This window comes from Ceratotherium simum, chromosome 9, assembly GCF_057802395.1.
Source record: "Ceratotherium simum simum isolate JZ-2026a chromosome 9, ASM5780239v1, whole genome shotgun sequence".
In the NCBI taxonomy this organism is placed as follows: domain Eukaryota; kingdom Metazoa; phylum Chordata; class Mammalia; order Perissodactyla; family Rhinocerotidae; genus Ceratotherium; species Ceratotherium simum.
The window spans coordinates 61,104,862-61,176,950 of record NC_141908.1 but is presented as its reverse complement, the minus strand read 5'-3'; the positions used below and the strand labels follow the sequence as shown (position 1 = coordinate 61,176,950).

Here is a 72,089-nt window from a genome sequence, read left to right as displayed (position 1 = left end):
AATAATGGAAATCTAAGGAATTTTTACCCCTAAGGCATCAAAATTTTGTAACCATTCCATGTCACGGGGGGAATGTATTTATGTCCTAACTTGAGTTGGTTCACAGGCCCATGTGAACGTGCTTGGAATTCATTACTTTTATCAGTGGGGAGTTGCAAATAAAACAAGCACGAGAGTCTTGGTGACAGTAAATGATAAACTTGGTAGGATACATGTTGAATTACAAGCAAATTCACACAGAAGCTCAGCAATTTTCTTGGATCTTGCCTCAGAATCTTATAATATATTGTGGCTTTAGCCACAGTACAGATCAAATTCCCAAATAGTACTCATATTATAAAACCATGTAACACAATTTTGACCTTATAAAAACATACAGTATGTCAAAAGCACCTTCAGTCCTGGGTTTTCTGGGGAAGGGAACAGGGTTATTCAGCACACCATCTGTTCCATCTAATATTTATGTAGTACTTAATCTCCAGGGCATTTTTGTTTCTAGATAGGCGAAGAAGAGGCAATATGAGAGGAGAATTTGTTGTGGGGGTCATGGCCTACATGAAAAAAAATACAACAGTGAGAGTTGAAGCCCTGGTAAACAGTATTTTACGTTTATCATCTGTGACCTATTTGTTCCTTGTAATCCTATTTATAAAAATAAACAATATTATTAATAAGAGTACTTTGGCATCAAACATCTTTTTGGAATTGTCTTCTTGGTGATGTAATGCTGAGGCACTGCACAGAGGTCCCATTACCATCCATATTATAGGAGAACTAGACTCCGGGGATTTACAGTTGTCCCTGAGGCCAGTGGGATGAAATTAGACTCCTGGTAAATCTTGAAGGGGTCCAATAAACAAATCCCCCTCTTACTAATCCAAATTAGGAACCAATTGGAAAATAAGTTATAGCAGACAAACTAATGGATGTTATTAGTAATGAAGTTGATTGGAGAGTGTGGCTTTAGATATATGGCTAACAGGCCTTGCTAATTTTTGACCCCAGGAATTAAGAATTACGAACCCCATCACAAGAGTGCTGGACCACTGCAAACCTTCCCTTCACCACCTCTAGAAGTGACCACAGGTGGCACCAGAGAGGGCTTGAAAAGCTCCAAAGGAGAGGGAAAAGCCCAGAAGCTTTCTTTGCTCAAATTCACAGATCAGAAAAGTTGCCCTCCCCGTGAGGTTCCTGTCATGTTTTTAGTCCTGGGGAGAAGAGTGGACATGTCCTCCTCTTTGTGGAAACACCTTCTTGTCTCCCACTAGCATTAAGTTCATGCTTAGCATCCTTCCAACCTGTTTTTGCTGTACCTCTTCTCATTTTCTTTGTTCTTTTTGCCTAGAGTGAGGGGAGAGGGGTTTCATGCTGTATTGATCGTGTGCAACCAACAAACATTTTTCTCTGCATTTTCTTCTAATAATTTATTTTGGTCATATATAGTAGCCTTGGGGATATAATAGTGATATTAGTTATATTCATTTATAAATGTGAAAATGGAAACATATACTTTATACATTTTGTGATCTATATATGAAGTGACACGAATCTTAATTCTCTATATTCAGAAAACAAAAAGTAAATTCATACTTGGGTTGAAAATATGGAGGGTGTGAATACCTAGGAACATTACATTTGTTAAAAATATAGAATAAGTTCGTTCATAAACAGAATCTAGAGATTTGTGTTTCCCTAGGGCTAGCAATAACTAGATAGAGGCAATTGACTGGTTATTTGGATAATTTTTTCGTTTCTAAATGCGATTGAACTCTTTTCTATGTAAAGGTGTTTCTTAATTGCCTTTGGTTCCTTTGTCATAGTCTTACTATGAATTGAGTGTTACAATTTTATGCTTTTCTGTTTGGTTCTTCTTAAATACTTAGGAAAATCTCAGCCTGTTGTTGGCTTGACCACATTCTTCAGAGAAAAACAAGCTCTAAAACAAAATGCGTAGCAGACATAAAGCACTGAAAAGCTCCTGCCTAACATTTCACCACAAATGATATTTTTAACAGCAGTTAGCAGCCGCTGAGTTGTTGATGCGGTATCGAGTGAGAAAGAGTTCTTCGAGGCCTGCACAAACCTGGCAATTATGGTCTTACAGATACTTCTTGCTAAAAAATTTTATGTCTAGAAGAGGACATGCAATTTTCTGCAAAAAGCATGTCTGTGGATGATATGGGAAAAGAAACAAAAATAAAAGGAAAATATAGACCTATAATTTGATGAAGTGAAACATTAACTATGTCACCTGCAGGACAAATAATCATTTCAAATGTACACACTTAGGCTCTTAGTATGTGAAAAGTGACTAAATAAATATATACCAACATGAAAATATGTCTGTGCAATGTAAGCAGTTTTTCAAAAGCAGTTTCTATGCACCATCAAGAATGCCAAGTTAACCATTTTCCACCTTCCAGTTCTCTCAAAGCCTCACCTCCCAGGGCCTCCTCCTTCCACATTAAGTTTACAGCCTGTCTGAAGAAAACAGTGATGTTTGTGGCCTGGCTTGCAGGGTAGTGTCAAGATTTGGAAGAGAAAGATGTTTTCTCTTTCCACAGTAACTTAGTTTTTAAGGGACTAATTTCAGGACTTTACCAACCTCTACCTAGAATATTCTTCAGATCTAGGTAAATCTTCTTTGCTGTAACATTATGTTGTAACTTAGTCTTTCCTCAGTTCAGATATAGGACTGACCATTATATTGTTCTTTCCATTTTGTAGAGAAAACTTATTAGAATATAAGTTTTTTTTTTTTTTGGTGAGGAAGATCAGCCCTGAGCTAACATCTGATGCCAATCCTCCTCTTTTTTTTTTTTCTGAGGAAGACTGGCCCTGGGCTAAAATCTGTGCCCATCTTCCTCCACTTTATATGGGACGCCGCTACAGCATGGCTCCACAAGCAGTGTGTCGGTGCACGCCCGGGATCTGAACCGGCAAACCCTGGGCCGCCGCAGAGGAGCGTGCTAACTTAACTGCTTGCGCCACCGGGCCGACCCCCAAGAATATAGGTTTTATGATGGTCTAGACTCTGATTTGTCTATTGTATTGTCTTCACAACCCAAAACTGTAGCACTTAGAAGGCCAGCAATAAGTATTCAATGAACAAATGTATGGACGGATGAATTATCTTTTCCAGGATAACAATATTCTTTTAAACTTTCTTCAGAGATTATATTCCACTCCCACCCACTCACCTCCCTCCATCCCCCCAAAACAGTTTCATTGTTTCCTCTGTATCCTGTCCAGTTTGGTCCTATTAGACACAGTATTCTAGACGCTGATAGCTATGTTGTCATTGTGTTAATCCCCATTATCATCATCATCATCTAAAACATTTATATTGTTTATAAAATAGTGTAAATGGACTCCAATGGGCACTCCACTCCAAGGCCTTCTTGAAGTTCTATAATCTGTTTTCATTCAAAGCAGATTATATTTTGCTTACAAATTAAAATCATTTTAGCTTCAAAGTTGAGAAGAAAGGAAATCTAAGAAAAGGAGTGCTATTTCTTACTCTTGCAAAATATTAAAAAATTCAAATTGTTTTTGTTTGGTAATTACTAGTGAAGAGTCAAAATCTGGCCTTCTCTGAAGAGAGGAGATGAGGGATTTATAGAAATTGTGTACTTAGAAAGTTTCTCGATGGCCTTAGCTGATCTTCCACATGTGGTGTTGTTTTCATAACTTTGCCAGTTTTTTTTTATCTTTATCAAGCCAAGAGAAAAGATGGCTGATTTTCTGCTTCCATATTCCTTTCCAGCTCAGATGGAATAATTGAGCAATGTCACTCCATGTCACATCTTTCCCTCATTTTCTCTCTGGGAATCTTTCCTGTGTACCATGCTACCTTTCACCTGACATGTTACTAAGGGGAAAGGGGTAGTTTCCCAGAAGATCTATGTGCAAAGTCTTCTCAAATCCTAAACCTTATTGGGTCAATCAAGGAATTGGAGAGATTCTCACTTCTTCATTTTAATAATGACAGCCAATATTGAGAATCAAAACAAATATTACTTACTATAAATTATAATTATAAATATCATTTTCTAAATAGCCGTGGAATCTATTTCTTATGAAGCAAATAAATAAAAACAAATTTTATTTGGCAATAGAAGGTATAATTCTCCCCTAGAATTATTCCAGACACTGTCATGTATCATAATGTTGGTATAATTAATGGGTTTGACCAGGTATTTTTCCTTTCGGTTCAAGAAATTATTTATTATTGCGTTCAGTTAATAATATTGCATTGATCGCATATCAGACATACATTTAGTTGTATTCTTCCTGTCTTGCCTTACCATTTCTGAGAGATTGCTCAAAGAAGACAGGTTTTACAAGACAAATTTCCTAAGATAAAACTAATCTTGGTGTTAAGGTCTTCATTAATTATCATCAGAATGAATCAAGATATCTAGTGAATCGATGGACTAGAATTGAGATTCTAGAATAAACCTTTACATTACATTCAATTGATTTTTGACAAAGGTGCCAAGACAATTAAATGGAGAGAAAATAATCTTTTCAATACGTAGTGCTCAGACAACTAGATAGCCACATGCAAAAGAATGAAGTTGGACCTCTTCCTCACAGCAGAGTAAAAACTAACTCAAAATGAATCATAGACCTAAGTATAAGAGCTAAAACTCTAAAATTCTTAAAAGAAAACACGGGAGTAAATCTTTGTGATCTCGGGTTACTCAAAGCCATCTTAGATATGACACTAAAAGCACAAAAGACAAGAGAAAAAATAGATAAATTGAGCTTCATCAATATTAAAAACTTTTGTGTTTCAAAGAACACCAATAAGAAAATGACAAACCATATAATGAGAAAAGATATTTGCAAATCATATATATGATAAGGGACTTGTATCTAGACTACATAAAGAACTTTTACAACTCAAAACCAAACACACAAAAACACAAAACCAAGGCAACAGCAGACAACCAAATTAAAAAATGAAAAGGATCTGAATAGAGATTTCCTCAAAGAAGATATGCAAATAGCCAATAAGCACTTGAAAAGATGCTCAACGTCATTAATAATTAATAAAATACACACCAAAGCCACAATGAGATGCCACTTCATACCCACTAGTATGACTATAATAAAAAAGACAGAGTATAATAAGTGTTGGCAAGGATGTGAAGAAATTGGAACACTTATACACTGTAGGTAGGAATGCAAAATGGTGCAGCCACTTTGAAAACAATTTGGCAATTTCTCAAAACAATTTGACACTTAAACATAGAGTTACCATATGATCCAGCAATTCCACTCCTAGTATATACCCAAGAGAAATGAGAACATATGTCCACATAAAAATTTCTACACAAATGTTCATAGCAGCATTATTCGTAATAGCCAAAAAGTGGGTACAACCTGAATGTCCATCAGTTGACACATAAAAAAGCAAAATATGGGATATCCATGCAATGGAATGTTATTCAGCAATAAAAGAAATGAAGTACTGATGCATGCTACAACATAGATGAACCTAAAAACATTATACAAAGTGAAAGAAGCCAGTCACAAAAACCACGTATTATGTAATTACATTATATCAACAGGATATATATGTCCAGAATAGGCAAATCTATAGAGACAGAAAATAGATTACTGGTTGTCTAGGGCTAGAGGAATTGGGAGGAAATGAGGAGTGACTGCTAATGGGTATGGGTTTCTTTTTGGGGTGATGATAATGTTCCAAAATTGATCATGATGATGGTTGCACAACTCTGTGAATAAGCTAAGAACCACTGGATGGTATAATTTAAAGGGTGAATTTTGGGGCCGGCCCTGTGGCGTAGCTGTTAAGTGCTCGTGCTCCACTGCTGGCGGCCCGGGTTTGGATCCCGGGCGCCCACTGACACACCGCTTGTCAGGCCATGCTGTGGCAGCAACCCACATAAAGTGGAGAAAGATCCGCACGGATGTTAAGCTCAGGGCCAGTCTTCCTCAGCAAAACGAGGAGAATTGGAATGGATGTTAGCTCAGGGCTTATCTGTCTCTCAAAGAAAAAAAAGAAAGGGTGAATTTTATGGTATGCAAATTACATCTCAATATAGCTGTTATAAAAAAGATATCTGAGGGGGCTGGCCTGGTGGCATAGTGGTTGGGTTTGCGCACTCTGCTTCAGTGGCCTGGGGTTCGCAGGTTCGGATCCTGGGCACAGACTTATGCACCACTCATCAAGCCATGCTGTGGCAGCGTCCCACATACAAAAATAGAGGCAGATGGGCACAGCAGTTAGCTCAGAGCTAATCTTCCTCAGCAAAAAGAGGAAGATTGGTAACAGATGTTAGGTCTGGGGCCAATCTTCCTCACCAAAAAAAAAAAAAGAAAGATATCTAAGGGACTGGCATGCAATTTAGTAGGTAGGGTACTTATATTAAAGCCTACCAACTGCTCCTTATGGGCACTGTGGAGGAGGAAGCTTTCACGCAGAGGCAGTGTGGTGCCGAGAGGAAGAGCGTAGGCCTTGCAGCTGAATTGCCTGGATTTGAATCCTGATGTGACCTCTTATTAAGTCATGGGAACTTGGGAAAATTATGTATTTATTCTGTGGCTCAGCTTCCTCATTCATAAAATGGGAATAATAATGTTACTGTATTATAGAGTTGTTGTGATGATTAAAGGAGTTCAATGCTGTAATAGTGCCTGGCACATAGTAAATAATAGTAAATGCTATATAAGTATTTGCTATTATTATACAATCTACAAAATTCAAAACACAACCCTCTGGTGCTGACTTAATTCCAACACTTTCTGCTTCCAACTTAGTGAGTAAACACATGAAAAAAGGAGCCAAAGTTTGAGTAAGGGAAAATAGATGCCAAGGGATAGATTTCAGGCAGATAATAACAGAACAAAATAAAGAGGAAGAATAAAATAACACCTGCATTTGCCTCCTCCTATTGCTGTGTTCTAGGAAATAATATCTTAGACTTTTGGTGGTGAACACGGTGTAGTCTATATAGAAGTCAAAATATAATGATGTTCACCTGAAATTTATATAATGTTATAAACCAATGTTACCTAAAGAAAAAATCTTGTCTCTGTCAAATGTGATTAAATATGTCCCAAGAAAGAGGCAAGATGTTTGCATTCACCTTTTAAGAGTTGTAGTTAGGAAATTCTCTAACTGCTAACTCTGCTATTGAGTTACTTAGGTTGTTAGCATTGGCTGGCTCCCACAATTCTGACCTGAGCTGCACTCTTATGATCCAGTTCTTTATGATGGAAGAATGGAGAGAAAGATCGAAAGAGCATTAGCCCGAGGTGGAGTTATTAACCAGTGTTGGGAAGAGTGAGATGGCTGAGGGCCTCCTTGAGGGTCAAGGGCCTCAATTAGAAAGGATCATGGGGGAAAAACTGCCCAGGATGATTAATGTTCTTGGGTTAGCAAGAAGGTCAAGAGGCCAGGATTCCCATTAGTCGATGAGTGATATAGGGGTAGTAAGCCTAGTGCCAGGAAAGGTTCTGTTAGCACTTTGAGGATCCATGTTAAGATTTAGGCCCTTTACATGGGTTAAATTGATTTGAAGTATTTCACTTTGACCCCAGAAATCTTTCAATAGCCATTTCTGATATTCTGATGATTTATTCTTCAAAACTGAGGAAACAATTTGAGACAAAAAACAAATTCTTTAGCTTTAAGAATTGGTACAGTTGGCAGATTCACGCTCTCCTGACTTATATATCCATGCAAGGGACTGATTCATCTTCCAGGTTAAACATGAGATGTACAACTCACATTTAACATCACAGATGACTGAGGAGTAGCTGGGTTATGGATTCTTATTGATTGTTTTGCAGGATTTTTAATACTGTGGGGATCATTTTAAGGCCATTTTCTAACTTGACCTTGATGGTCACAGTCAGTTGCTCAGTTGTTTACGTCATAACTCAGCCTAAAGCCCATGTTGGAATGAGCGGTGTGCCACTTGACTTCTCCTCTGTCACCATTAGAGGGGGAACTGAGGAGTAAGCCAAGACTTTTAAAGATATGATAAGATGAAAGATGTAGAAAAACACGTAGGTCTCTTCCAGAGTAAGATGGTAGAAGGGGTACTCTAGAAATGATCTGTAATTAGATCTTGTTAAAGGGAGATTAGAAAGAAATTCAGGATCATCTGGATTTCAATTGACATTAGACATAGGGAGAGATGCAGTGCGGGGTCCTCTTGGATGAGTCCCACACCTCCCCTGCTGGAGCCCCAAATCCTGTTGGGCTGTTTGGAAGCTTTGGATGATTTTAAGGGATTGTGTAAACTGAACAGAATTATGTTTAATTATATATATTTTATATGGGCACATGGTGTTTCCAAATGTGAGAAAAACACATACTTCCAATAGAGAAGGAGGATAGTGTAAATAGAAAGAACATCAAACTGGGAAGCATGGCTAACTGCCGTTAACTGACTTCATAACTTTGCATAAATGATTTACTCCCTGAGTTTTCTCTACAAATTAAGGTATGGAGGGCTGGGAGTTTTAGAGATGGGGAACAGGTGGGTGGGCTAGATTGCTGAGGTTCATTCCATTACTAAGATACTATGGTTCCTTCTGGAACTTCTTTGAATCTGCGTCTATTGTTCTTTCATTGTAATGTGGGTAGAGTGGTCTATGACCGTTTAGGAAAGTACATAGGGTTCAGAAAGCCAGCTGATTTTATTGTCAAGTCTTATTGGGGCTATTAGGATGGCCTTTGAGTAACTAGTAGAGGTATCTAGTGCTCTCTTCCTTCCCACCACCCCTTCAGAGTGTCATTTAGCTATAACGCTGCTCTATTGAAATTTTGTTTCTAAACAAAAGACAACCAGGAGATAAAATAATGAAGTCTTTATAGCATGGAAAGAGTTTACTAAGGATAAATCAGGGCTTAATATCTAGTTCAAACGTGTGATTCTCAAAGTTGCCCCTGGACAGCAGTATTGTATCACCTGGGAACTTATTAGAAATGCAAATTCTCAGGCCCGCCTAGACCCATGGTACCAGAAACTCTGGATGGGGCCCAGCAGTCTGTGTTTTCAGAAGCCCCGCAGGAGACTCTGCTGCACACTACAGTTTGAGTCGCTGCCCTAATGATGATGTAGCTAGCAGGTGGGAAGATTTTATTGGATTGCTTAGAGACTGGAAAGGGTGAGATCTACCTAAAGTGAAATGCTAAGGAATTACTAGGTCCACAGAATAGCTCGGTAGAATCCATGGAGCCGGAAGTTCTCCCCATTTGAAGTGCAAGGCTTCGCATTCTGTTCCTGGCCAGGCAGAGCCAGTGCCTGACACCCAGTGTGGTCAGGGTTCAGGCCGAGACCCAGGCTCACAGAGAGCCTGGGGCCTTCCGTTCCCAGCTGCTTTCTGCCCAGGAATTGTTGGAATTGTGAAAAGAGCATGGATTCAAGTCCCACTCCTGACAGGCCCTTATCTAGCTGTGAGAACTTTTGGAAATTATTTCATTCCTCTGAGCCTCAGTTTCTTCGTCTTTGGAACTAACCCCTGCTGCAAAGCGTCGTGCGGTTTATGCCTCAAAGACAGTAGGTACTCAATAAACACTAGTTCCTTAGCTCCCTGGATACCCAGGGCAGTTCCTCAGCCGGCAGAGAATGGGACTGGTAGATGTCCCAACTAGCCCAGCTAGTTGTTAATTCCTTCACATATCAGCCCTGCTTGTAGGAATGTAAGCACATTTTCTTACAGGACAGATGTGTATAGTCTTACAAATACAAACCTGGTGTAAGTTTAAAGTGTATTTAAACAGATGAAAAATAATGTTAATATTTAAATTATTGATGAAACAAGACATTGCAAATATTTCTTTTGGAAATTTTTCAAATTGAAATTTTGGAAATATGGCTATTTCACAGTGATAACCTCTAGCAAGATCTTTTCTTGATATTGCCACAGAAACCCTTGTCAAGAAGCTAAATGAAATGCCACTGACCATGGCACCATGATGCATACTAAGAAGACACAGTGGGGCCGGCCCCGTGGCTTAGCGGTTAAGTGCGCGCTCCACTACTGGCGGCCCGGGTTCGGATTCCAGGCGCGCACCAACGCACCGCTTCTCCGGCCATGCTGAGGCCGCGTCCCGCATACAGCAACTAGAAGGATGTGCAGCTACGACATACAACTATCTACTGGGGCTTTGGGGGATAAAAAGGGAAAAGGAAAAAAAAGGAAGAGGATTGGCAATAGATGTTAGCTCGGGGCAGGTCTTCCTCAGCAAAAAGAGGATTGGCATGGATGTTAGCTCAGGGCTGATCTTCCTCACCAAAACAAAAACAAAAACAAAACAAAACAAAACAAACAAAAAAGAAGACGCATTGGCCATGACTGGGTCTGGGTGCGCTTCCTAAGCAGCTGTTGAGCCCAGGATTGATTCATAGTCCCAAGCAGGTGCTAGGGGGGCGCTATGCTGTAGCGCTCTGAGAACAAGGTGCCATGTGGTTACTCTGAAGTGCTCTGGAAGAGGTCCATGGGGTGTGCCTTGGGGAGCCCTTCGAGGTCCTGGAATCTAGTCTCCATAAGACTTTTTTCAGCGGGATATTGGTACATTAATAATTTGCATTCGCCACCTTGACAACTTTCTCAAATATAAAATCCACTGCATAAAACTCTCGGATTTTCACACTTAATTTTGAAAAGTGAGTTCTAAAAGATCACAATTGCTATGCCCATCAAAATATTTAAAAGCTCCAATTCTCCAGCCCTTTGTGTTGCCTGCAGCTTATCTACTTTGAAATTCTTCCCCAGAAGTGAGGAAATGTCTATGGCTGTTAGCTGTCGCGCATGTAGCCCAGGTGTAGTTTTACACAAAGATCAGTGTTCTGTCCATTAAACAAAATGGTGTAAAATACAACATAAGAACAACAAATTACCTATCACCCATTTCCCCTGGGGCACCAGGTTTCAGCCTTCCCTGAATTTTCTCTCAATATAGGCCTGTTTGAAGGCACTCATTTTTGGGGGTACAGCTCATCCCCTAGGGGAAACTGTGTGCCATATCTAATTTGTGTTTCCTTCATGATCCTATAGCCTATTTTTCAAACTTAGCTATCACTATTGACTCGGTTTGTATTTTCGTCTCTTTAAGACGCACATATTTTAATATTTAAAATATTGCATTCCAAATTCCATGGGCCAACATTTCTCAAATGCCTACATCAGAAGAAATAGAAGATGAATTCTCTTCTTTAAAAAATCATACATGCTATTTAGGAAGGCAGAGCACATCCAGATGACATAATGAAAGAAAAAATTTTTTGAAGCCATAAATTGGCAGGTGCTAAAGAACAATTTGCAAAAACGAACAACATTCAAGGGGAACTAACTAGAAAAATGAACAGAATCAGACAGGGTACTCAAAAAGACTTCTGGGAGGCGGTGAAGTTTATTTTGGGTTTTGATAAAGACAAATTTGGATTAAAGTTGTGAGGGGCCATGTTAGACAATGGGGGTAATTGACTTTTGTCAGGGGAAGGAAAAGAGACTTTATTTCAGATAGTTGTCGAACCATTAAAGCATTAGCTCGTTTCTTCTTACGCTGTTAAGATTTATGATGAACAGGAAAACGTATTTAGCAATTTATTGTATCTACTCCTCACATTTATTCCTTCTAATTTATTGAAAATTCCACCTATTTTTTCTTTATACAGAATAGCCCCCAAATGCTCTAATATTGACTGTTTCTAAATTTGTTTTTTCCTTCTAAATTTTACTTGCCAAGTCATTTTTTGTCTAATTCATTTATATAGTTTTTGGCTTTCTTTTCTTAAATGACACTCAATAATTGTAGACCAGGCAAGGTTTGTATACTGACTCCCTATCTACCATCTGTTTTTTTTTTTTTGTCTCCTAAGTGGGACAAACTTCTTTCTGAAAAAATTTACTGCAGTCACAAACTGCTCTTTAGGGTCATTTTAGAGATAAAATTCCATAAACTCAAGTTAGCACTGACATTTTATAAGTGCTATCAGATCAATGCTCTGGAATGGAAACTGCCGTCTCACGGTGTGCTCTGAAGTGGGGCGTCTTTTTTCTGCTTATTATTGACTGTGAGAAATGGCTGGATTAAAGCAGGGGAATGTTTCAACGATGCAGAGCAAAGGTGACTTCCTGTTTTGTTTTAGGGTTTGTTTCCTTCTCCTCTCAATGAAGGCTGTGTTTTCTGACAGTCTGCAATCCTTTTGCTCAGTGATTTCCCATTCAAAGGGCAGGGTGTGAGGGCCTGTGCGGGCCATTCCATTTACAATGTGCCCTGAAAAGATGGGCGGGGGGAAGAGGCGGCTCGTTAGTGGAAGAAGCCGACCAGGAGGGGATCTGTTTTCTATTTTCTTCTCTAGATTGAACTCATTTGGATGCAAAGGGTTTTATTATCATCATCATCATTATTACCTGCGTGGTGTAATTTTCCTACACATTTCTTTCAAGTGTTAGGGGAAATTGTTGATGAGAAGAGCTAAATAATACGTGCTATTTATTTTAGTGAGTAAAACCAGAAAAAAAAAAGTCCAAGTACTTTAAAGCAGTTAGTTTTCACTCTTAAGCTTAAACGGCAAAACTCAAAAGTTCTAATTTTGCAGGCAAAGAAAAAAAATGAAAAGAAAAAAACTGTTTCTAGCCTCTGGTTGCCTATTTGTCATTAAGCAAAGCATTTCTTCTCTTTTTATGAAAGGCAATTCCCCCCACCTAGTTATTCAAAGTGCAGACCTCTGTAGTCAGGAGCTCTGGGTTGATAAGGCTCCACCACTGCTCGCAGGGGTCGTGGTTTCTGCGACTTGGACATTTAAAGTGGCATCGCTTAAGTCTTTCCCCCTCAGGTCTGACTTCCTGCAGAGCGGGAGCTCTCAGAGGCAAAGCTGTAGTTTGCTTAAAGGAAGTATCTCCAGGAAGCAAGGGGCTTGGGTTGGGTTCCCAAGTGGGGAACTGGGGGAGACTCCTTCGTGGGGAATTGGGGTGGGCACTTCAGTAAGGGACCGGGGGCTCTTCTTTGGAGCCAGGGGGCTGCAGCCCAGTGTGGAGGTGGGGAAGAGGTGCACGTGTTAATTCAGCGCTGCCTTGGGTTACCGCATCCTCATTGCTTCTCAAGGCTTCTCTCCCCTCTGCCTCCGACCCACAGACGCTCTTTCCCCGGATCTCCCACTCCCTTCCCGGGCAGCGGAGCCGGCGTTGGAGGGCTGGGACTGCACCGGGGGGCGGAGCTGCCTCTGTGTCCCGGAGGCAGGAAAGTGTTGAGCAGCGGGTCCAGGCACAGACCTCCCGTCGAGACTTCTCCCGCCGGCCTCTCTCGCCGGCTGCGGTTGCCGCAGCAGCACCAGCTCACACCACGAATTGGATCTTTTTGCTCAGGCTACAGGACTTGCAAACTCTTACTGCACCCTCGTCCCCCATTAGGAGTCTTTTCCCTCTAGTTTCCCTTCCTTTCTCTCCAGCCCCCTCACGCCCCCGTCCTCCCCTTCACTTTGGAGAATTTCATGCTTCTTTTAGCACCCTTTTGTAATCCAGGGGACGTGACACCCCAGAGCTCCAACTCCTCCAGCTGAGTTCTACTTTTGTTTTTATTTCTCCCTCGCTTCCTCTTGTTTTGCTCTCATCTGATTCATCTGCGAAGTCTGATGCTTCTGCCAGAGGGAGCGAGGAATAAATAGATGCTGCTGCCCTAGAAGGCTGGGACATCGGGAAAGAGCAGCCAGAGCGGCAGGGGCGGCGGCGGCTGGACTCGGCGAAGCTCGTGGGACTCCATTGGGGGAATTTGATCCAAGGAAGCTGTGAGATTGCCGGGGGAGGAGAAGCTCCCAGATCATTGTGTCCACTTCCAGGGGGGAGGAGGAGACGAAGGAGCGGGCCTCTCGGCACTGCTGCACCCTGCCCCATCCTGCCAGGATCATGGTCTGCGGCAGCCCGGGAGGGATGCTGCTGCTGCTGCGGGCCGGGCTGCTCGCCCTGGCTGCGCTCTGCCTGCTCCGCGTGCCCGGAGCCCGGGCTGCAGCCTGTGAGCCCGTCCGCATCCCCCTGTGCAAGTCCCTGCCCTGGAACATGACCAAGATGCCCAACCACCTGCACCACAGCACCCAGGCCAACGCCATCCTGGCCATCGAGCAGTTCGAAGGTCTGCTGGGCACCCACTGCAGCCCGGATCTGCTCTTCTTCCTCTGTGCCATGTACGCGCCCATCTGCACCATTGACTTCCAGCACGAGCCCATCAAGCCCTGCAAGTCTGTGTGCGAGCGGGCCCGGCAGGGCTGTGAGCCCATCCTCATCAAGTACCGCCACTCGTGGCCGGAGAGCCTGGCCTGCGAGGAGCTGCCGGTTTATGACCGCGGCGTGTGCATCTCTCCCGAGGCCATCGTCACCGCGGACGGAGCGGGTGAGTCCTGACACTACCCCGCCTCTCCCCCTGCCCTGCAGTTCGCTCACTTCTCGGAGCCCTTGTTAGTCGTGCCTGTGCTCTGATTCTGTCTTTTCTCTTCGGATCACTTCTCTTAATCTCTCCCTTAATTACTCTGGAGCACGATTCCTTTTGTCTCTCACCCAATCACCCTTCCAGACGGATGCACTCTATTCCAATAGGTGGTCTGTCTTTTTAAAATACTCGGTTCATTCCACTCCCATCACACTTCTGAACACTGGCCTTGCCCTTTCCACTCTTTACATGTTGAAGTAACCACATCTTCTATGGTGATACTCTTTTCTTACTTTCTTTAGTGTTTTAGCTACTTGCCAAGATTGTATGGTGAAAACAGAAAACTGAAGCACCATTTTCTTCTAATCATTAAAAATGCCAAGATAATTTCAGTAACCTTACTCCAAACCACAGATGTTGGTGGTATGTGTTTGCTCAATATCCAATTTGAGCAATTACCTTCACCTTAAATTTCCCCCTCCTTTCAATGAGATAAATTGTTCTTCCATTCCAGACTGAAATAGCTGTGAAACATTGCTATGCACTGCTAATTAGCTTCTGTGACTTACTCCAGCCCCAGAGCTGGCAGAGTGAAATTGCTGGGCTCTTTTCACATTCCCACATGCCTTCGAGTCATTTTGTAAGTGACATACGGATGAAAGGAGTTATATTTAAGGCATATTATCATCTACACTTATGTAATGTTATTTTTAATCTCCCCCCTTATCCCACTCTGATGCTCTGCAAATAATTTGTCTTTAATACCTTATTTCATGTCCTTTCTCTGTGTGTGCATCAGCCACTCATTAATTTCAATCTTTCCCTACCCTAAAACTTGATTGCACTTCTACATTTAATGGAATCAATCACAAGTTTTCTCATTGGTGTTGGCCTGATTCTGATAGTCATGACTCTTAAGACCCCAACTAAACCTTGTTCATTATGGTGCATTCAATTCTAACTCAATATCATTCCTACCAATTAACCCAAAACTCGAATTTCACCTTTCATATACTTTAAAAATAAACTCAATCTTTTATGATTGGTCCTCTTTCATATTCTCTCCAGATCAACTCTGGTCTTAGATGTGATGACTTGATTGCCTCTTCTGTTCATTTCTTGAGCATCAACATTTTCTTCTTCTGCCTCTCAATTTGCTCAGCCTAAGCTCATGTCCTCAGTCTATTTCTAGGTAATAGTTCTTGGTTGTCAGGGAATTGATTTGGAAAAACTGTTTTCTGTGCACCTTGACCCGCTTAACATAAAGTGAGTGGGGAGGGGAAAGAACTTGTCTGAAGAGCTGCAAAACCAAAACGGAGCAGAAAGATTTCAAGAGCTTTTTGATGGTCACCTCACTTAGTTTATCACTCTGACTACATCTATTGTCATCTTGATGTTAATCAAGAACCAAGAACTGTCTGTATAAAATAATCAGAAAAATGTATTTCTTATCAATATTTGGGCTAAAAGAGCACTCTTTGAGCCTTTAGACTCACTAACGTCACAGGCTGTGCAGACTCGGGACAAGCTCGGTCAGTTGCTGCCTGGTCTGCCAGACACTTAGAATCAGTTAAATGCTGCAGTTAAATACTGGCTCTTCTCAGGCCAAGGGCTAGGAATGAGGTGGTTATGGTTCATGCTGAAATACATTCCTCCTCTTAAAGGAGAAGACTTGCTCTGAAACCTCTCTTAGAGATGGACATCAAATGAGAGAGGTTTGGCAAGCTTAATGGCTCTCAAAAGCCATAGTCAATATCGATGGGAAACAGTTTCCTTAGGTGTCCCTGAATTACCTATCCTCCTGGACCAAACAATTGCCTCATTGAAGCACTCAAACAAGACATGCATGGAAACAATTTGTCAGTCCATGGGACCTGATTCCTGAGCTGCTTTAAAATGCCATAATATCTTCTCTACCGGCAGCATCCTTGCTAGAAAAATAAGTAGGGATAGGTGGCAGTTAGAAGCATATTTAGTGATGGTCTCCCTTCCCCCTTCCTTTACCATAACCTTCAATGTGAATCTGAGGCTGGGGTGGCGGGAGGAGCTGAAGGGGAGGTGGGGATGGGGAATGAAGGGGTGGATTCTAGCCTGAAGGGTCCTCTGGCTTCCAAGGCCAGCTTGCTGAAAATTGCATTCCCTACCCTGGGTCAAACTGTCAGGCACCTGGAATTACTTAGGAACTACCACATGTGGCCAGTTTAATTTATGAAGCAATATACTGCTTGGTTTAGTGGGATATAATAGTTTAAGAAGCAGAGTTTTTTTTTTTCCTTCCTCTAGGTATAAACAGAGTCCCCGTGTCTTATGACTAGAATCTATCCAACTGAATATAAAAATGAGATCTCCCTGAATAAAATGGGATCACTGTTTACATTTCTTCAATGCCAAGAGGATTTTCAAGTCCTACCATTCCCACAGATCTATTCCCTCGTAGTGTATTATGACTCCACAAACCAGTTTAGGATATTTTACAAAGCAAAGTCTTACTGAAATGGAATATTGCTTCAAACTACTTTTTGCTTTTGAAATACTAACGGAAAACATACATTTATAAGGAAAAGATCATATCCTGACCAGTACTAATAAAATCATATATTTATTCTTTTTCCACATTTTATATTTACTATAGAGTCACGACCACAGGTACAACTGCTTTATCTGCCTTATTTGAGAATTCCGTTCAATTTAGTCATTCAGCCAGTAAGACATTTAGTCAAATCTTTAGTATTGTATGATGAGTAAAGGGTATGGATTTGGAGTTGGGCAGACCAGGTGTTGAATCTTGACTCTGCCATATCAACTGTTATAAGGAAATTATAAACCTCTCTGATTCAAAGTTTTCTGATCTGTAACATGAGGACAGCGCTGCCTACATCCCACAGGTGTCGTGAAGATGAAATTGAACAGCATATGTAGTACCTGGGACATAGCCCTTGACAAATTGTTGTTGTTTTGCTATTATTATCACTGTTATATCAAATTGGTATTCCTGTTTGTGTTTGACCAACATACCATTTCAAAAAAAACAATGCGGATACAGCTGAGAACTTTTAACAGTTCAGCTCTGGAAAACAAGCTTCACACTGGGACCTAACTGGAAAAGCAGATTTTATTTCTTCTGAATATGTAAGCTTAATATTTTATTTTACACAAATCAACCTGGACCTCAGGCTTAAGTACAAATCCCTTTGGGAGCAACCAGAAGAAAGAATGAGTCTGATGAATGTCTGTTAGTTGCAAATTTTATCTCAGAAAAGTAGAAAATTAAGTATCTAAGAAAATTTATGGTCTGATATTTAATAGCTATGCCAAGGTCTTTATAATCACTCCTCAGTCATCGCTGGTGTCCGTGGTCGTGTTAACTTGTCACCCCACGTCTTGCTCAACACGTTTCTCCAGGCCCTCTCTTGCCTGGCGGAGCTGCGCCAACTTTCACATGCATGAACTGCTGTTTAATCATTTCTCCACTCTCTCAGGAACAGGCAGCCTTTTCTTTAGCCCTGGTCTGCAAATATTTGAGGGGCCAAATGCCAAGAAGGAAGAATTATTTAGTGTGATAGGAGGAAAGTGGAATGGAAAGGAGAAGTGGAAATTTTAGATTAAAACTAGAGAGAAAACACGATTCTAAGGATCCTTCATCATGTAAAATATTGAAAGGTGCTCTGGATGGGGTAGGGAAGAGTATCTCAGAGTGTTAGGGTATTTAATTTACAGCTAATCCATGATTCTATTTTCAGTGGTAATAGAATCTTATGTAGTCCCCAAATCTTATTGTAATATTTCCTTCTTTATTTTATTCCCACCAAACTTCCAAATAGTTGTTGCTATAAATAGCAAAATTGACTGAGTTATACATGGCCTTTCTATTTCTACTAGGTGTGCGAAAAGAGGAGACCAAGAGCCACCATATAGACATATAGTTTTGAATAATTAAGAATTGGCTAGGGGCCGGCCCGGTGGCATAGCGGTTACGTTCTCGCGTTCTGCTTCGGTGGCCCGGGGTTCAGCGGTTCAGATCCTGGGCGCGGACCTACTCACCGCTCATCAAGCCATGCTGAGGTGGCGTCCCACAGAGAAGAGCTACAACTCTGCAACTATGATACACAACTGTGTGCTGGGGCTTTGGGGAGAGAAAAGAAAAAGAGGAAGATTGGTAACAGATGTTAGCTCAGGGCCAATCTTCCTCAAAAAAAAAAAAAGAATTGGCTATATTTCCTCAATTTAAAGAAAGCCACAGTTTTAGAGTTATAGGCCCTTGGTTGGAATTCCAGATTTGCCATTAATGTTGTACCTTGAGCGAGGCATTTGACACTGACATTGGGGATTATGAAGAACAAAATACCCATGTGAAGTGATTGATAAACAGTAAAGCATAATATAAGTGTTTAAGAACAACACGATCAGGCACAGGACATGTCTTACTCAGGAGAATGATCATTAGCAGCAACAGAATAAGAACTAATAACACTTAACATGTTCTAGGTGCTGTTTTAAGTGTGTTATGCATATTACTTTATTATCATAATAACTACATGATGGGTGCTATTATTCCCATTTTGCAGAAAAGGAAGCTAAGGCATGTAGAAAAGTTAAGTGACTTGTCCAAGTTCATAAAGCTGTTAAGAGAAAGAAACCAGAACCTGTTCTATGCTATACTTCCTCTTTTATGAAGAAAGAGGTGATTCCTAACTTTAGACAGAACCTGTCTTTTGACCATCAGATTGCAGTTAAAAGATCAAGTTTTTTTCAATGTATTTTGAAAGCCCGTTTATACATAGCTTAAGAGATTAGAAGGCAGCCCTGGACAATGGATTCCAAGAGGTAAGAGATAACTACTTCTCTGTACTTTTGAGATAGCAGGGAACATACATTCTGGATTCTCGAGTCTAACCCTGACCCCTCAGTCTCAGCATGCCCCAGAGTGAACTCATCATTTCCTTACCCTTGTACCCTCTGCTTTTCTACTATTTTCTATATTATTACAAGGCATCACCACACCCATCCTCCAGGCCTGGGAGTCAGCCATGCTTCCGCCCTTTTCTTTATCCCCTTCCTTCAGTAGGTGTCATGCTATTAGATCTACTCTGAATCCAACTCCCTTCCCTCCTCTAAGGCTGCTGTCTTGTTTGGGCCTCACCATTTCTTACATGGATTAAGGAGATAGGATGATAGTTACCTCTCTTGCCTTCAGTATTGCCCCTCCGTATTCCAACAGGGTGATCTTTCTGAAATGCAAATCTGTTGCTTAAAATCCTTTGGTATCTGCCTCTAGCCTTCATGATCTCATCCCTTCTTACCTCTCTCTAGTTTTATTTCTCCCTGCTTATACCACTCTCTGTTTTAGCCCTTGATGAATACTGTAGTTTCTCATTGCATGCCTCTGCACATGCTATCCTCTATCTGGAAAACCCTCCCCACCTTCCCCAGCTCCTTTAGGACTCTTCTGGAAATCTCTATGACCCCTACCTGAAATCCTTGAGGCATAAAACCTGCTAATAATACCTACTATTTTAATTTAGGATAATTTTGTTAGAATTCCTAAGTTTAACTTTCCGAAAACAATTTTTTTTTTGGATTATTTTTCATCTGAAAACTTTGGTTTTTCTCTCTTAAAATTCTAACAACTGACTTCTATAATTCTAACAATAGACGTTTAAAAGTGTAGAAACGTGTTCCTGTGAATAAGAATGAAAGAAGAAAACCGATCTCCTAGGTTCAGCTGTTTCTCTTTTTCCAAGAGAAGAATTTTTTCATTTTTATTTCAACCTGTCAACACTAAACAATTATTTTAAATGTGGATCAATATAATTTCATTTATAGAGAGATCATTTTTGTATAAATTGTATGCATATTGTTGCATGATTATTAGACTTATTCAGGAATAGAAAAACCATTGGGACAGTAATACTTGGATACATTTATCATGAATAGTCTTTGACTAGAACAAAAGTCATTAAATTAGGGGCCAGCCTGGTGGCGCAAGTGGTTAAGTGTGCGTGGCCTGGGGTTCGCGGGTTCGGATCCTGGGCGTGCACTGACGCACCGCTTGGCAAGCCATGCTGTGGTGGCCTCCCATATAAAGTGGAGGAAGGTGGGCACGGATGTTAGCCCCGGGCCAGTCTTCCTCAGCAAAAAAAGAAGAGGATTGGCAGATGTTAGCACAGGGCTGATCTCCTCACCAAAAAAAAAAAAAAAAAAAAAAAAAAAGACGTTAAGTTATTAGTATATGGCTGAGTTGAACCAAATGTTTTAGAATCAAGTATTTGTTGCCTGCTTATTTATTATTTATTTATTTATTTGGTGACTGCTGACTTTCCTTGCATGTAGGGGTTTTTTTGTTTCGTTTTGTTTTTTTGCTGAAGAAGATTTGCCTGAGCTAACATCCGTTGCCATTCTTCATCTTTTTTTCTTTTTCTGTGGGCTGCTGTCACAGCATGGCCACTAACAGATGAGTGGTGTAGGTCCGAGCTCACAATCCAAAGCTGAAGCAGTGTGTGCCGAACTTAACCACTAGGCCACTGGGGCTGGCCCTGGGTACAGGTTTTTAAATACCAGCTGATGAAAATAATTCATTAATTGTAATTTTGGGTGCTATTGTCCTAAAACAGTATTAACCCCTCCTTGTTTAATTTATTCATGACATGACCTATGAAGAAAAAGGACAGAGCAAGAACGTTATTTTCTACTAGGATAAATAAAGGAATGAAATTCATTTAACATAAAGTGTTAATACAAATATAAAACTCTCATATAAAAGTACTGAGTTGAGGTGTCAATAAGTATATAGCTAGGCACAGCATTTCTCAGCCTGGTGCTCTGCGAAGGCACTCAGTGTTATGCATTAGAGGCTACTTTCTTAACTAGAACACAGAAGAACTTTATATAATTACCATTTTCATTCCCATTTATCATTCCCATTTTCTGAGATTATAAGATCATGAAAAGAGTCATTGGCAATTTCTAATTATTACCACAGCTACTAATTGCACTGGCTTGAGAAGTCCCTGGATGGTAAGCTTCCCTTCTGCTGAAGAACTGCTTAGTTTGCAGTTAACAAAGAGCACAATGAGAAGGCTTTCTGAATGTTTTCCTTAGGCGCTAAGAATTCAAATGTTATGCCAGTAAAGTGTGGCACATCTGTGTATTCAAGAGGTGTGTTTGGCTCTTTTAGTCATCAAGAGGCAAGTGTTGGGTGAGTGCTAATGTGCGTACGGGCTTTATTGTGATCGGACGCTCATCATTTAAAAATTTTGTGAAACTCAAATTTTATTTATTAAATCCTGAAATTTTATTCACAGTTGATGAGGATTCAAAAGAGTATATTACCTTTCACTCACGTGAAAGAATCCATCTTGTCCTTAGTTGACCTACAAATGATAGAGTGCCAACCTCATGACACTAATAAGAATCAAATTCCTTCAGACACCTGGGTTCTTACCCAAATCAAATTTGTGACTGAATTAGATTTTTATATGGGAATTCTTGAAATAATAATTACTATGTGGTTCTTAACTTATTCTATTACCTCCTTTCAGATTTTCCTATGGATTCTAGTAATGGAAACTGTAGAGGGGCAAGCAGTGGTGAGTATGTTGCAACCTTCCTAGTTTTCATTTGTGGTCAAATTAGTCTTTGATGTTACCTAGATACTCAAGTCTTTTTTGGGGAAGTTTGGCCCTACATTTTAAAGGTAAACTTATAAAGACTTCTTCTTTATTTATATTTTTAAAATTTAGATTATGGTAAAATTGACCTTTTCTTTTGGTATACGGTTCTATGAACTCTAGTGCATGTATAGACTTGTGTAGGCACTACCACCATCAGGATACAGAGCAGTTCCATAACCTCAAAAAAAAAAAACTCCCTCATGCTCTCTTTATAATTACAAGCTTCCCCCACCCTGAACCACTGGTGATCACTGATCTGTTCTCCATCACTATAGTTTTGTCTTTTTGAGATTGTCATATATATGGAATGATAAGAGTATGTGACCTTTTGATGTTGGCTTCTTTCACTAAGCAGAATGCCTTTCAGATTCATCAAAGTTATTGCATGTATCAGTAGTCTATTCCTTTTTATTGCTGAATAGTTTTTTAGATGTATTTTCTTTTGTTTATCCATTTACACCTCAAAGGATATTTGTGTTGTTTTCAGTTTTGGCAATCATAGATAGAGCTATTATAAACATTTGTGTATAGGTTTTTGTGTAGACATAAGTTTTCATTTCTTTAGGATAAATATCTAGGAATAGGGTTACTGGAATAAAGGTGAGGGTAAGTTTAACTTTATAAAAAACTGCCATACTGTTTCCAAAATGGCTGTTCAATTTTGCACTAGCAATACTTAAGAGTTCCAGTTGCTCCACAGCCTCACTGGCACTTGGTATTGTCAGTGTTTTTTAAAAAGTTAGCCATTTTTAATAGGTGTGTACTGATAGATGATCATGGTTTTAATTTGTATTTCTCTAATGGTTAATGATATTGAGCAGCTTTTCATGGGCTTATTTGCTGTCCATATATATCCCTTTTGGTGAAGTGTCTGTTCAAGTTGTTTGCCCATTTTAAATTTGGCTGTTTTCATACTATTGAGTTTTGAGAATTCTTTCATATATTTTGGATTTAAAGAACAATCCTTTGGTTTCATTGATTTTTCTCTATTGTTTTTCTGTTTTCAATTTTATTGATTGCTGTTCTTTAGTATTTCTTTCCTTCTATTTGCTTTGGATTTATTTTGATGCTCTTATTTTATTTTTTAGTCTTTTAAGGTAGAAGCTTAGATTATGATTTTAAACTTATTTTCTAATATAGTAATTTAATGCTATAAGTATCCATCTAAGAATGGCTTTTGTTGCATCCTACAAATTTTGATTTTATGTTCATTTTTCCTCAGTTCAAAATATTTTATAATTTCCTTTGAGACTACCTCTTTGACTCATGTATTATTTAGGATTATGCTGTTAAATTTGCTACTATTTAGAGGATTTTGTGTTATCTTTATGTTACGAATTTTTATTCAAATTCCATTATGGTCTTTGTATGATTTCATACTTTGTATGATTTCAATTATTTTAAATTTGTTAAGGCTTATTCTGTGACTCAGGATATGATTTATCTTGGTGAACGTGCAGTTGGGAAAAAAACATATTCTGCAGTTTTTGAGTGGAATGTTCTTTAAATGTCAAATAGATTAGTTGATTGCTATTGTTGTTCAGTTCTTTTATATTCTTGCTGATTTTCTGTCTACTAGATCTATTGATCACTGTGAGAGGAGTGTTTAAGTCTCCAAATATTGTGGACTTTTCTACTTTTCAGTTCTGAGTTTTGTTTCATGTATGCTGAAGCTCTATTATTTGGTGCATACACATTTAATATTTTTATGTCTTATTGGTGAATTGACCCTTTACATGACGTAGTGTCCCTCTTTATCTCTGGTAATTTTCTCTGCTCTAAAGTCTATTTTGTTTGATATTAATATAGCCACTCCTGTTTTCTTTTGATTAATGTTTGCAAGGTGTATCTTTTTCTATCATTTTACTTTTACCATACCTATATCGTTATTGTTTTAAATGAATTTCTTGTAGACATCATATAGTTGGGTCATGTTTTTTTGTTGGTGTTGGTTTTTTATCCATTCTGCCAATCTTTGTCTCTTAATTGATGTGTTTATACCGTTTACATCTATTGTAATTATTGATGTGTTTGTATTTAGATTTACCATTTGTTTTATATTCTCTCTCTTTTTCATTCCTTTTTCCTATTTCCTGCTTTTGTCTGGGTTATTTGAATGTCTCTTTCTCTCTCTCTCTCTCATTCATGTATGCACACACACACAGACACACCCGTGCATGTATGTTTTAAATATATATAAGATATCCCCGTGAGATAATGTTATATTTTTTCTTTCAACCATTAATGTTTCTTTTCTTAAATATGTTTTAAACAACTTTAGAGGAGAAGAATAGCCTTACACAGATGTTTACAATTTCTATTGTTTTTCCTTCTTTCCTGATGTTCCAGGCTTCCTTCTGGTGTCATTTCCCTCTGTCTGAAGAACTTCCTTTACACTTCTTTTAGAGCAGTTCTGGTGGCAACAAATTCTATCAGTTTTCCTTCATCTGAAAATGTCTTCATTTCACCTTTATTCCTGAAGGATATTTTCACTGGATATAGAATTCTGGGTTGGCGGTTCATTCAGTGCTTAAAAAATGTTATTCCACTTACTTCTGTCCTGAGTGTTTCTCATGAGAAATTGATAGTCTTTCAAATTATTGTTCCCTGTAAGTAATGCATTAGTTTTCTCTAGTTGCTTTCAAGATTTTTAAATTTGTTTTTAGTTTTTGGCAGTTTGATTATGATACATCTGGACATTGATTTCTTCCGGTTTATTTTGTTTAGAGTTAACTGAACTTCTTGAGTTTATAAGTTTATACCTTTTGTTAAATTTGGGAAGCTTTCAGCAACTATTTCTTCAATTATTTATTTTTACACCACATTCTCTTCTATTTGTGAGTCTGTGATGACATGGATGTTAGATCTTTTGGTATTGTCCCACAGGTCCCAGAGACTCGGTTCATTTTTCCCCCAATCTTTTTTCTTTTCTTTAGATTAGATAATTTCTATTGGTCTGTCTTCAAGTTCATTGACTCTTTCCTTGGTCATCTCCATTCTGCTATTGAGCGCATCTAGTGAATTTTCTATTTCAGTTATTGTAATTTTCAAAATTAAGATTTCCAGTTGGTTCTTCATTATATCTTGTATTTCTTTGTTGAGACTTTCTATCTGTCCATTCATTTCAAGGGTGTTCACCATTACTTTTTAAAGACTTTTTATAAAAGCGGCCTTAAAGTCATTTTTGGATAACTTCAACGTTTGTGTCAGCTGATTGTTTTTCCAATACAAATTGAAATTTTCTTGGTTCTTCATATGCAGAGTAATTTTCTATTGCATCCTGGACATTTTGAATATCATGTTCTAAGACTTTGGGTCTTATTTAAAGTCCTATGGAGAATGTTGATATTTTTGTTTTATCGGGAGTCAGCCTAGTTGGGTTTAGGCTTCAAATTCTAACTAGTCTTCTGTGGGTTATGATTTCAATATCAGTTCCATTTCCAAAGACTTTGCAGTGCCTTTCAGATCTATGCCAGGTGTATACTACCCAGTGGCCAGTGTGAGATCAGGGCAATGATCTATTCCCTAGTTCAGTTTTCAAAGTCTATGCTGTTTAGTCTCAGATTCACACATACTTAAAGGTGAGCCCAGGAGTTCAAAACAATTTTATGGGATCATTTCCCAACCTTCTCCCTCTCTGTGATCTCTTCAGTACTTTTCAGTTCCTTGGGGGCTCCCCTTTTTGGTCCGTTGGCCAGAAGGCTGCGACTTTACTTATTCCACTCTGTGATGTACTTCCTGTGACTTCTCCTGCATCTGGGGCCAAGCAGTGGGAAGACAAAGCAATGGGGGTTTGTCCCAATCTCTTGACATCACATGTCATCCAACCAGAAAGGAAGGTTTTCCTCCATCAGCATTTGAGGTTTCTGAGGACCTCCCTTGCTGTAGCGGTTGCTGCCACCACTGTCCCAGGATTGTTTGAGAGATTGGGTAGAAGAGAATGCAGTGTTAGGAGACCCTTTTCCCACTCCTTGACTCAGAACTAGAGGGCTTCTCCTGGAGCACTCTCTGTCTGCATTATGCCCACTGCCAGGTTACAGGCTGTGTTGAAACCAGGCTAGGGGATACCAGAGGGGAAAAATAATGAACCCATTGCCAGTTTGATGGTACTGGTCTTCTTCCTCAATCTTCCTGCTATTTACTTTTCAGAGTCCTTAAGTAGCTTCATGCATTCTGTTCAGCTTTTGTAACTGCATTCGGTGGGAGAGACCCGATGGAGTCTACTTACTCCATTTTTCCATAAAATAAACTTTTCAATGAAGTATGGCATATGCGCAGAAAAGAGCACAAATCGTAAGCATGCAGCTTGTGTATGTTTACAAAGTAAACACTTTTATGTAACCACCACACAGATCAAGATATATACCATTATCAGCTTCTGGAGTCAGAAGCCTCCCTGTGCCTCTTACAAATCACTGCTTCCACCCTTCTTCCCAGAGGTAACTGCTAACAGGAATTCTAACAAGATAGATTAATTCTGCCTGATTTTGAACCTTTATGAATGGAGTTATACACACACACACACACACACACACTGTGTGTGGCTTCCTTTGCTTTTTATTGTGCTTTGTATAGCAGTACTTTTTAATTTTCTTTGCTATATAGTATCCTGTTATGTGAATATACCACATTTTATTTATTTAATCCAATGTTCCTTGATATTTGGTTTGTTCCTGGTTTTTTTTTTTTTTTTTTTTTTACTATGACTAGTGCTGCATTTGTTTCTGCAAGAACATTACACTTAGTTACTGGGTACTTCCATTTCATTTTCCTCTAATAATTAGCACTAATTTGGGTCTGTATGTACTTGCCTTGTAAGATGTCTTATATGTGGAAATGGAACATTTATTAAGTTGTAAATAATTTTGAAAAATCAATTTTCATTAGATTGGAACAGTTTTCACTATTGATTTCCACTGAATCCTATCAGAGTGACAAATGTTTGACCTGAGGCAATGTATGCCAAAGGCACCCCAACAAACATTTACCTTTTAAAAAACATAAGTGGATTAAAATGATTTACTTAGAATTATTTTACCTTCTTAATGTAATTAAGAATGTTCTTGTAGTGTCATAAAATCAGCTGGAAATCATTGGTGTCAGGTAGTGGTGCTATTTTAAGGATCACTCCTACTGTTACGTTTGGTCAAAACAAACCAAAAATCTCATTTGTATAATAGCACAATTGGTGAGTCAAAAGTTCTGGCCAAGTGCATACATGTGCTATCAATTTGTCCAGAAGTTGTAGTTTGGATAATATGGCACTTCAACGTGTGAAAGAGAGAAGAGGATATCAACAACACTATAAATAATATACAAAAATACTTCAGTGTGTAAAACTACCTAGAATAAATGTAGTGTTCCTGGGTTCAGTGTTTGCTGTTCTTCTTTTATAAATGTTTTCCTGTTCCCTGGTATAATGGGAGTGATGAAAACAAACTAACAAGTAGGCAAAACCACGCTCATTCCGCTTATGAGAAAACACACTGACACAGTCACATGTTCCAAAAAGAAAATATAATTTATTCACACTCAAAATTTTATATGTCGGAGAAATGTAACAGCTGAGGTTGATTATGATAAAACAGGAAATGAGGACACAAAAACATTGTGACCCTCATAACCCTGCTTTCAAAAGTGTCAAGCTGTTTCTGTCTGGAATTGGGAAAAGAAATTCTTTCACTCCAGTTAATTTATCTTTTGCCTCAAAACTTAATTTTGTTTTTCTTTTTTTGGAGATAATGACTCTGTCTGAGCAGCTTCCAATTTGTGAGTGTGTTTTACTGTTGTAAACCCACTATTGTAATAAGCAGGACGTCCTCTCTAGTCTCCATAACATGGAATATGGAGGAAAAACAATTTTAGTTCTATTCCACTGAGTCACTTGGTCTGTCAAATCAACACATAAAATTAAGGCAGGTAGTCAAACGGTGCAACAAAAAGATATGTTTTTAATTAAGACAATACTCAAAAAGAATCTTCCCAATTTTCTACTTTCGATGGTGACTGATTTATGAGCTTTTATATTTGAAAAAACATGAATTTCCCAAAAGAGGAGATATAGTTGGTAAATTCTGACACAGATTGACTGTGAGCATGACCAAATTACCTAACTTCTCTGGGTATGTTTCCTAATATAAAATTAGAGTATATTGACCTCTGAGTTCTGGTCTATATTTCTGATATATTTTCATATTGGAAACATGAGCAGTATTCCCTGGTGTAAGCTGGCTCCTCTCCCAGAGTTTTCACTAACATCTTTCTGGCCCTTTTTCAAAGGTGCTTCAGAGAAACAATTCTGGGCAGCTGAGTAACTGGAGGTTCCTAATTGCCTGCATCTGCCAGGCCTGCCCCAGCACCCCCTCTTTTATTGGGACGGCCTATGCCTGGCTTGGATAGTATAGACCCATTCTCTCTCTTTTCTTCTCCAAACTTCTTTCCTTCCCTTTGGCTTCCTACTAATTTTGGGAAGGAATCCAGTTATTTTCTTTGCACGTGTTTACTGACTACAGAGGCTGAATTAACTTGGGGCAACTTCTACCCTTTATTGGAAAAAAAAATTAGGATAGATTAAAAAAAATAGCATTTTTATAATTATACAGTAGCTTACAAATATACCCTTTTTAAAATCACTCTGCAATATTGACACTTTTGACCAATTCCTAAGCATTCTCCTCCCTGAGCTATTACCCAAATTATCCTAGTTCTCCTCCTGTCCCCCAGCTGTATACAATTCCCCAAGGTTCTGTGCTTGGCCTCTGCTCCTCTCTCCTTACAATGATTTCTTCCCGTTGGAGTTCATCCAGCTACATAGGCTTAATTATCACTCTTGGGGCTGGTTCTGATCACCCTGCCAGGTAGAGGACCACATTTCTCCTCCAATAAACACTTCCCCCTATTTGTACTTCAAATACAACATATTTAATAATTAAAGTTATCTTTTCATTAAAAATTTTCTCCTTGCAACTTGCTTGTTTACTGTGTGGCACCATTGTTTTCCCAGATCCCCAATACTGAAACTTCCTGGTCCATTTATTAGTCCATCCACCCCACCATCCATCAAAAATTTAATGACCACCGCCTCCTACCAGGCATACTATATGCCGAGGACATGAAATGAAGGAGTGAGCAGTTGACTACACTTTCCTTTTCTTTGTGCTTGGCACTGAGTAGACACATGATGTTCTGAAAGACGGTGAAGCCCACTTTGTCTTTTTGTTAATTGACCTCTTTGGAAACTGTCACAAAATATAACACTTGAGATCTCACAAGAGAAAACAGGCATCTTGCATTGATTCTCTATATTTTGTATATCCGGAGTGACTCTTGGATCCAGAAACTTTGTGAAAGGCAGTTTATTTAAAATTTTCCGAAGACTTAAATCCCAAAGGACTGAACTAAATTTCCTTTTCTTATTAATATAGTGTTAGTCCTCTCAATCTTAAGCAATTCCCTTTTACAAAGTGCAAATTACTATGAATTGAGACTTTTATTACAATATTTGAGGTTTGTTTTTTCAGCTAAATTGAGCAAATGTTATTTTTGCTTTTCAAAGCCTTATTATATTACCTAAGTTCACCAATCAACTTCGTTGCATTTTCCACATATTGTTCTAATCCAAAATAAAATCTAATATGATATTCTTTGCCCTAGGTATATGTTTAGGAAGTAAATATTATTTTAAACATGTAATGAACAGCTGCTAAGTCATGACATACTTTAATTTATGGAAAAATGAAAAGAATTCATATAAGCATGAATTTTTATGTTAATGGGACTTTGTTGAGGTATAATTTACTTATGCCTCACAATTCTTAAGTGTATGCCACGGTGAATTTTGACAAATGTGTACACCCATGTAGCTATCACTCACATCAAGAGAAAGAACATTTCCTTCACCCCTGAGAATTCCTTTGAGCCCAGTCACCCACCCCACTGTGAAGCAAGCACAGGTCTGATTTTTATTATCATAGATTAACTGTGTTGGTTTGTCAGCTTCCTGTCAGTGGAGTCATACAGTACCTATATACTCTTTCATGACTGGCTGATTTTATTTTTGCATGATGTTATTGACATTTATCCATTTTGTTCTGTGTATCATTTCATTCTTTTTCATTGTGGAATAGGATACCCTTGTGTGAGCATAATATCAATATGATTTCTTTTTTTCAATACCTCTCTTATGTAGTTCCCCCCAAAACTAAATGTTATACATCTAAATTAAAAGTTTCTATCTCTAGAAGAAAAATTAGCAAATTTTTATCCTTAAACATAGATTATTTTTTTTGTTAGAAACTTATCTCTTCTGTTTCATAAATTGCTCTTGAACTTCCATAAAATATATTTATATTTTTTGGTTTGTTTATATATTACTACTGCTAATAATAGCTAACATTCAAGGAGTGATTAAGTACCAGGCTCTGTGCCAAATTCTTTATGTGAATTACTCTTTAAATTCTTACAATAACCCTATGAGGTAGACAGCATTAGTTTAGAAATAGGTTTTGTAATTTGCTCAAAGCCACACAGCTGGGAATGGATGGAGCTGGGAATCAAACTCATGAGTCTTTAATCGCTATGCCATACCCTTTAGCACTGTGAAGTTTATTAGAATAGCCACATGTATGGTCATTTTGGCTTGCTAAGCTTGATCTTTCAAATTTTGGATATTTACATGATAGTTCAAGTGGACGCCCTACATCACGAGAGAAATTAGCTTGGTCTCCCTGAATCAAAATAGCAGAGTCAGGCACTACTGAAAAAAGTCTGATTGCTTTGTTTGCTAGGCACCATAGTTCTGTAGGTGGCAAGGAGCTTTGGAAAAATATTGCTTCTCTTACTCATTAGATAGTCCTTACAAATGGCGGATTGGGATTCCCAGTGAATCTTGAGCATAATTGAGTCTGACGTTTGTGGGGCATGGTGTGCCAGGAACTGTGATAAGTATTTTATGTGTATTATCTCATTTAATTCTCCCAGTAACTCTGTAAGATACCACTTTTTAGATATTAAAAGTCATATGAATAGTAAGGGATGGATCCTAGACTCCAACCCAGATGTATCTGACAATAAAAGTCCATCCTTTTAACCATGGTATTTTCTGGACTCTGCTGCAGTAGTATAGATCTATGTGGTGATGTTGATGTACTTGGTTTCTAATTCTGCAGCAGATGCATTGTTGTTTTTTTTTTAATTTCATTGAGATTGAGACATGAGAATTCTTTTTTTTTTTTAATGCCCTAGGAATAGTAAGATCCTCTAGATTTTCACTAAAGTATTCATTTCATGACTTGCAATTTTGGGAAGAGGGAAGGTGGTCCTAGTGATGAAATCTAGAAATGTTTCACAATTTCTTTGTTTCTAGAAGGGTAGTGGAACTGACCTTCTGGAAGGCCAAATGATGTATAGCCCACCTTCCATTAAGGTCTATCTGAACAAGTTCCATAATGGCACATATACCTGTTGCCATTTTGATGATTTTGATGATAAAGTAGATCATCCATCTAATGCGTTGACTTCTTCACTTTGCTAACCTGTTTGTCTGTTCTACCCCAGCCATCCACTTCCATGGGGACATTCTGTACCTCGTCATCTAGCAGTGGTGCCAGCTCTGTAATCTTAATTTCAAGTATCCCACTCTTTGCCTACCATTTCTTTTCATTCCAGCAGATTTGCTGTCGTACCATCACTGCTAAAAATTTTACTGCATTGCAACTGCCTATTCATCACCTACTACTTATCTGTTCAACTCTAGTCTCCTTGTCTACCTGAGATTTCATGGTCTACTGTAATAATCATTTCCTTGAAAATACCCTCAATTTCTTTGCCTTTCTTTTCTTCTGCCATACTACTCATCGGGAAAATTCCCAACTCGAATTGTTGGAGAAAAACGGTCAACTGGGGTGGCTGGTTTCACTTTAAGTTCAAGATAAGATTCAAATACAGTCAACATTGCTTAGCAATCCTACCTTGTTTCTCCAGAAAGTTTGCCTTTCCACGTGATATAATAATTGTTTAATACTTTCTCTTCTCTCCTTACTTTTCTACACCCAACTTCTTTTAGCCCCTCATTCCCTGCAGCTGATGACTTCACTTCATCCTTCAATGAGAAAATAAAACCATCAGAAGGAACTCTCTCATCATCCAACCAACAGATTTATAAGCCTGTCAACATCAGTGCCCCTCTCTCCTTTTTCTTCTTGCGTCGTGGATGGAGTATCCCTCTGGCTTTCAAAGTCCTCTTATTCCCTTTGTTCAAGGTCCCATCCTGTCCTTGACAATTGAATTTAATGGATCCCTTTGTCTCTTAACTCATTTGAGTTCTGAAGGTCTTTTGATACAGAGGACTACTCTCCTTTCCTTTTGTAACACCCTATTCTTTCAGCTTTTTGACTCCACACTCTGCTGTATTTCTTCCCCCATCATTGGATACTCCTTCTCAGTCTCCTTAATGGGCTTCTTCTTTGCTATCTTATATATAAAGATGTAGTTCCTGCCTAGGTAACTACAGCTCTTCTTTCAGGTTTCAAGCTTAAATGTCATTTCCTCAGAGGAATGTGAAGATGAGACTAGTTTAGGTCATCAAATTACATGTTCTCATGCACATTGTACTTTTCTTTCATAGCATGCATCAGATGTGAAAATAAATTACTTTATGTGTAATCATTTGTTCAATGTCTGTATCCTACTCTGGATTGTATTGCCCATCAGGTGTCCTACACGCCTAGCACAGAGCTTGGAATATAGCAGATGCTGATAAATATTTGTAGAATGAATTAATTAATAAGTAAATGACTGAAAGAGCTCAACAAATGTTGATTCTTTCTTTACTTCCCATCTCATACTTAGAGAAGCATGAATATCCCAGGGTCGTAGAGTCAGAAAACAATATTTCTACAGAAGAAAGAAAAGTTGATTGTGTGATGGATGTTGACGTATGTTTAAAATTACTTAAGGATGTGCTCATGGACATCTCTTACAGGCAGTTGAAAATATAGATCTGGATCTCAAGTTATGGTTAAAGATATAGATTTTCAAATCATAAAAATTTATTTTTTACATCTGTTTTAAAATTTGTTGTGGTCTGCTCCTATGTGTCTTAAAATGGAAGGAAAGAGGACAAATGGGCTTCCAGGGTCAAATATAAAACATAAAGTGTGTTTGGTACAAATTAAAATTATTTAAACTCTGACCTGATTAGAGTCAGTCCTGAAAGAGTTACAATGGAAATTGTAACGCAAATGGAATTGTATTTTCTTCTCTCCCGTCCCATCCGCACTTTTTGACAATAAAACTTGAGCAGAGATCTAAGGTCTCTTCCTAGAAAAAGCAGAAAAATTCTCACTCATAGATAGTAGTATTCCAAAGTCATGGTACACGAAAAGTTATGGGGGTTTTGGAATCTGGCAAAGTTAATTATAGTCTTACAGCTCTGGATGAGACCCAAGAGAAGTAAATTTCAAACAAAGGTCAAGGTTAGTTACAAAGTCATTTCACATTTAGGCTTGAGCCCAAACAAGGTTGCGTTAAATTGCGAAGGTCCAGTGAGTATCAAATTTCATAATTGTGTCAGGGACTTATAATTCTCTAGATCTTGTTAAACCGTATGACTCTTTAAAAAATACTATTATCTTTATGTGTTTTCAATAAATCAGCCAATTTTTATGAGCAAAAAATGGAATAAAGACAGATGTGATGACTTTCCTCTCTGAACTATGCTTATAAGAAGGCTCACTGTGGAGAGAGCAAGGCTGTTCTTGACTCACGCACCACAATGCACTGTAAGACATCTCCCTGGAATTGCAGCCAGGTTCTATGGAGCTCTGAGCATGCTAATTTTACCAACTGATATTTGTTCTGGGGTGATAAACTCATGTTTGTGCTAGGATAATAAACAGTCTTCAGTTTCATTAGCAAAGAAGTAGGAGATCATTGATTCCAGGAGAGTAGCTGAGAGAACCAAGCAAGAGGATGTGAGGGAGAACAGCTGAAGACAGTTTCCTGTCGTGGCCCATGGGATACTTGTGGGATGTAGGACTGAAGGCTGTTCTGCAACTCAGAGTGTAATATTTAATTCTAGACTTGGAGGTGAATGAATTGCCAATATTAAAACCTTCCTCATATTTGAAGAACTCTTTGTCTCTTAGCTTATTTTGTCATAGCCAGCTCCTTTAATTTTTTCATATTTTTTCCTTAGATAAGAACACCGAGTCACTCCCTTTACGAGTTTCTCAACAGTGAAATGCAAGCCAATTGATATCGAATGGCTTTTGTGTGAAGCTCAGTAAATAATAGATTTCATTTTGCCACTATAGAAAACAAAATTTACAGATGTGCCATTGGGAAGCCAAGAGAGGAAGATGACTAGCAGAATTCTTAGTGAATTAAAGTAGAAATGATGATAATGGTACTGGCCCAATAAAAAGAAATAAACTGTTTGTAGTAAAGAAAAAGAAGCTGTTACAGTCTGATTTGGGGTGGCTGGTACAAGAAAATATAGTGAATAATGCATGCACTATATCCCTCTATGATTTTTTGCAATCTCAGTTCTTGGGCTTTTGGGGATATATATGTAGATATGAGTAAACATACTTTAGAAGAGGGATAATCCTCCAGATCTATTGATCTAAGATACACTTTTCATGAATACCCTCAGATATGAATATGTATGGGTTGAGTTAGCATAAATAAGTGAAAGGAAGTTCTGTATTTGAGCCTTGGGTATATAAAATTCCACTTCTCCTTATTACTCTGTTGTTTTATTGAGCTACTAGTTACCTCAACTAGACAGATATTTGCTTATAGCAAGAGCTAGGGATTGGATCATAGAAAGGGCCTCATATATTTCGTGTGGAATTGCCACATCTGAGGCCAGCAGGAGAAACAGGTACGTTGAGGATGAAAAAAATTTAGTTCCAAGAATATAATTGCTTAGCTCATTAGCTATGAGGAAATAGTTTAGCTATGTATATGTAGTTGTATACATAGTTATGTAAATACCTACTTGAAATTTTCCTAAATCACTTTATGATATAATTTTTGAGAAATCTCTCTCTGCGAAGTTTTATGGAATCCATTTGTTTATGCTTTAAGCAAAGTTATGTGTTAACATTATATTAGACTCAATCCGGTGACAGTTGGTATATTTTTGCCAAGAATTTTTTTTTTTGTGTGAGGAAGATTAGCCCTGAGCTAACATCTGTTGCCAATCCTCCTCTTTTTGCTGAGGAAGACTGGCCCTGGGCTAACATCCGTGCCCATCTTCCTCTACTTTATATGGGGCGCCGCCACAGCATGGCTTGATGAGCGGTGTATAAGCCTGCGCCCGGGATTTGAACCTGTGAACCCTGGGCCGCCAAAGTGGAGTGCACAAACTTAACCACTAGGCCCCTGGGCTGGCCCCACCAATAATTTTTTATTACCACACTTGCAAATTTCTGAAGAATTACAAATATGTACATAATTTATGTGCATTATTTTTGATAAATGGGTGTCAATTTTTAAATAGATAGAAAAGCACAGGTTCATATCTATATATGGGTGATACTAATTTGTAAATCAAAGACCATAGCATTTATTTCTTCACAAATAGTCTCATTTCAGTACAAAATAAAGGCAACTATATATATATAGAACTAGACAACTTTCCATTTTCTTTTAAATGGGGATACAAATGTTTTGCTAGTAAGGAAGTTATTTTTGGAGGAGTCTTCAAAATAGCAACCAGCACTGATATTACCAATTGTTTATTGGGCAAAGATTGTTAATCCATAGAAATTGTGTGTTAAAATTGTCTGCAGAACAAGGGAAGTGTTGTGTGTAGCATTGAAAAACTCACTTCTCTCATGGGCGAGAACAACCAATGTTGCTGTTACTACTTTGTGGTACAGCTTCTATCCCCAATAGAGATGCTTATTTCTGGAACTTAAAAGCTGTGATAAGGGTGCTACTCTCCTCGGGACTTCTACTTTAAAGCACGTTATCTATAAGGTCAACTGGAAATAAAATTGATTTTGATTAGAAAATACAATATTAAGTGGTCAACAAAAGCTTCTGCCTTTTATTGGTCTCCATGCTAACATAAAACACTTTTTAAACAAAATTTTTTTGTTGGCTTCATTTCTGTGATTCATGTGTTCTTTTTTACCTTTTTCTCTGTCAAAATAGAAGAAACACCATTTCATTTTTAAAAAATTTTTTTAACTTTTTTTTTTTGTGTGTGTGAGGAAGATTGACCCTGAGCTAACATCTGCCAATCCTCCTCTTTTTGCTGAGGAAGATTGGCCCTGGGCTAACATCCATGCCCATCTTCCTCCGCTTTATGTGGGACGCGACCACAGCATGGCCTGACAAGTGGTGCGTCTGTGTGCACCCGGGATCCGAACCTGCGAACCCCGGGCAGCTGCAGCGGAGCGCGCACTTAACCACTTGCGCCACCATTTCATTTTTAATGAAGCTTTCTCAGGGGTACTATTTTAAAGGAATCTCTACATAAACCAAAATGCTTTCTAAAGTAATTGTGTATTATTTTCTATTTTAACATTGACTTTAATGACTAACAATTTACCATGGTTATGATGTATACATGACATATATTTCTTAGCTAAGTAATCTATAAAAGGTATAGTAATCCACTCTTGAAGATGTTAAATGATTTATCCTATATATGAAATATTTTGAGATAATTAGAATTTTTATTACATACACCTGTATTACATAGAAAATGTGTTCTGATCGCTATTTACCAGATATTTAAAAAACATGGAACTCCATATATATATATATTATAATAATTTCCTCCAATAAGCATAAAACTATCATTGAGTTAAATGGCAGCTATTCTGCCTATAGAAGGGGCTCATGATCCCTCTTCTTAAGAACTTAACTAAATTCACTTTGTTGTAATAACACCTGCTTATCTCACTGAGTTGCTTTTAGATCCAGGAAGTAATATTTGGAGGAGTGCTGTGTAATCGGTGAAACGTACATGAATGCAAGTGGTACTCCACTGAGGTAAACCAATTACCTGAGTATAAGCAGAACATTGCCTTTCAGTAGGCATTGATTCTACTTCCATAAGCACTAAGCACGTTTCTTTCAGGATTCAGGGGTCATGGTCTCCTCATGCATGGTGGTAAAACAGTATTTCCTCAGGATTTGGGAGTTGGAGAGCAGGAACTTATGAGCATACTGACATTGAATAAGAGGTTATATATATAGAATAAACATGAATGTAGTTCCAGGAGAAAGAGATCAGAGACATAGAATTGCTAAGAGCCTCCTCACCACCAAATTTGGATCTAAGCTACCAAAAAATGTGAATAAACAAAAGAAAGCTAATGTTGAAATTTTGCTTATAGCTAAAATGTATTTTTCAGAACGCTGCAAATGTAAGCCTATTAGAGCTACACAGAAGACCTATTTCCGAAACAATTACAACTATGGTAAGGATAACTTCATATTCAACCTCTAAACTGCTGTGTTAAGAAAGGAGTGAGTGTGTGTGTGTGTGTGTGTGTGTGTGTGTAAATCAGTAGAGCAGTTTAAGAATAAGGCTTAAAAACAAAGAAACAAGGACAACTTTAAGAGAATAGCCTCCTCTTCCAAACAATTAAAATTCTTAACAAATGCTTGACTTTGAAAAATATCAGGCAGCACTGCTGGTATGCTAGAACCGTGCAGTTAAGTCACGGAGATATGTCTCAAACTAGATGGGGGGGACTCTTCCCTTTCTAAGAGGCTGAGGAGCCATTGAGCTCGAGTGTTTGGAGCCTCGTGGGTCATCGGTTGGCCTTTGGTGCTTCACTGGGTGAGCAGAGGAGCCTTTCAATGCACAAGGGCTGGTTAAGAGTCAAACTTGGTTTCTTCAGTCAGTCTAGCTCATGGAAAACATCAACAGAGTTGGAAAATAACACTTATGGAAGTTGTTAGTATTCAATTAAGGAAATGTTTTGTTATCTAGCTTGACCTAGAAATGTGACATTCTGATAAAGTATTAATTGAAGAGCTACCAAACCAAATGTAGCTGACAAATTTAACTGAAGGAGGGAAAAGCCTGTTGTATCTGTGCCAGGTACTGGGTCAGGTGGTTTCCATACGCTCTTATGTAATTTTCTCAACTGCTCCATGGAATGTATTATTATCCGTATTTTATCTGTGATTATTGAACCTAAGTTGTCTTTTCTTTGGTTATTCAGAATGTACTTTTGGGTACTGGCATGCTTCCAAGTCACAGATATCAATTACCATTAAATTTGGAAGAATCCATTAATAGAGTTTTCCAGTTGATGAAATAAGGGATAAGACAATATTTGCTGTTTTCTATGGGCATTTTTTTTTTTTTTTTTTTTTTTTTAAAGATTTTATTTATTTTATTTTTTGCCCCCAAAGCCCCAGTAGATAGTTGCATGCCACAGCTGCACACCCCTCCAGTCGCTGTATGTGGGACCCGGCCCCAGGATGGACAGAGAAGCGGTGCCTCAATGCGCACCCGGGATCCGAACCCGGGCCGCCAGCATCGCAGCGCGCGCACTTAACCACCAAGCCACAGGGCCGGCCTCTATGGGCATTTTATTGTGATTTTTTTTTCCTAGCATCTATGAGATTAATAAAGGTCATGTTACTATCTCTGCAGAAGACTGCTGAGGCTGAGTTAATGAATAAACATGGCAATTAAATAGATTTTTTAAAGGGAACTTTAAAATGAGAGTTTTATTATTGAGTTTACGTGCTCATTTTAGAGGATATAGGACATATACAGCAGATTTATTTCTATTTTTATACTTTTGGGACTTGGAAGGAGAGAAATAAGTAAGATTCTATAAGAGTAATCTTTGATCTTTGAAAATACTGTGTATTAAAAGGTATAAGGTTGAAAATTCTCAGTGTGCTTAAATCTCTTTAAAATAAATGCACCTAGTTTCCCAAGTTTTTCTTCAAAGGAATTAATTTTTATTTTTTTCTTACTACTCAAGAGGAATCTAGTTTCTCTCAGCCAGTGATGGACACGCTTTCCAAGGTTGAAAGGTTATGTTTATATACGAAGTCAAATGCTTGCTTATCTGAGGACCCATTCCTCTACAAATTGATGTGAAAATCACAGGAAAAGGAGGTCTTAATTTTTAGGAGATTAGCTTTTAAATTTAAAAATGCTAAATGAACTTTTAAGTACAGTTATACTAAAAACAAAAGTATAATAATTTTATGTCAGGGAAATTTAGTTGAGTTTGTATTTATTTTACTTATTATCAATTTTTACTTTATCCAACTTCCTTAGTGCTGCAATGGTTGGTGCTATTTTTTTTTAAAGCTAAAACGCTAGTGGTTACAAGTCATGGTAAGGGAAGATCACAAGGTAGCTGAAGTGAATATTATAAAGTGGGGTACAGATCACAATTAATGGAAAGGAGGTAACTTCTTTTTCAGAGCCAAACAATAACCAGGTTGCCCATAGTTTAAGGATTTTCACTTCTCGGGGGCTAACTAAGAGCTTCTTTGGGGAAGACAGGTACTGAAATGAATAAATAGAAGGAAAAACTCTGAAAAGAAAATAGATTTTAAATTCTAAAATATATTGATTTTCATCTTTTTTTAAATATCTGCATGTGTCTATTGAGAAAAAGGATAATTCAACAAAACCTCTGCTTCCTTCAGATTAATTCAGTTAAAAGCTCTTGAGCTTTAACAAAATTACTTGAATAATAAAAGTAAGTCTTGTAGAGAGATATTTGTTTTGGAGTGGGTACATGTGCTAAAAATTTCTAAAGAAAATAGTAGACACACTGGGTAAATAAATCATTAGTTTGAGAACATTTGCACAGTTCAGTAATCTCTTATGGTTGATGGATGCTATGAAGCACATTCACGTAAGCCAGGACACACAAAAATGTCTGCTAGCTGGGGTTGTGAATTTATCATCTGATTCTCCCAAATGACATTTCAAAAAGGGCAGTCTTATCTTTTGTTAAAATACAGACTAGAAAGGACACTAATAGAAACGGACTCCTTCACTCACAAATCGCACCAAGCAGGGACAGCTGGGCAGTTAGAGTTTGTTTGCTACAAGTTCTCATACTTGAGACAACTAATTCTCTGAAGATTGAAATATCTGTGAAGCAAAAATGAGGTTTTTGTCCTAAAGTGTTCAGAATTAATTAGTAACTTAATTTCTGTCGTATGTATGTTGTATTGGTGGAATGTTATTGAAAGTTTCTGTATGGAGTGGGGGCATTGATGGGGGAATGGTTTATTAGCTGGCTTTATATTTGCATGGATTACTTTTTTTCTATTCCTTTGTAGTCTAAAACCCCTGAAATATGTGGGAAGGGACTCAGATGAAAGCGGTTTGCAGATATGTGCCTAAGAGGCTTTCAAAAAGTGGATTCATGTAGATAAATTGTGTTTTCCTCTGTAGAACATCCATGGATGTTGAACTAGAGCAATGAGGGTCAAAAGCCATTGGCTTCTTACTAATTGACATTTTTACTTCTTCCTAGGCTTTTTCAAACTCTCCCTTTTAAAAAAAGCTCATTTACCAGAAATAGGAATTTAAAGAATTTGGCTCTTCCACAAGGGGAGAAATACAGAAAAGAAACAGAACTGTACTTTCTACATTGAGTCAAATACTTTGACTTTGCAACCGGATCGATTATTTGTAAGGCAGTTTCTCTTTATATTGAGAAGTGACACCAACTCTTGTGAGATAAATTGGGTGCCAGTATATCCATTGAGAGAGGTAGATTAATGCAACGGACAGGTTAGACTGTATTCCATAGCATGTGAGGAGAAGGAATGTTGGAATGTCTGACTGCAAAGCAGATGGAGGAAACAAGGTCTAGTGGTGACAGTTTTTATTCAAAAAGAAAATTTAGCATACCTACAGGGGAGTATAAAAGATAATCTGTACTGAAACAAAGGAAGAAGCGAACTGATGTCTGAACAGTGACTAAGATGAGGAAGGTGAAAAGATTGCAGAATCAGTTTGGGAAAACCGTAGAACAGGACAACTGTATAACACTAAAGAGACCCCCACTTCTTGAGAAAATCTATTAACAGATCTGATAGAAGAATGCTGACAAGGAAACAAAGTGCGTTTAAGTACTAAATCTTTACATATAGTGAAATTAATATAGTTTAAATTTGTGTTGGCAGCAATTGAAACTGCACATATGCATATACACACATCCAAAATAAAATTTTGGAGGAAAATTAAATCAGATTCACTCAACCTTTGATTGTTGATTTCTCACAATGAAATACATACACACACATATGCATATAGACACACAAATATATACACCCATGCAAATTGGAAGAGGATCGGGGCTGAGGGCTGAATATTAAGGGGCAGGTCTGTTGTGTAGTGTGTCACATACTACTGTTGAAGGCAAAAATATCTGGTTGACTTTTCCTCTCCATTGAGCATCAAGTGGATAAGAATTGAAGAGAAAGGAGCCTGTTTGTCTTTTTGGAATGGGGCACCTATTGTGTGTCATATTACCTTATCACCTTTGTTGTCTTTTATCCAGTCATTCGGGCTAAAGTTAAAGAGGTAAAGACCAAGTGCCATGATGTGACTGCAGTAGTCGAGGTGAAGGAGATTCTAAAGGCTTCTCTGGTAAACATTCCAAGGGACACTGTTAACCTTTACACCAGTTCTGGCTGTCTGTGTCCTCCGCTTAACGTTAACGAGGAGTATATCATCATGGGCTATGAAGACGAGGAACGTTCCAGGTAACGCCCTCCTTAAGGATTTGGAATACTTTCTACGCCTGTCGCATCCTTATTGCGTTTCTCTAGAGATCTTACTTTGGGGTTCTTACTCTGGGATCTGTTCTGCCCTCTAGGGGATTACAGATAGGTTTTAGTTGGATCACTCAATTTCAAGTATTGGATAGAAAAGTGTATGTGTGCAATTTGTGGATGTGCATTTTTCTGGGGAGAGGGATTGTGCCTTCATTTGTTCTTAAAGGGGTCCATAACTCCCAAGTAGTTAAGAATTACTGTTCTGAAACTTGGCTGTCCTATTCTAGAATAAACAGATAAGTCTTTCTTGGCAATAATTCTTTGTATTTTTTCAGTAGTATGTTTTAATTTTTCAAAAATGTTTCTTAAAAAATACAGATTACTGTTGGTGGAAGGTTCTATTGCTGAGAAATGGAAGGATCGACTTGGTAAAAAAGTTAAGGTAAGCCTATATTTTATGTTCCAAGTGATATACATAAAATAAAAGTAGAAAACCAGCCATTTGTCATTTAAACAAAATAGCTGTTCTCAACTACATGAGAAATAGCAAAACCTGAGATTATGTATATATTTTAATTTCAAGGACTGAGTTTGTCTTTAACGTCTATTTCATTTGAGGAGTGAGTTCTCTGTCTGTGTATCAGAGATCTAACTACAGTTGCCTGACTTCGCATGGTGAGAAGTCTAGCTGTAGCCGGTCCAGTCCTGGTCAAGTGGTTCCACATTATCATTAGGGCTCCGGGCTTCTTTTGGCTTTCTGCTCTGCCATTTTTAAGGGTATTGCTTCCATACTCACATTCACCTGGAGGTCACAAGATGGCTGCCCCACCTCCAGCATCACACCTACATTTCAGGGAGAAAGAAAAGGGAAGTAAAAAGGGGTTTCCAAGTGCCTCACCTAGCAACTTTTACTTAGAACTGGGTCTCGTGTCCATCCCTCGCTGCAAGAGAGGCTGGGAAATATAGTTTTTTCAGCTGGGCATATTGCTTCCTTGAACAAATGTGCAGTTCTGTTAAGTCAAAGAAGAAGAGAAGAATAAAGGATGGCTACGAAACTACCAATGTGGTCCTGATGCAGACATCAGTTCCTATGGACAAGGTGCGGCCACATTCATCTGTATGTAAAAGATCTGACCAAATTAGGTCCTTAGAGTAGTAATGTAGTTTTATTTTTAAGCCAGTGACTCTTAGATTCTGGGAGTGATGCATTTTTTAAAAATCCCAGTAAATTACCTTAATATGGAAGGTTCCATTTCTTCTTACTATACTAAGCAAATCTATTTCAAAGAAAGGAATATGGAGGAGTATGTGTAGAGGACCTAAAAATAAAGAAGAGAGGTGGGGGGTGGGTGGGGGGAGAGAGAGAGAGAGTGTGTGTGTGTGTGTGTGTGTGTGTGTGTGTGTGTGTGTAGTGGGCAGGGAAGGGGAAAAGGGGAGGCGAGAGTGGGAATTTTACCAAACATAATACATCCTCTTTCTCTGTGAGTTTGAAGGCTTGGGAACCCATTTACAGGGTAAGTTAAACACCCCTGGGCAGTTTATCTTATACATCTGGCACGTGACACAGCAGACAGATTTGAGTGTAAGTGGCCTACGAAAATGTAGAGGGCGTTGTTTTACAGGGAGAAACTACCCTCCAGTAAGCTCTTATTTTCCTCATGTATTTGTCAAAAGTAAGATGTATTTCAAGTTCAGATATGCGAGAGTTCTCTATTTGTATCTCTTTTCAATTAGTTTGGTGTTTGTTAAAAAGTGGCTCTTCTTTAGTATGCTGAAATCTCCTAACTGTCCTTTTATTAATTTGGTTTTCTGCTTGTTAATGCAGAACAGGAATTTGTCCTAAATTCTTGTACCAGTTGGAAGAGCTTTCAACATTCCTGCTGCAAAGTATGTAACAAGGCTTGCGGCTTCTCTTTGGTACCAAAACAATTATCATCATATCAAGACCCAGGGCACATGTCTCGTTTGTCCTGTTCCTTAGTAAGGGAAACATATTTTCCATTGCTTTCTGGGGACTCACTTACTTATTACTGTGAAATCATTTATATTCTCGGTCTGGATATAAACATTTAAAGGGAAGAATTAAACCAATAATTTGAACAGTTTTTTAATTCATATGCAGATATTCAGGGCTAAAGACCTTGAATGGAAAATCCCTCTTGGCTAGAATTATTGAGATCCTTGCTTTAGTTTTCCAGTCAATTTGAGGATGTAATAAGAAAGAGTTTTTATGTAGGATACTGTGTGTTTGTTTTTTTTTTAATGAATTGCCCTTTTCAGCAGATTTTTTCCTCTCAGTGGATAGATCAAGAATTAAATAAAGACCTTTTTATGGTTTTGCCATGCAAATTGTTGTTTGCCTAAGTCTCTGTTGCAGCAGATTGTTCAAGATATTTGGCCTGTCTTGGGGAGTTGAGAATCGACTGTTTTTTAATATGAAAAACAATAAGATTGTGAAGTAAAGTGTGCTAAAATGAAGAATTACTTTCAGTAATTGAAAAATGATAATTTATTATGTACTAAGCACTTGATACATTGTTCAACTGTTAATCTTCAGAGCAGTCTTATAAGCAGATTCTATTAATTCCAATGTGTAAATGATGAAAATGAGATCTAATAAGTTCAAGAAACTTCTCACGGTAACTGATGTAGTTAGAATTTGAACTTGGGCCATCGGACATTAGTTCTTTGCTACTCATAGTGGCCCTGGACTAGCAACGTTGGCATCACCTGGGAGCTTGTTAGGTATAAAAATCTTAGGCCCCATCCCAGACCCACCGAATAAGAATCTGCAATTTTAACAAGATTTCCAGGTTATTTCTATATTCAATGAAATTTGAGAAGTACTGCCATAGTCCTTATTCTTATTCATTGCCTATAATACCCCTAATATAACTTCCTTTTAACTTATTTTATGTAAACATTAGGCATTGTTAATGTGAAATATTAGTAAACTTGATTGTGGTTATTAGAAACATTGGTAACATCTGCTTCGTAAATCTTAGCATGAGGGCAGAAACTTGTCTGTTCTGTTTGTTGCCCTTGGTAGATATTACTTAGAAAAATGTTTTTAAGAGACCCCATTCTCCCCCAAATTTCAAATTTCTTCACTGCTCAAATCACATAGGTTTAAAAAGGCTGTGTTTTTATGTGTCATAAGAGAGGAAAAGGAAGAAGAGCCCTTCCTTCAAATTCTTTGTGTTAATCTTCCATTTGTTGATCATCTGTGAAGCGCCAGACTTGTGCATGTTACCTCAGGAACTATCCACAGATATCGATAGATATTTTTGTCACCATTTACTGAAGTGGAAATTTTAAGTTTAAGGTTTGCTATGACAGAATTACCGATATATTAGAGGTGGCCAATTTTGTGCTTTTTAAAATCAGAGAATTATGTTCATATAGCATCAATTTTGTTGTTACCCTGGGATATGGATTTTATACTTTTGGGAAAGTAGTTAAATGCTTTTGGATCTGACTTTGCAGCCTTACTCAGTTGTTAGAATAATAGAAATGATGACCCTGGTGATCAGTGCATGTGACCATCTTCTGTTTTAAATTTTGCAGCGTTGGGATATGAAGCTCCAGCATCTTGGACTGAATAAAAGTGATTCCAGTCCCAGCGATTCCACCCAGAGTCAGAAGTCGGGCAGAAACGCTAACCCCCGGCAAGCACGCAACTAAATCCCGAAATGCAGCAACTATGTCAGTGGACTTCCTATTGAGACTTGCATTGCTGGACTAGCAAGGAAAATTGCACTATTGCACGTCGTATTCTATTTTTACCACAAAAATCACGTGGTAACTGATATTACTTTTATTTTCTCTTTTGTTTTCTGCTTTTCTCCCCCTCCCCACTTCCGTTTTTTTTTGGTCTGGATGCAGATCCTTAAATATATTATATGTATTCTATTTCACTAATCATGGGAAAACTGTTCTTTGCCATAATAATAAATTAAACATGTTGATACCAGGGCCTCTTTGCTGGAGTAAATGTTAATTTACTGTTCTGCACCCGGATTGGGAATGCAATGTTGTCTGCAAAGAGAGATTTCTGGTATATACAGAAGGCTAGATATGCTGTAAAACATACTCTGCTGATGTAATTACAGCCTCATTTTCCCATGCCTTTTGGGCATTCTCCTCACGCTTAGAAAGTTCTAAATGTTTATAAAGGTAAAATGGCAGTTGGAAATCAAATGCCACACAGGCAAAGCAATCAAGCACCAGGAAGCATTTAGGAGGAAATGACACACAAGATGAATTATTTGCAAGATTGGCAGGAAGCAAAATAAACAGTCTTAGGAGCTTGGGCAAGAATGTTTTGCTTGATTGAGAAGCACAACTGAAACCAGTAGCCATTGGGGTGTTAAGAGTAGCATTTTTCTTTTGGCAGTACATTTGAATTGTTTATGAATATATTAATCAGCATTAGGGAAGTAAATTATAACTAGACATCTGCTGTTATCAGCATAGCTCTGTTTAATTTGCTTCCTTTTAAATAAACTCATTGGTGTAAGTCTTTTTTTTCTTTCTTCTTTTAAAATCTCACTTGCTGCATTAACCATATTTTAAAAAAATATGTAGCTCTATAAAATGCTCTAGTAACAGGATGGTAAAATATGAAGGTTCTTGTCTTTCTTTTTTTTTTCATGTATGTGTCTGTGCACTACACCCAAGCTGGACTGAATTACAGGCCTATGCACTAGCCTGCGCTTTATCATTTGGATTTGTGCTGTTTAATGCTCAGTAAAATATGCCTAATAAAAGGAATTACGGTTGTCAGGAGAGAGGTTATTCTGACTTTTGAAACAAATGCAGATTCTCATTATCCAAGCTGCAGTGCGATCTCCAGGGATGGCAGGGAACAAACAGATGCTTTTACTTCCTTCCTCCAGTAGGGTTCTTGAGAACCAGTGCCAATCACTTGAAAATCTCATTTCCTTCAATTTACATGTTTGATATTAGAACCAAATTTCTAAGCTATGGTTTGCTGAAAATAAAACACTTATGAAGCAAAATGATACTGTGTTTCCTTCTGCAAGGACAATCATGCAATGAAATTCATTCCTGAACAAAAGTTTCCCCAAATGGTAAATAATAATTCATCTAAATTCTCTCTTGGAAGTAAGAGGACATCCTTGCCTTCTGACTGACCCCAAACCCCAACAATTTCCACAATCCCAGAAGAAGGAGTCCCCACCTTTGCCCACATGAGGACTGCAGAGGCTTTGGAGCTGCCATACGGTCGCTTTCAGATAACTCTGCCGTCTGCCCTTTGGGCTTGAGTCTCAGGTGGCTAGGGCAGGGGCATCTCTTTCTAGATGCTGCTGGCATAGGCTTAAAAAGGTGAGTTCGGGTGTCACGGGTGTAGTGAAGTGCGACAGTGGAGGAACTGCACCTCAGGCTCCCTCATCCTGATATTTGTGCCTCAACTTGAGCTTCAAGGACTGAGGACTAGAAAGTTTTGTTTCTGTATCATCCTGTTTTTCTCATACCTTTTTCATGTTAACTATGGGAAGAAGGGCAAGAATTAACTGCGTGAGATTTAAAGAAATTTGTTTGTCAAATCCACAAAATATCTCTGACACTTCCAAAGCATAGTAAGGAATTTTAAGTGATGAAATGGTTTGGTGTACAATGAAAGCCACGATGTTTCCAGCCCCTGCGGCTTTCTTTTTTTGGGGTGGGGGAGTGGGGGGGTGGGAGGTAATAATTAGTTTCTGTGTAGAGATGTGATGCAATTTATACTCAATACATATACAATTATGATATTTGTAAGCAAAAGACCAGATTCCTAGACTCAGCAGTGTTTTTTGCCACCTTCCATTTAATGATCTATACTGGCGATGCTTGATTTTGCTTATCTATATGAGGCTTTGTCAGTTATTTTATGGTTTATAATGGTATGAAGTGCAGAATAAAGTCCATTTGGTATTTCAGTTTGATAGTTGCAATATCTTCATTAATTAATTATGTGTAGGCCTCTTTGGGGATGACATGATTTTTATCATGATGGTCACGTTTCTAATCAGGCTGCTAAACCATTTCTACTCTGCAGTTGCCATAATACAAATACATCTCATTAGTGCCTCTCTACAGGCCTTTCTGACAGGTACTAACTTTCAAAGCCACTAGCATTTTAATATATATGTATCCTTGTCAGTAACCTTGAGATCTATGAAATTAAAATTTCTTTGGAAACTTTTGTTCACCTTCTGGATTTTAATTTTCCTAGCCAAATAACAACAAAATGTTAGATGCATGCTGAATAAACTAGCAAAAATTAAAATAACAGCAAACTTGGATTCTCTTCCTGGATCCATGTGTATTTTACTGTGTCACCTACAGAGTGTAATCTGATTCGGTGCCATATGTTGCACTGAGCATTTGGGGGTGGGGTGGGACAAATCCATGTCTTTCCACATCTGTTATATATTAAGAAAGCAAATACAAAAATTATAATCACTGAGTAAATGGCACTACTTAATGCCTTCTACAAGGAATTATTTGCTATTATTTTTCAACAAGTAAAATGACTAGAATATTAAGTATTTCAAGATTGGTATTGATTTAGACTGAATTTTAATATTTAAATAATACAAGCATTCAAGAAGATGGTAAAAAATGAAGTAAAGCAGAGATTTCTAATGTCACTGAAATCCAACCAATAGAATTTTTAAATTCGGTTGCCAGCTGTATTAATATTAAGAAAAAACAGCATAGTCATACCTTTGATAATTATCTCTTTGGGGTAATAATGTCTAACAGTGGCTAGTGACAAAACACTTGCATGTGTATTACCTCATGTAATCCTTGAAAGTCTGGGAAGTAGGTATTGTTATTTCCACTTTACAGATGAAGAAATCAAGGATTTAGAACTTCAGAGTTATGTAAGTAGCATCACTTACTCAGACCCTCTTATTTCCCAAGTTACGTGTTTTCCACTATTACAGTTGCTGGTAAAGAGATAAACCCATCCTGATGTGAAAAAGCGTAGTGTCAGGCACATAGTGGCTGGCTAATGCTTTCTTAAACTGAGGTCTACCGACTGTATGTCAGAAAGCCTGTATCATATAGTCCCAACTGTGACGGCAAATACTGTCACTTCAACTCTTCACTTGTCCACACCTATGAAATAAAAATTTCAGTGCAATGATTCTCATATAGGATAAGCAGGTGAATGAACAATTAAAGCGATTCTTTTGGCATCAATAGTTTAAAGATATATGATTCTCAGTGGAGAAAAAGGTATTTTCCCTCTGTTTCTGTTTTCTCTTGAGTTTGGAGAAAAGTATGGAGTTAATAGTGTTCCACAAGGCCAGGAGGAAAGCTGAAATTAAAAGTTGATGGTTACTACAAATAAAAGCAGAATGGCGCTTTCCACTGGCATCCTTGTATCTCAGAGCGTTCCCCTTATCCCTCCCTCCACCTGAGTCCTCCCTAATCTAGGAAAAAAACTATTCTACATAACCTAATTCCCTCTGCTTTCTTTCGTTAAATATTTTCATTATGACAGGGATTCAACATGTTGAAAGATAACTAAAGCTGTTTTTCTTTGGGTAAAATGCACATATCATTTGTGGTTTCTGCTTTGAATGGTGAGTGTTGAGAACTCAAGGAGCTATGAGGAAGGAAAGGATGTGCTCAGGGAAGCCTGTCTAGTCCAAAAGGAAAGGATTTGTGGACTGTTGAGGAGGCTGACTCAGAAATGAAAGGAAATGCAGAAAAGATCTTCCCACTAACCACAAGGATGTGGAGGGGGATGACACCACTTATTATATAGTAGTGCTGTGGCTGCCCTTCCCAACAGCCGTCACCGCTTCCACACACGCTTAACATCATGAAATGGGATGATGTTACAACTGTAGGGTTGGATCTTAGGAAAGTTTGGGGCATCAGCAAGGGTGGGTCAGGGGTGATGTATGAAACTTAGGATAGCTCTGAGATGGTAAGTAGTCGTGAAATAGAACAAAGTATTTCTTATCTATACTGGATGGCGAATAAAGCTAATAAAGCTGATCTGGCTCACCCTAATGTTTTTATTGCTACATTATTTTGGTGACTCTGGGGAAATCAGGGCTTCTCAGAGATGGGATCCCTGTCCTAGCATTAAGATCAGAATTTGAGGTGAATTATCATGACTTAACCAGGCCAAAGAATAGATTTTATATGAACAAAATCCCCACTGAAAAACTCTTTCCCTATGACCTATAACAAGTGATATATCAGAGCTTTAAAAAGAACCACGAAACTCAGAAATATTATACCCACAAAGACTGCATTGTTCTGTCTGTGCACATTCATCTCTTTTCCTCTTGGCCATTCTCACCTATTCTGCTTCTCCTCATATTGCTTGGCTAATTAAATCAAAAACATGCATACAGCAAGTATATTCAGAATTGTTAGAAAATCAAGCATGAAGCAAATAGAAGAAACTGATATTCTTTAAATCCATTGATCAATATCCATAAAGCGTCTCTGGATTTCTTTCAGATCACCCGTCCAGGCAGTCTTGTCCTGAGCTGCTCTCGCACACCCAATACCATTAGCCTGGAACTACAGCTGCCCACTCTCCCTTTTCCTCAGAGACATTCAACCATTCAAACTGGCCCCCTTAGCACATCTTGAAAAGAGTGTTGGAGTTAGGGCATCTGGGTTCCAATTCTCGCTTTGCAACTCACTGGCTATTTAGCCAACTCTCAGAGTTTTAAGATCCGTCGAGTTGAGCCAGAAGGAGCCTATTGAGCAGTGCTTGGAGCACGGGAGGTGCTTAATAAATATCAGAATTATTCCCTCTTTTACTCTTGAATATTCTCTGTGAGGTACACACGTTCTCAAATAGGGATCTAGTGAGTGTTCACCAAGCCAAGAACAAAAAGTGGCTTCCAAGAGATCCCATTCCTGCCCTATTCTCTCTCCTCCATCTTTAAGATGCCAGACTCAAAAAATCCCTTCAACGCATCCTTAAGTTGAAGACTGAAATCTTTTTCCATTTCCTCCTCCAGTGAGGCGAATGTGCTTAGAAAGTAGCACGACCAGGAGACTGAAGGAATACTCATTCGATTTTAAGAAAGATGAGATTCTGGAAAAACTACAAAGTACTCTACAAATATTTATATCACTAATATAAATTTAGTTGTTTTATTCCAAATATTATGATTTATTTTGAAAGTCAAAAAATCAAAATATTTCTCCAACCACCTTCAAATATAGAAGATGGCAAACCTACAGAAAGCTTAATATCTTTATGCAGGTTGTCTCTATAGAGATGTCAACTTCCAGATTAATTCCCTTAATTTTTGAACTTGTAAGTGAAATTGGGTTTTTATATTGTACTACTGTATCCATTGTAAGTAACAGATTATTTCACACAAAGGAGCAAACCAAGTAAAGCAATTTTCTCTTAATATTATTGGTAAAAATTTGGCTCCCCAAAAAGGTTATTGTTCATAGTTTAGGTGAGCAAGGAGAGACCACTTGCAAAGATATGTATTCTCATATGAGTTGAATTTTGTCAGAGGAGCTTCTTGGTATTTTTCATTTCCTAGGGAGTTCCAGAAGTACTAAAATTATATTGAGACAAAGTGTTTACATTTTAAAAGTGCAGGCTCTGCATTCCAGGCTACACACTGAGGGTTCTCAAAACAGAGGCAGCTTTTACTGAAACTTGGGAAATAAGGATAACTCATAAGGGCTTGAACTAGTACATATTGGAAAAACAGAAGACAACCAAAGAGCCAGCAGAAAAAGGGAACAACCTAATCCGGGGGTTAGCAAACTTTTCTGTAAAGGAACACATAGTAAATATTTAAGACTTTGTGTACCATAAAGTCTTTGTTGCAAGCTCTGCCATTGAGACTCAAAAGCCGACATTGACAATACGTACATGAATGAGTGTGGTGGAGTTCCAATAAAACTTTATTTACAAAAACAAGAGGTAGGCTGGAATTGGCCCTCAGACTGTAGTTTGCCCATCTTTGTGGGTCTAATCAAATGCTCACCAACTAGTTTGAATTATTTTATCATTTGTTGGATTTAATGAAACAGGTAGTTTTGGTGGCTTAGTTTAACTGCTAAGAAAGCGTAGGCTTATGCTTAAATTGGACTTTGCCTAAAATTTTACCATTAGAGATTCAATCTTTTGGGTCGAACATTAGTCTCTTCAGGAATCTGCTTAAAATGAGGGGCTTAAACAAATGTATCATCACCATTTTCTTAGTATCAGTTAAGTAACTAGGACCAAAAGAGGCCCTAGAAGCTGCATGAGAGTGAACGGTGCCTAGAGCAGAGAAAAGGGGATTGAAAGGGGAGAGCCGTGAAAGGCAGGTGTTAGCCTCCCACTTTAAACAATTATTCATAGGATCCATTTGACCACCCAATAATATATTTGTTTGTTCCTACAAAGGCACATTCTTTAGGAATAAAGTCCTGCATGAATGAGTGCTCAAATATCCAGACAGAGAATACCACTTCGTTCACTGCACACGCATTCAACAAACACCTATTTTGTTGCAATCTTGGTGCTAGGAATAGAAGGTAAGAAGTAGAATAGGGTAATCCAGCAGGGATAATCCACATATAATGCAAGATGGTAGAATCTACACAAGAAGCAAAGACAAAGGGTAATTCTTTTGAAAAGTCCCTCAAACTGCTGGTCTCATTTCTCTCTTGCCCTCCCTTCCATTCATTCTGGTCTGGTGTATTGACATGTGTTCCTAGTGCTGATTATCCCTTATTTTTAAAGCTGGCATGCCAGTGATAGTGAAAAACCATAAATATGGTTGGTAGTTCTCATTTTTAAAAACCTTATTTACTCTTTGCTATTTCCTTAACATTTCCATTTAAAAGTTGCTAAAACAGAAAAAAGATACTAGGAAGTGTTGCTCATGCCCTAAAACCCTCTTGTGTGTTTAACCCATTCACCATAAGCTTGATTTACAACTGCTTTCCTTGCTTGATGAATCCCACATGCCCCCTAATTTAAACATCTTAATGTACCTCTCACTGGAGTGCCTTTTTATTTGAATGTAAATTGATTCCGAAACTGCTTCCAGTCAGAAGTTTGTGTTTGATATACTGTAGCTTAGAGCTGAATATGGTCACACTAAGGTTCAATCTGCAAGGCACAGGATTGAGGTTCAACTGCCACCGTAATTAACCTAGCCCCAGTCAATTTAATCGTAAAATATACACTCCAGCTGACTGTTTAACCTGTCAGACACAAATGAAGGGCATAGATCCTGAGCCACTCAACAAACGGAATGCAGTTTGTTCATATAAATGCAAAAGATTCATTTCTGTATTTGTGCAGCTTATGCTTTTTTGAGGACTTTCAGAGATTTTCACTGGAAGGCAGACAAGATTGCTGTAGCATTCTAGACTTGAAAGCAACCCGCTCACTCTTATCTAATCCTGGGAAAACCAAATATAAACCAAGGAAGAGAGTGGCTTATGGATCAACTATCCCATTCAAAGAGAGTGTGCTGGAAGACACTGAATGATCTCCATTTGTAGGTAATTCTAGAGTTTAATAATTATTCCTGCTATTGGCAAGTGACACTGCAGATTTTAGCACAAGGAAATGTCAAGTTACATGAAACATTTAGTGACAATTACAAAAGGCATGCTTTGTTTTCAAGTACTCTTTTCAACACTTTACACTTAAATAGCCAAATCTGAAAGTATTTCAGACTTAGGTTGAATATCATCTTAGTAAGTCAGTAAAATTTCAAGTCCCACTTTTCTCCTTCGAGCTCAGGAAGGAGTGTGTTGGCTCCAAATACGCCTGGGTTCAGGTGTTATCTCTCCTTGGAGACAAACTCCAGGCCTTTTCCCTAACCCCCTTCTCAGAGCCACAGCCCGGAGAGCGGGGAAACATCTTCCAATGATGAGGTCAGGCCGACTAACAAAAACATGAATGGGTGAGGCAATGGGTGCACAAACATATCCAGAGAGGATAGGCCTGGGGCCAGAAAGAGTCCAGGGCTCCACAGAGGATGCTGGCACCCTGGCCCCTGTCTAGTGTCACCACAGCCAGAAGCCATGTTGAAGCAGAATGCTGCCTCCAAAACACAGAGGACGGTGATTTTGACCTACGTAACCAGGCCCAAAGCAGGACAAATGGCTTTTTTGTCTCTGGATATTAGATTGTGGCCTTAAAAATTCCTGAGGCTTGGAGTGGTTAGAGAGGGCATAGCAATCGTTTCCTCCACACCAGGAATCGTGCCATGCTGTAAGCTTCTTCTTCCCATGGGAGGAAGGGAGGGAAAACAAGCCTGCTTTAATGACATGCAAATTTAAATTGTAAAATAGTTCTTTACATTTATCTAGCACTGTTAATTTCAAAGGACACTTTGTCACTCACTCATTCAAGGGCCAGTCTTTACTGAGCACTATTGTGCCAGATGCTATGGTTGGCGGTGGGCGTTCTCGCATGGTACCTGCCCTGCTGGAATGGACAATCTGATGCAGGAGGCAGATAAGATGAGTGACAAACTGTGAGAAGTGCTAAGAAGGATAAATAGGATGCAATAATAGAGACTATCAAGGGTGGAGGCGGAGGGGGCAAGGACCTGCTTACCAAGGGTGATCATAGAGTTAGAATCTCTGTGGAGTTGGTGAAGTCAAGCTTCAGGGTCCTTCACTTGTCTTGGCCTCTTCCAAGGTCCTAAGGAGTCCCATGATCATGTGTTTTTGTAAAATTTGCAAATTTAAGATTTAAAAATTTTCCACAGAAACAGTTCCCCCAAATTGTATAAGTTTCAGGGCTCACAAAGTCTGAATTCATGCTTGGTGGTTAGGGAAGAGTTCTCTGAGGAAGAGACATTTTAGTTGATTCCAATAGGATAAGAAGTAGTCTGCCATGCTTGATGTGGGATAGTAGTCCAGGTGGGCTGAAGGGCCATTTGAAAATTATGAAGCTGGAAATTGCCTAGCCACTTGGAGGACCTGTGGAGGGAGTAGAATGGGGAATGAGGAGAGAGGTAGGGGAGAAAGTTGGAGAAGTTAGCAGGGGCAAACATATAGGGCCATGGTGGTCATATTAGGGAGACTGGTTTGTGGCAAAGAGATATGTAGAACTATTGGAGTATTCTAAGCAGGAGAATAACATGATCAGATTTATGTTTTTAAAAGATTACTCATACTCTATAAGAGAACTAATATGGGCTTGGGGGCGTGATTGGAGAAAGGAGGCTTTTGCAATATTCTAGGTGAGAGAGGATGGTGGTTTGGATTAGAGTGGTGGCAGTGGTTATGAAGGGAAGTAGACAGATTTAAGATACATGTTAGATTTTGAAATCATAGGACTAGGTGATGGGTTGGATGTAGGGAGCTGGTAAGAGAAAAAAGTAAAAGATGAGTAATTTTCTGACATGAGCCACAGGATTGATGATAGTGCTACTTACTAGGGTAGAGAAGGCCTAGAGAAAGGGAAAAATTGGGTGGGTGGGTTGTAGGGGAATAAAGAGTTCTGATTTGGTTGTACTGAGTTTGAGATATTTATTAGTCACTCAATGGGAAGATGTTGAATAGGCAGTCAGATATATGAGTCTGGAACTTAGAAGAAAGCTATAGGTAAAAATTTGTGAGTCACCAACCTCTAGTTGGTAAAAGTAACATATTTTTAAACTATATAAAGTTCCTATTTCTGTGCTTTCTGCTGGTTCTTCACTGCATAACTGAGACAGGACAAAGCTTCTAAACTGGATTGAGTAGAAGTGCTCAATTGAAGAGTTACTTTCATATGGAACTAGAAGATTCTTAATAAAAATGTGTTGGAGGTTGGATAGAAGCACTACCAAAGGGTTGCAATAATCAGAAAAAGTTATATTAGGAATATCTAAGAAGGCATTTATTAATATTATAATGGATATGGCTTTATATGTATAAATACGTCGATGTTGAATCTCGTTGAAAGTGATATAAAAGCAGAATAATGGAGGTAGATGTGATTCTGCATTATTTAATCCTACTCGAGTGTGCAGGAATGAATTAGGTATCTGAAATATGCATACCATCTTAATAAATCAGACTTTAGCTTTGTTGTCAGAGTTAGTTTACATTTCTCAGTGGCCTGTGAGAAACAATTATATGATCACCACTGAATCATTCCAATCAATGAACAGACCAGGCTTTTAAAGCATACATGAAATGTGACCAACATTGTGTTTGCCTGTGGATTAAGACCTTGAATTTAGGAGGTTTCAGTTAGGAGATGTTTTCCCAGAGTTAAATATGCATTTTTGCAAATAAGCAAGGAAGAGAAATATTGGCTAATCTGGCTCTCTAATTTCTTCCAAGTGTAACTGAAAGTTCTAAGTGTCAACTATAATTAAACACAATATGACGGTTTAGGATCCTGACAAATCTGTATTTGTGCATGGTGTCTATAGCATAAGAGACAATTTAGAAGAGCTGTGAAATGGAGATACAAGCGATAGTAATTTGTTATGCTGGACTTCCAAAACATTCTTATTTTTTCCTTAGGGAATATAGATTAGTATACATAATCAGTAGTGCAAATGCAATAAGAGCTGTATTATTCTTTTTTTTTTGTGAGGAAGATCAACCCTGAGCTAACATCTATGCCAATCCTCCTCTTTTTGCTAGGAAGACTGGCCCTGAGCTAACACCCATGCCGATCTTCCTTCGCTTGATGTGAGACACTGCTACAGCTTGGCCTGACAAGTAGTGTGTTGGTGCGCTCCTGGGATCTGAACCTGGGCTGCCAGCAGTGGAGCGCTCGCACTTAACGGCTATGCCACGGGGCCAGCCCAGTTGTATTATTCTTAAAGAATTTCCTTCATTCATTAGGCTTTTAGAAAGTACACAGGTATTGAAACAACTTTGGAATTCAGGAAAGAGATCATTAGGCTGCAAGGTAAGATTCTTAGGGAATGATATCTGTAACTATATAACACGAAGAGTGCCAGGATCCACTCAGAATTCAACTCTATATGAAACTTTCCATGAATGGATTTTGTATGAATGAGTTTCCATCTTATTTCAGAATCCCTTTCTTCAGATTCTTCTCTGTTTTTTGATAAGAGTAGGTGATCTAGGAGTTTTCACATCTTATCTTTATGGGACTTCTGTCCTCCATTACCCTCACACACACAATTTCTGAAATACTTATTTTGAAGCTTAATAGTATTTGATTAGGAGTCTAATCTAGAAAAAAAAAATGTTGGCATGAGGAATGTAGCAGAAAATGATAAGCACAACAGGTAAGCCAACATAAGAACTTAGGGGTGAAAATAATACTTTTTGGGTTGTTTAACATTAGAGTGTTAAACTCTAAAGAAGTACAAATTAATGATAAGATAAACACATTTTGGAAGGTAGAAAAAGAGGCAAAGACTATGATAGGATTATAATGGAATGATTCAGGAGACCTGGCAGATAGTGCTGGAAAGAAAAGTAATGCAGTTGCAAATTCTGCCCTTTGTAGAATTTTTGGTATGTAAACTAAATAGGGCAGATAGAACTGTCACCCCAAGCTGTTTCCTTGTGAGGTCTCTGCCTCCAACTCCAACTTTCTGCAGTCATCAGCCAACAGTGAGGTCCAAAGTCAAACCTAAGTCGTTAAGAAGGAAGTGTTACCACCTGGGAAGTCAACGACACCAAGCACGGACTCTGAAAAGTGACCCATCCCTCCTTATAGCTGGGACACGCCAAGGGTCTGATGGTCATCCATGCTGCTGTAGGCAATCTCATGGCCGAGCACCTGGAGACGCAGCAGTCACTTCTGAGCTCTAACAGACATCTCAGGGAATGGGTGGCATGTGGCTCCAGAGAGCGGCTGCACCAGCAGAAGGTGGAGCTTCTGCCTGGAGACTGTCCCCCCTCCCACGCCCTGCCCGCCAGCCCCCCACCTACTTACAGAGCCAGATTCCACCCCAGGAGTTTCTCTCATCCTGCCCCTAGAGTCCCCTCGGCTTTCTTACTTCCATGTAGCTGCCTCACCACTTACACTGGAACTACCAAGGGCAACTAAACAATTCAGTGTGCTTGTGGCTACCCAAAATATCATTGTTGACTGCATTATCCGTAAAATACCCTTATATGATACTTATTTTGTTTGCTTACCTTTGGTTAAAAAAAGATCACTTTTTATTAAAAGAAAACCCTGAATGAATATGAGGTCTTTATCTCATTGTTGCCAAGTGTGGCTTTTGTTAAATCTTGAGGAGTGAGAAAATGGATAACTTGTCATCAGCCACTCATGGAAAAACAATGGCTTAAATTTTTGACTTTCCACAAGATTAATTTAAATTTGGGAAAACTGGCTAGACTTTCCTGTCTGTTGTGTTCTTTAGTAAGTACACAAGATAAATGCATCCCAGCTAATTTTGCCCCCTATTTCGTATATGAATAAAATTAGTTGTGTGTGCAGTTCGGTTGCCCCTGCCTTCTAGATCCTGCAGCTGCTGTGGCATGCTAATTGAATTGTCAACAATAAACACAGGAAAGGAGGCACTTTAAGCTACCATTTCGGGCCACAAAACCGTCGCTTAAAAGCTGCCTGCTGTTTCTCCCAACTATGCATGAAAAGCAGTTAAGAAAAGTCTTGTATAACTGTAGTCTGTTAAATCAAGGAGAAGCTGTATGTTGGAACTAACAAAAGACATACAAAACGCTTGCAAATCTTCTCAGGACCAAACTGTGTGCAATGGTGCTTGTAAGAATGCGTGGCCCAATTAATGGGAAAACACTTAACTAAAAGTTAAATTGCCCTGTTGCCTTTTGCCCTATAAACTAGTGTCTAGCCTTCAGCATGGGAACGCTAGCTGAATGCTTATTTTACCAAGGCGGAAACACAATGAACCAGATATGAACCAGTCTAATAACTTTACCAGTCCTGGGCCAACTATTAATGCTAAGAATTTATCTTGAATGAATACATACCTCTTTGTTATTTCTGATTGTGGCAGGGAAAAGGTTACTAAATTCCCACACGTGATGGTACAAAAGACCCTGTACCAACACAGCAGCTCCATTTGACACCCGTGGAAGGAAGGGACTGCAGCCATGTAGGCTGAGTTAAAAAAAGCACAATCAAATAAAGGTTGCATTCGCTGGCAAGTAGATGCGGTAACATAAACTTAAGTTACCAGTTCTTAAAAGGTGTGAAGTTATTTTCTTGTTATTAATAGATTACAATTTTGACACATTTTTTACCACTTTAAATTATTTATAAACTGTTTTAAGCTCCAAACGACATCTCGGTTTAAGGTGTTATTGAAATAATGCCTGGGATAAAATACCTATGCCATATCTTTGATCCCTGAAGCTGTTCCCTGGTGGTATAGGGTGTGTAGCATCAACGGCCACGTCAACCCGGCAGAGGCCACGAGAAACGGCCCACAGCATCTGGAGGCATATTTAAAGTCACCGGTCAACGTTTTCTTAGAAGTAAGATTTTGAAAATACTGAAAGGAAAAGCTTGAAAACTGCTAAAAATAGAATAGTTTAACTTAAAAAATTGTTCCCCATGCAAACAGACATTTTAAGCCTGTTTTAAAATTGAAAGTAAATAATTTACAATTATCCTTATGTTGACATGCACATAGTGAAAATATATATAAGATTTAAAATGACTTATCAAAGTTTTAAAATTAACATTATATTATAGAAGCCTAGATTCGTGGGAAGTGTACATGTATATATGTGTATATATATAAAAATATATGTATATGACTATTTGAAATGAAAATGTTTTCATCAGCTGATTTCAATTGATCCTTATTTATTTTTTGTGTGAGGAAGATCAGCCCTGAGCTAACATCCAATGCCAATCCTCCTCTTTTTGCTGAGGAAGATCAGCCCCGGGCTAACATCTGTGCCCATCTTCCTCTACTTTATATGGGACGCCCGCAACAGCATGGCTTGACAGGCGGTGTGTCGGTGCACGCCCAGGATCTGAACCTGCAAACCCCGGGCCGCTGAAGCACTGAGAGCGTGTGCGCACTTAACCGCTATACCACTGGGCCGGCCCCCTTAATTTTGTTTTTAAGATTAGGGTATGGCATACTGTAGTAATTTAATTTTTTAAGCATTATTTTTGTTATTTCAAGTGTGGATCATAAGTGCCTTTACTGCTGACAGCAGCATTCTTTGTTCTATCAAGTAAAAAGCAGCTGTAATAAGACTGGGTTCTTTGCTTCTGTCTCTATTTTTAGTAAATCAAGGATATGTCCTAGAAAATGTTTCCTATGATATTTTTTTTTTCCTTTTTCTTACAGTGCCCAATGAAAACTAATCATCTTTAGGAAAATTAAAGTCTAAATCATACAACATCTTGATTCAAATTGTGGATTATACAGGTAGGATGGATTTGACATCTTTCTAACATCAAAACTATTGCAACTACATATTAACATTCCTGCCAAATGGAGAAATATGATATTAACAAAGCTGCATCTCACACACACACAGAGAGTCACTCATAGAACATCTCTGTGTTTAATCAGTTGACTCAGGTAAAACGTGGTAAGTTATCAGGAAAAGGCTATAAACCTAAGTGGTAGAAACATTTTTTTATTTCTCATTTGCTCTTCTCATTTTTATTTTATTCTTGTTTATAAAAATCCTGTGGCAAGAATTACTGGTATTCAAAACATGTCCTCTGAAGTTAATTATCCTTGCTTATCGATTTGAAACAGCTGTAAAACCTGAGGGGCTCAAATGAGTTTCCAAACATGGCCGTCTACAAGAGCCTACGATATATCCTACACGAGCAGGGGGTTGTTTTGCATTCTTGAAATAAAGCTTGTTGGACTCCTGGGTTCTCCTTGGGCCTCAGCGAAGACTATGTAACGCCTGTGTGTGCTTTTGAAAATATTCAGACACCAAATGAAAGGTTAGCAAGGGAGAGAAAGTCAGCCAGCAGAAGACATTGCCCTGCAATGTTTGCAGTCAATTAAAGCCCTGTTCAAGGTTAGGCTGGAGTTCCTCCAACTGTGGTGTTCCATGTAAAATAAAATATTGCCAGCTGTGGTCAATTATTTGATTTCCCAGTGAAACTCGAGAAACGTGTAATCACTGTTAATATGGTAAAAATTGATCAAGTGTGACATGCTATGTAATTTACTGATTGCTATAGCCTTTTAGGTACCAACTCTGAGAGCAGTACCCACTGATTACTTTCTAGATCTCTGGAGCTCAAGTAAGAGTTAGGTTAACGTTTATATTTGAAATTTAGCTTTATGTCACATGACAGAGGATTGGTTAAGAGACCTATGATTTATTCACTTGAAAGAATAGTAGCTACTATTAAAATGTTTTTATAAGAGTGTTCAATAATGCAAGAAATGCTTGTAATTTAAGTGAATAAAGCAGGTCTCAAAGTTGTACATATAATGATTATAGTCACATTAAAAAATCTGAGGTTAAAGAATTGCTAGAATATCAAAACATCTTTTTTCTGGTACCCATTTCTATTAAGCCAAACGTACTGATTCAAAAGGTACAGTTGGCAGTCTGTGTACGATTTGGGAAAGACGCATGGGAAAAATAATGCGTTAAAAGCATAAAAAATTGTAAAGAATCAAAACCAAAAAAAAAACCCAAAAAACCAACAACCAGTGAAAACTAGAGGGATCTGAGAGCCCAGGCATTCACTTTTACAACTAGTGCCAGGAAATTAATTCCCATGCTACATGTGCTTTGGAGCTAAACATTCTTGGGGATCTTAATACACTGATTATCTTTGGAGGAGGTAATAACGATGTGACCATATAATCATGTATAATCATGCTCAGGAGGGTGAGCTCTGGAGCTAGTCATAAATTCAGTGTCAAATCTGTCCGATTCCAGCTTTCCATCTATAAAGGGGGAGTAATAACGTTACCTACCTAACAAGACTACTGGACAACCAAGTGAGCTGATGCATAGAAAACACTGAATGTGCTGCCTGGCCCCTGGTCAAGTTCATAAGTGTTACCTATTTTTATGAGTTTTAAAATGTACATTTGTACTTTTCACATTATCAACTACAATCTGTAGGTTTTATTTTTAGGATACAATATATAATCAGCATTTTAAAGAACTTTTTTTTTTTTTTTTTTGCTGAGGAAGATTTGCCCTGAGCTAACGTCTGCTGCTAATCTTCCTCTTTTTTTTCCTGTGTGAGCTGCCGCCACAGCATGACCACTGACAGACGAGTGGTGTAGGTCCACACCTGAGAATCGAACCCTGGCAGCCAAAGCGGAGCAGGCCAAACTTAATCACTAAGCCACCGGGGCTGGCCTTTAAAGATGTTTTTGTGGGCACAAAATATTTTTAATTCTCTCTGATGAAGATTCTAGGGTCTTCTCTTTTGTTGCATCTCTGGGTCTAGCAATCCTGCCCTTTGTTATCCTGGCTAGTTGATCCACATATTTCAAGATGCACTCCAGCATTGCCTCCTCTGTATTTTGCTTTTGGCCCTTAAATTCCACCAAAATGTACATAATCGTTTCGCTGTATTCAACAATCATGTAATTTTGAAGCAGAAAAAGTCCAGTTTTAACTTTGGCTCAACATAGCTGACCTATCAGCAGACAACTCGGAAAATGGCCAAAAGCTAAGGCAGAAGTTCATGTTTCACCTTCTGGGGGCGACAGTGCCATCTACCTTCAGTAGAGGCTCTTGAAAAGCCCATCATATTTTAGATTCCAATTTTTACTATTTATAGCTTCTTAGAGTTACAATTTTATTGGCAATAATGGCTCAAAAGGGGAGTAGGGGCACTAAGTCCTTGCGTTTCCTGTGTATATTTGGTTCACTTTAAGAAACCAAACAAAATGTCTCCCTTAGTGTTCACAGGGCCTTTGGTCGTGCCTCAAAAGAGTGGCTAGGGCACACTCTCTGCTGGGGTTGCTCTTGCAGGTCTAGTAAAGATCCCTGCCTTGGTGCCACCTCAGCTAAGAGGGCTCCTCCCAAAGGTCAGGTCAAGGTTGGGGATCTGCCACCACCATGGCCTAGAAGTTCTGTCTCCCTTTGCTGACCCGGCTAGGTGCGGTGGCCATGCTCCTCATCTGGTCTCCCTACTTCCACAGTGTGTATTTTTATTTCCTGCCACTGGGCCTTTGGTCAAGTCCTCCTGGGGCCTCTGACAGGTGTCAGTCGCTTGGAAGCTCGGAAGGGTTTGGAATCGCCTCATGCAAATTTGTCCACTTCTTGCCCAGCTCCTTTCAGGCTCTGCACATCAATAGTTTGTGGGGGAAGAGTTCAAGTACCACCTCACTGAGCGCTCCACTAATGTCTAAAAACACAGCGTGTGACACTTTTTAAGGAATACAATAGTATGTGTCTGACATGGACCAGTGTCCAAATTGCCTCTACAGTGTTTCCTTGAACTTTTGTTTTCCCTGAGTTCTGCAGATAACTTCAAAGACAAGAGTCCAGATTTTATGGCCTCTCTGTAGATAGTTTTGCAGTAAGTATCCATTCCCAGCACCGTTTAGAGTATCATGAGCAAAAGAACAAACGTGCTTTCACTTGGAGGGTAACCAAAGCTTCCCTCTCGTGTATTCCCTTTAAGCTCATGTAGCCTGCTGTAAGCACAGAAGAGATATTTAAGCTGTTTTATTGTTGTTGGGCATCAAGACAAGCTGGCACTCAAGTTCCTTATAAATACCACATGTTTTTTGGTGATTTTCCCTGAACTGCAGCTTGGCAATTTTTCCTGCAGTAACCAGATAACACACTGGATTTTTGGATAATTGTATTGTAATTGATTTTCTAATCAAGGTAATTCATGCAACCAAGATGAAAATACTGAAAACTGAATACCTTGGTCAACGCTCAAGTTTCCTAAAACAAAATGGTTATACTACTTCTAACTACATGCCATATGATTACTTAAGTTGAAAGAAATGCCCCAAATCAAATCAGCTGGTGGTAGTGGAGGTAGATTAAACTGGAAAATGTGGAGATTTGTGTAACTGTGTGTTATTTTATCTAAACATAAACTTCACCAGTGAACCCCCAAAGCAGGGTCTCGTTTCCATTTGGAAAATTGCAATTGGTGTTTTTTTCATTGTCTGTTTTGGTTCTTATGAAAAGAAAGTGGAAAAATGCCTGATGAGGTGGTATAATGCTTAAATCCACACTCTGGCTCTAACTGTTCTCCCCACAGGGTTCAGTCTGCAGTCTCTAACACTTGCTACTATTAATAAAAGGTGAATAAAATGATGCCTTTGTCTGAAGACATTTGCAGAATTGTAGTTGTGTTCCAAAGGACTGGAGGCTGAGAGGAGGGTGTGAGAAGGCCAGTTGCCCAGGGCACCAATCTAAAGAGTCGCTAAATTTGTTAAGGGGTAAGGCACCCAGCCAGCCATCAATGAACCACAAGTGCTCTGTCACCAATCTAGGTGTCTGTGATGCTTGAAACAGTTCTTACTTTAAGCTGTACTACCACATGTGCTCAGAAATTCTAAAGACCATTTATATATTTTATTGAAGCAATTTTTTAAAAATTGGACATGCAGTTTTGCTCTATACTCATGTTAATGATGACTTTAGAATTAAGGTTATAAAGACATCTCAACATTTTGAACTTAAACAAGGAAACCAGCACCATCTCCTCCCTTGTCTGCCCCCCCAAACCCTCCACAATAGAAAAAATTGTTTTCCTATTTATTTCTTATTTGAGGATACTGCAATGTTTCTGCACCCTGGCCAAATAGTAAAATCACTGAGAAATCTGGGCCCCATCAGAGTCCAGTTGAAACAGATCTCTGGGGGTGTGTCCCAGGAATTTATATGTCCTAAATGCTCCCAGGGCAATTCTGATAGTCCATGAGGCTTGAATGAGAACCACATGGCAATGGTTACTCTTATACTCTCAGAGTTTAGCTCACATCTGAAACACCTGGAGGGCTTGTGAAAACGGATCGCTGGGCCCTCCTCCCAGAGTTTCTGACTGAGTAGGTCTAGGATGGAGAATTTCCATTTCTATCAAGTTCCATTGCCGGTGGATGCTGCTCCAGGGACCACACTTTGAGAACCACTGCTCTGATACTGAGTCTGACTCATTCTGCATATCCTAAGGTATTTTCACTCCTAGAAGACTTCCGGAATTGCTATTGCTGTTTATGGTGGAGATTTGGAGAAGAGGCATTGAGTCAGTGCCAAAAGGGCAAGAAGTGGAGGGAAGGGAATTTCAGAAACAAGTTAAGGTGAGAGTGTTATAAAAATTGAAGAGGAGAAGTTTTGAATTTTAAAAGTATAGGCTGGGCAGAGAAGTTTGAGGAGAGAAGACTAGGGGAAGCTACAGCGGATGTAAGAGGATTGAAGGGACGTTTTAAAGAGGTGTGTTGCAGTCTCCACATCTCCCTCAATGAGCCTAGAAATGTAAGTAAAGGATGGTTTTCGGTTTTTGTTGTGTCACCTATCATGAGTGCCACCCCTCTCTGGGATGAACCACATGTCTCATGCTTTTATAAGCACGACATTCCCCACTTTTTTTTTTTCCTTCTTCATTCTTCTCTCTAGGAGAACCACAACAACCTAACTGCAACTCCCTAAAGAAATAAGAATTAGAGAGAATGGGGTTTCAAAGACTCAAAATACTGAACTGTTGGGGCTTGAGGAAAAAGAGAGTTGCTCGATTCTAGGAGAGACTGTGTTCAGGGCTATAACGGGGGTGGAGCGAAAGGTGGAAAAATTTATCCAATGCTTCCGGTCTCCCATTGGCCAAAAGAAATCCTGGACTGTGAAAGCCCCTGCACTTCAGTTCTGTGTGCATTTGGGGGATTGGGGTGAGACTGAAGAGGTGGCCAAGGAGGGCCCCACAGAGGCAGGGCGCCTCAGATGGAGGTGAGTGCCTGCGGCACAGGCAGGGACCCCTGGGGAGCTGTCAGAGTCGACACAGTGCAGGCACGATACATCAGGACTGAGAGGCTCTGGGGGGTGCAGAAGAGGCGTGTGATTTGGTTGGGTGGGGGCATGGATGCCTGTGGAGTGGTCCATAGTTCCCACCACAGAACTTTCAGTCGCTCATGTGACAGGAATCTACACATAAAACGAAAACCAGCCACAAAATCCTAATAAGCCACTTGTTGCCAAGTTCTCTCCAGATTTACCAGCTCTGCAAATTCAATAGACCAAGGCAGGCTTCTGCTTTGTTCATAGTCCCCATCCGTACTGCAGGAGACATTAGCCAGCACTAGAAAGACTCCAGAGCAAAATGGGAACGTGGGCTCAGGTTACCAACGAACAGGATAACTGTCTTCTGAAGTAGTGAAAGTGGGTACGACGGAGATGGAGAAGTGGAATTCAAAATTTGTTTTAGAAGGATCCGATGGGATTCACTATTCCTTGGTAGCACAATTAATTTAGCCGCATATATTCATGAACACTTTAAAAGGGCGCCCCATGAGTAGTGGGAAATGAACTAGTCTAGGAGTCAGAAAACCTGAGATCTAGTCCTAATTTTGTTGGTAATTAGTGACATGTAGTTAAGGCACTCTGACTTCCTGAGTCTCACTGTCTTCTTACAAAATGATGATCTAAGTCAGCCCTGACAAATGTCCTATGAAAAAGAGATGAAGACTCTGATGTGAGGTCCCAGTTAGATACCTAGTTTTTGAAGCATAAAATAAATTTGTAGGGGGCCAGCCTGGTAGCCTAGCGGTTAAGTTCTGCTGTTCTGCTTCGGCAACCCAGGGTTCTCTGGTTCGGATCCTGGGCGCGGACCTACTCATCGCTCATCAAGCCATGGTGAGGCGGCGTCCCACATAGAAGAGCTACAACTCTACAACTGTGATGCGCAACTATGTACTGGGGCTTTGGGGAGAAAAAAGAAAAAGAGGAAGGTGGGCAACAGATGTTAGCGCAGGGCCAATCTTCCTCAAATAAATAAATAAAATTTAAATAAATAAATTTATAATTCTTGCCTGTCTTCAACTAAGATTCAAATTAGGTAGAGCTCGGATTTGTTTCCTTGGATTAGCGGTGAGGCCAAAATGAGGTTTCAGAAAGCACAAAGAAGTCAGTAGAGCCTTGTCCCTTAGGTAGGAGCGTACAGGACAAATGTTATGACAGCTCAGTTTTGGTAAACAAGAAATCTGGCTACGTTAGCACAACACTGCAGTAGAGTTCAGTAACTATTCAGTTTCTTTTTCTTGTCAGGAGGTGGGGAGAAGTTTACATTCCTCAAAGGACATAGACTGAAATAGATGAGACTTAGACTGGAATCTTTTTCATAACAAACATTTCTCTGTTTCTTTTGTCGCCCTCTATTGTTTCTGATACTGGCAGAGCAAAACAAAAAATAATTTTTTAATGAGATTCAGCCATTTATTTTATGCGCAAGTTAAGCATATTTGTTCCTTATTCTTGGTCTTATTTCTACCTCATCTTCAAAGGTAAGGTGTTTTATAGTAAAGTAGAAAGTTTTTCTGAAAAATGAAAATTCTAATGGAATAAGTACAAGCTATGACTGGGTTATTAAAGATTTAATCAAGAATTTAAAATTGGATATAAATGTTAGCTATTTTGCATAATTGAATTATTAAACCAGTAAGAAAATGATAATACTATTATGAAGTAATTAAAAATCCTTTACAGATCATTTGTGGCTTATCAATGACATTCTGTCAGTCTTACTGAGACTTAATTTTCATTGGGTTATCAATATAGAATTCATCTTTCCACTAGTTTCTGATCCCATCTCCTATCCTCTCACAGAGCTTTCTCTTTCTATTTGTCTTGCTTTCCTGTGTCTTAAAACTCTCCCTATTGTGTCGTTTTTGCCTCCACACATAAATATGCTTAAGATGTTCCCATCTTAAAAAAAATTAGATGCTGTCTACCCACTCCTGTATCTTTCCTTGTTTTTCTTTCTTTTTCCATTTTCTTTTTTCCCTTCCTTTCTCCATTTTTTTCTCCCTTTTTCTCCCTACCTGCCCTTCCCGGTCCTCCTTCTCCGTTCTCCTTCCCTGACCTCTCCCTTTATTCATTCACTGGGTAAGTCCTTTTGGGGGTAGGGGTGCCTAATACTCGTCTAGCACTGTGGTGAGTTCTGGAAAACATGAATATACAAGAAAGATTGGGTCTGCCCTCATGGGGCTTACACTCTGGTGCAGAAGACAGACATTCAATAAATAAGCAATCGAGTATCATCACCCCCACTCATCTCTAATCCATTGCAATTGGGCTTGACACTCTAGCCCAGGCCATCAATGACCTCTCAATTCCATAAGCAATGAACCTTTTTTGTTTTATTTACGGTTAATTTCTTATTGGAATTTACCACTTCAGTCTTCTGGAAACTTCTTTCTCTTTTGCTTTGTGTCCCCATTCTTCACTGGTTTTCTTATTCCTTCCTATCCCCCAAGCCCTTTTGGTACCTTTTCCTATACTCATCAATGAAATGGGTGGCCTTTCATAGTGTTCTACCACCAGTCCTTTTATAATTTTTCTTTTCTGATTTCCTGAGGCAAACTTACCTATTATCATGCATTCTGCTTCAACCTATGTACTGGTAACTATGTATTCAACCACATATCTTTCCTGAGGACTAGTTCCATCTATTCATCTGTCTGGGGCATTCTATCTCAAACTCAATAGGTTCTAAATTGAACTCATTTTCTGTAAAACTGTGTCCTCCTCATGTGTTTCCTGTCTTAATTTAGAGATTCACCATACACACAATCACCTACACTAGACTAGGTTGTTGTAAATAAGAGCAATACGATTTTTAAGAACTGGCTTTATAGGTAATACAAATTGCGATTTAAATGACACGAAGGAGCGAATCACATAAATATCTGGGGGACAGAGTATTCTAGGCAGAGAGAACAGAAAGTGCAAAGGCCCAGAGGTGGAGAATGATTTTGAGGGTTCACAGAACAGAAAGAAGACCAGTGTGGCTGGAGGGTAGTGGGCAAGAGGGAGGGCAGTGCCAGATGAGCTTGAGAAATTGGCAGGGGTTGCATCACCAAGATTGTTGTAGGTCATGGAAAAAGTTTAATTTTATTCTAAGTAAAATGGGATGCCGTAGAGGGATTCTTCAGCCAGAGACTGACGTTTAAGGTATACTTTATAAAGATCACTTCTACTACTCTATGAATACGAAATTGTGGAAGAACAAGGGTGCAAGCAGGGTGTCCAGCTAGGATGCTGTTCAGTAATACAGGCAGCAGATGATGACAGCTGGAAAAAGGGTAGTACCAGGAGAGCTGGAGGGAGGAGAAGACAGGATATATTTTGGAAGTAGCATCAATAAGTGTAAGTGATTGCTGATGACTTTGATATAGAGGGCGAGACAAACCAAAGCAACAACGATTACTCCTAGGTTTTTGTTTTGAGTAACTGTGGAGCCATTTTACTGAGAGGAAGAGGATGGGGGAGGCACAGAGATTTTTTTGGGGGGTGAGGGCAGATAGATTACCTAAGTTTGAAATGCCTTTAAGATCTCCAAAAGGAAATGTCAAATAGGAAGTTGGATAGATGAATCTGGAATCTGGCAGAGAAGTAAGAGCTGGAGACTTCAATGTGGGAGTCGTCGATCAATAGATGGTATTTGAAGCCATGGGAATGAATAAGATTGTCCAATAAGTGAATGTAGGTAGAGAAGAGCAGAGGCCAAGAGTGCTGAGGATGGTGTCCTGGGTTACACTAACGTTTAGAGGTCAAGCAGGAGAAGCAAATAGACTAGTTAGGCAGGGACAATGAGGAAGGGGAAGACGGGGAGAATGCAGTGTCATTGAAGCCAGGAAAAGAGCTTGCTTTACTAGCGAGTGATCAGCGCTACTGAAGAGTCAAGCAAGCGGAGAGCAGAAACGGGACCCTAGGATGGAATTTGTCAGTGACCTTGACGAGAGCAGAATGGAGGTGGTCCTGCCTATGAGAGTGGGTACTTCAAATTGCCCTGACATACTTTACTTCTTGTATTATTCTTCATTAAGCTTACTAATGGCTGTATTAACATTGCCATAGTCCTTTATAATAGCTACTAATAGTCACTATTAGAGCTTATTAGAGGGCATAGTGTGTGCAAAGGCGGAGGGACATAAAAAATGATATGGCCTTTCGGGAACTGGCATTAGTTGAATATGGCCAGAGTGTGTGGTATGTGGAGGAGAATGAAGGTGGAAGAGGATCAAAAAGACTGAAGGTGAGGTTGGACAAGTGGACAGGACAGATGAAAACGAATGGAGTTTTGTAGTTTTGTAGTCCTTCCGAGTTTTGTCATTTTCCTCATATAGATCTTGTACATATTTTGTTAGATTTATACCTAAGTATTTCATTTTTGAGCGTGCTAGTGTAAATGGTCTTGCGTTTTTGATTTCAAAATCCATTTGTTCATTGCTGGTATATAGGCAAGTGACTGACTTGTGTATGTTAATCTTGTATCCTGCAACCTTGCTGTAATTGCTTATAGGAGTTTTTCTATAAGTTTTCTTTTGTTGATTCTTTAGGATTTTCTCCATAGATGATCATGTCATCTGCAAAGACAGCTTTTTTTTTTTTTTTTTTAATCTCTCCCTTCCCTATCTGTATACCTTTTATTTCCTTTTCTTACCTTTGCATTAGTTAGGACTTCTACTACAATGTTGAAAAGCAGTGATGAGAGGAGAGACATCCTTGCCTGGTTCCTGATCTTAGTAGGAAAGCTTCGAGTTTCTCACTATTAAGTATAATGTTAGCCACAGGTTTTTAGTATATATATTTTTTATCAGTTTGAGGAAGTTCCCCTCTATTCCTAGATTACTGGGAGTTTTTATCGTGAATGGGTGTTGGATTTTTAAAAATTATTTTTCTGCATCTATTGATATGATCATGTGATTTTTCTCCTTGAGCCTGTTGATGTGATGGATCACATTTACTTTTACCTTTTATTTTTAGTTATACTTTTTACTTTAACTTTTTACCTTTTTTACTTCTACTTTTTACTTTCACTTTTCCCTTTACTTTTTACTTTTACTTCTACTTTTTACTTTTACTTTGTCTTTTTACTTTTACTTCTTTTTACTTTTACTTTTCTTTTTACTTTAACATTTTCTTTTACTTTTACCTTTACTTTTACTTCTACTTTTTACTTTTAGTTTTTCTTTTTACTTTTACATTTACTTTTTACTTTTACTTTTTCTTTTTAATTTTACCTTTACTTTTTACCTTTACTCTTTACTTTTACTTATTATTTTTACTTCTACTTAATTGGTTTTTGAGTGTTGAACGAAGCTATCTGGGATAAATCACACTTGGTTATGGTGTATAATTCTTTTTATACATTGTTGGATTTGATTTACTGATATTTTATAGAGGATTTTTGTGTCTGTGTTCATGAGAAATATTGGCCTGTAGTTTTCCTTTTCTTAGAATGTCTTTGTCTGGTTTGTTATTATGGTAATGGCTTCATAGAATGAGTTAGAAAATATCGTCTCTGCTTCTATCTTCTTTTTTTTTCATTCAGCCCATCATTTATTTTTTTCTTCGATTTTTAAAACCTTCATTTTAATAATTTTTCTTCAGTGTTATCAAATCAACTTTCATATTTTGGAATATATCACAACTTTGAGAAAGTTACTTAACTTTGTATCTCAATTTTTTAAAACTCTGTAAATCATGGGGTTGGGTTAGTAACTCTTTAAGGTTTTGTCTACATATGAAAATCTATGACTACCTCTAATTTGCATATTTCTTTTTTTTTAAATTTTTTGTTTATTGCAGTAACATTGGTTTATAACATTGTAAAAATTTCAGGTGTACATCATTATACTTCTGTTTCTGCATAGATTACATCACGTTCACCACCAAAATACTAATTACAACCCATCACCACACACATGTACCGGATTATCCCTTTCACCCTCCTCCCTCCCCCTTCCCCTCTGGTAACCACCAATCCAATCTCTGTCTCTATGTGTTTGTTTATTGTTGTTATTATCTACTACTTAATGAAAGAAATCATACGGTATTTGACCTTCTCCCTCTGACTTATTTCACTTTGCATTATACCCTCAATGTCCATCCATGTTGTCGCAAATCCCTGGATTTCATCGTTTGTTATGGCTGAGTAGTATTCCATTGTGTATATATACCACAGCTTCTTCATCCATTCGTCCCTTGTTGGGCACTTAGGTTGCTTCCAAGTCTTGGCTATTGTGAATAAGGCTGCAATGAACACAGGGGTGCATGTACCTTTACAAATTGGTGTTTTCAAGTTCTTTGGATAAATACCCAGCAGTGGAATAGCTGGATCATATGGTAGTTCTATCCTTGATTTTTTGAGGAATCTTCATACGTTTTTCCATAGCGGCTGCACC

General features: G+C 38.6%; 1 protein-coding gene across 1 annotated transcript; it reads left to right on the top strand.

The window, feature by feature from the left end:
- Window positions 1-13,144: 13,144 nt before the first annotated feature.
- On the top strand, window positions 13,145-46,614 carry FRZB (frizzled related protein). Its single transcript, XM_004426704.3, has 6 exons — window positions 13,145-14,377; window positions 21,952-21,999; window positions 37,461-37,526; window positions 41,610-41,814; window positions 42,205-42,268; window positions 45,394-46,614. The coding sequence occupies exons 1-6, from the start codon at window positions 13,897-13,899 to the stop codon at window positions 45,508-45,510; spliced, it is 981 nt and encodes a 326-aa protein (XP_004426761.1). The 5' UTR covers window positions 13,145-13,896; the 3' UTR covers window positions 45,511-46,614.
- The last annotated feature ends 25,475 nt before the right edge of the window (window positions 46,615-72,089 follow it).

Bases quoted from the DNA above. Each gene is read 5' to 3' on its own strand.
- FRZB (XM_004426704.3), top strand. From the start codon at position 13,897: ATGGTCTGCGGCAGCCCGGGAGGGATGCTGCTGCTGCTGCGGGCCGGG. The intron at 14,378-21,951 runs GTGAGTCCTGAC...ACCTCCTTTCAG, and splicing joins CGTCACCGCGGACGGAGCGG to ATTTTCCTATGGATTCTAGT. The intron at 37,527-41,609 runs GTAAGGATAACT...TCTTTTATCCAG, and splicing joins CCGAAACAATTACAACTATG to TCATTCGGGCTAAAGTTAAA.